Here is a 72,089-nt window from a genome sequence, read left to right on the forward strand (position 1 = left end):
CAAACCTTATGTTCCTTTCTAGCAGTATCTCGTATCCATCCATGTGTGAGAACAGAATTTCTATTTCATCCTTAGTAGAGGGTTCAGAACAACATACATCTCCTGCACACAAATATGTTGTTAGGCACTCATGGTTAGAAGGTTTGGTTGTCTGTCCCTGTCATTTGCTGTAGCTACATTAATATAATGCATGCAGAATTCAATATTTATATCTATCTATCTATCTATCTATCTATCTATCTATCTATCTATCTATCTATCCATCCATCCATCCATCCATAAGCTCTTCCTCCTTACACCAGGTATTGCTAAGTATTTCCTGATGGGTAATAAAAACTGGAAAAATACAATTTTGACTGGATATTGATTAATTTTTCAGAAAAGGAAAAATATAATATTTTATTTCATGTGCACAGGTGTACTCAGGTGTACAAGAAAATTGAAGTTTAAAGGCAATATTGGCAACTATTTGAGTAGGTTTAAAATTCTTCTGAGGATAAAATAATTGACAAAATTACTTGGGAGTCTGTTTTTCATTTTACAATCCAATTTCCATGACCAAAGTCCACCAGTACACATTAAAGGGGAAAGCAGAATTTAAAGATAAAGTTTGTATCATTTTAACCAAAGCATATATAGAATTATTTTTTTCACAAGGTCATTCAATCAAAGCACCACAGTTTTTTTAAAGCCAAAGAAAAAAAACTCTTTTATAAATATATAATTTAGAAAGCATAAGCTTGTTCTGCATTGACTGTAACTACATCATCTTTAATGGAGTTACATAGCAACAGTGTATTTTTTACATTGTGCTCTCGTTCTTCAACTGCTAAATTTGTAGAGAAGATGTGATTTTCAGTAAGAACAGAAGGGACACATTATATAATTGTTATATTTTTTTATAAAAGTACCTTTTTACCTTTGAATGTAAGTTTTGCACAAGTTAGAGGAGATTAATCTTGCATCATAAAATTAACAGAATATAGGTAACAGAATACCTATAAATGCATAAAACCATAGGGAATTATGTATTTAAATGAAATTCACTAAATATATTTTATGGCAGGTGATGAAATATAATCCAAAACATATGATACTGTCTCATTAGTGTTAACTTTATGCAAATTAAAACCATTTGGAATGGTTTTTAGGTACATTTTTATTTGAACAGTATAGTATATGCATTATTACAGTGTTGCAGATTTTCTGAATACAAACATCATCATTCTAATTCTAACCATATCATTCGAATTCTAATCATATTTGTGCACAGTAAAAAAAGACCCCAAAAAGCCCAAACCTGCTTACATGAAGCTGAAGATCTGTTATTACTTGTTGTTTTAGAAAAAGGTGTGAATTTCCTTTCCACATTGTGAGTACTCAAAAAAGTGACTACTCGAAAATGCAAAATCAAATTGAATTAGAGCACTCAAACCAGCAAGAGCAGACCACTAACACATCAAAAGAATATGAATAATTTATTTATATTTACATATAATTTCATTCTGAAGAATTCTTCATTTATCCTTGCTGTTAGGTCTTATTAGAAGTCTTTTTTGTGATCATTTTATGGGACTACTAAGAGCCTGTTGGAAATGAGGAGTTAAAATTGCTTATAAAAAAATACAAAAAGTTGTTCCCTTTTTATGTCTTTGTACCATTGAACACTACAGGCGAGCTGCCTTAGCTAAACATGATTCTTTATGCATTAATAAAAAATAATTCATCTGAATCTAGGCAGACCTTGAGCTTTTTCTCCTCATTGGGATATAAGAATTGAAATACTAGGGGTTAGGATAAATTGAACATTGAAGAGTCAGCTCCAAAGCTGAATCTTGTTGAGATAAAGCAGACTGTGCCCCACTTCTACCACTGCAACTTTCATCATCTTTCATCATCACCTTTCTTCTCAGAGCTCTAGAAAGCAGCTAAACCGGTATCCAGCCAGGAAGCAGAGAGCCTTTGCAGGAAATCAGCACATACTCCAAAGACAATCTCCTGGAGTAAAAGAATAGTGTTATTCTTCAGGGACTATGTATTAGGGTATTCAGCAAGGTCTGTTTAATTTAACTTGTCTTTTATGTATTATTCATTAGAAAAAATTCCCACGACATAGCAATAAGAAGGTCAGTATGATAGCCTGGGCCAAAATAAAGGCATTTTTTTTTGCTTGGTTATGTAGCAAAAAGACGAATAATCAGTGTGACACAAAAGAAATGGCTCTATAGGGATGAAGGACAGTGAAACAATTGTTAACTAGTAGGGACAGAAGTTATAATCATCACTTAAGGTAGGTTCTCATATTCCAGTACACAGTCTTTTAATACAGTCTAATGAATTAATGGCCATCAAAAAGCAAAAAACCTGCTAGACAATAGTACACATATGTCTCATTCCTTTTAAAATTGGTGTTTGCTCATGGGGCAAATGATTATGGAGATTTTAACAGAATCACAGAGTGATTACAGGTTGGAAGGGACCACAATGGGTCATCTGGTCCAACCTCCCTTTGCAAGGAGGGTGATCCCAGAGCACATGGCACAGGATTGCATCCAGACAGTTCTTGAATATCCCCAGGGATAGAGACTCCACAGCCTCTCTGGGCAATCTGTTCCAGTGCTCAGTCACCCACACACTACAGAAGTTCTTCCTCAGGTTCAGGTGGAACATTCTGTGCATCAGTTTCTGCCCATTGCCTCTTGTCCCATTGCTGGGCACCACCAAGAAGAGCCTGGTCCATCCTCTTGACACCCTCCCTTCTGACAGTGACAGACATTGATCAGGTCCCCTCTCAGTTTCTCTTCTGGAGGCTGAACAGGCCCAGCTCCCTCTGCCTTTCCTCATAAGTCCCTTAATCCCCCTCCCCTTAAAAACCCTCCATTAGACCAGCTCCAAGAGCTTCATTGTACTCCACACCTCTCTTGTCCTGAGGAGCCCAGAGCTGGACACTCCACTTCAGATGTGGCCCCACCAGGGCTGAGTAGAATTGCAGCTTCTTTCAGAGGCAGTTTCATTTTCCTAATATTCATGTATAGTTCAATTTTTATTATTAATAATTTGCAAGTTTTCTACTTTTCAAGTTTTGACATTTCAGAAGGAAAGAAAGGTGTTACTGATGTTTACAGTATGGACATAGGGATTAATTTCTGGTTATATCAGTAGAATAGTACATCTGTAATCTCACCTTCAAAACATCACATTGTCTTACTATTGTACAGCATTTTTCTGTTTGTACTTTTATTTGAAAGCATATAGGTCAGTTCTTTCTGAATTTGCTTAAAAGCTCTACTTTTAAATAAATCAGGAGTTGTAATTCTCAAAAAATGGAAAGTCATCAAAGATTAAGAGATAAAGAAATATTTACATCAAGAGAAGAGGATATGCTTATTGTGCTGAAAAGCATATTTGCCTTCCATTCAATTTCAAACATTTTTCCTACTTACTTCAGAAGAAATTATTAGATATTTACATTTTGCTCTTGTTCCTTTATAAAAAAGGAATACATTTCCATACATTATAAAAAGTTGTCTTAATTTGATCTCATTTCATATCAAAATAAAACTCAGCTATTCCACAGGATTAATTATCCTATTAATAAAATGACAATATTTCTTATCATTTGTTACGATCCAGTTAAAGAACCTTTGATTATGTGCAATTTTATTCTTGCCGCCAGTTAAACAGAAATGCTCCCATAGTCTATAAAGTCTTTTTAGTAAAGTCTTTAGAGTCAATAAAGATTCTTTTTACACATTTTTTATTAGCAGGAAGGATGAATTTTAACTGAACCCCAGGTGTGGCTTTTTACCTTCAAATAAAACAATCTGCCTAAATAATATTTTGTTAAAAAGACATAAAAATGCACTTGTTTTCCTACACTCACATCTTTACAAAATGCACATAAGAAGAAATGCTGTTTTTTTTTCTGTGAGGACAATGTTGGGGAAATTCAACAAATTTAAACATAGCAAAAAAATTAAACATATGCTCAGCCAACCTGTGCAGGCTATTGAACAGTACCCAAAGAGTCTGTCCTTCAAATTGAAACAAATTGGAAACACTGCCTGATTAAGGATAGCAGCATCCAAATCCTTGTTTTCCCATTCAGCATCATTTTGTGTGGTACCTGGGTATACAGAGAAAACAAACAAAACAAAACTTGCTAGTCTCAGGGTTCAAGAGAAATTGCATGTAATTGGAAATGAAATCAAAGTTCTCTGGTCTAAACAAAAATATCACCTTCATTCTCAGCAAAACAGGGTTTCTAAGAAAGTCTACATGCACCTGGAACAGGGGAGAAAGGAGACAGCAGAATCTCTGATTTGTATTTCTGCTCAATTTACTTGAGCAGGATCAAACATGCTGCTGGCAGACCAAACTGTGAACACTTGCAGTGCCCACCTAAATCCTGTTTGCAAGACTCAAGTGAGGCATAGGCCTTTACTGGCTGTCAAAACAAAGCTGAATTTCATCATTTATGAGTAAACCAGGAAGAAATACAGTAGAAGACATATTTTTTTTTAAGGTCTAGTTTTAAATGCAGGATTGTTTGAAGCAGAGACTATTGAGGGAGACAGGTTCAGCTGAGCAAACATTTCTGAAAAATTAAAACAGTTTTTTGCCTTCTGATTCTTCTGTGTGAATATTGGTCTCCTACTGTTTCTGCAGAATTTTGAAAACTGATTTGAGTGACTTACAAATACAAAATATCTGTAACATTGAAAGGGAATAGCGCTTTTCCTTTCTTGGAATTACCTTTTAGACTACCCAGAATAAGGCTGAATAATAACATCAGTATCAATACTAATTATGTTAGCATAGGATTCCAATCTTATAACATTTCATAGGAGTCCACAGACCTGTTTTCGTAGAATCAAGGGGCATTCCTGCCCTAAGAAGTTATAAATTGGCACCCCAATTTTTCAGAAATAATAAGCAATCTGAACAAACAGCATGTCTATTTTGCATCCCATGCTTTAACTTGCTGGCATTAGCAGCCTTGTGCCTGGTGTGTGGCTTGGGAGCTTACACTGCCACTTGTATTTTGTTTTTATTTTGTAGTTCTTTGCATGAAAACAAAGGGCAGGAGTTTGTATGGGTAGGATAGGAAATATGAATTTCTGTGTAATTTTTAGGCAAACACATAGAAAACAAAGTAAGTGCATTTTTATAGAAGAGCTGCATAATCACTACATGTGTAGTAAAAAAAAAAAAAAAAAGGAAACAAAGAAAACCTCAAAAATGTCACAACAATATTAAACTAGACTGGTTTTCTTCTCTTAACTTGACAACTGAAGATCATCACCACCCACATCCATGCAGCCTCCTCAGATTAAAAAGTGGAATTTGGTGACAATCCTGCAGATGATGTCTAGTCATACAACAGTGGTTTAGGGTAAACCAAATCCCAGTACTTGACATCTCTTTTAGTAAAGGCTACAGTGTTTTACAGTTTTATGGAAACTAATCATGATAGTTTTAGGTCATAACTTCATGAAGCTATTAGCCCAGTGGACTATATAAAGAGGGAGTAGAGCAGATCTAAGAACTTCTCCTCAGGGTCAGAAAGGCAGAGAGAGACTTTGAAGCTGTGTTACCAAAGCTGTGTTACCAAATCTGAGCAACTCCTTGGAGGGGACTGGCTCTGGCCAACTTCCAAACACTGCCACATTCATGCTTGCCCTTCTTACACTGGAAGGAACAAAAGCAGAAATAAGGTTGAAAGGTTGTAGATCTTGATAATGACAATTTGGTAATGAAAGAAAAACTGTGCACACAAGCAAAGCAGTGAGAGGAATTTGCTCCCTACTTCCTGTTAACTGCAATCTGGAACACAAATTAAAGGGGCACGGGCTTCCCCCCTTTCTTCTCCTTCAGATCAATTGCCCCCTCAAAACTTTTTGCCCACCCCCTAATTGAGAGGAGAGAAGGAGGTGGTAGCAGTGAGGGAATGAGAGAAATCCTTAACTGTGTTCAAGTAATATTTAGCAACAGCCAAAACATTGATGAGGTAACAGCACTGTTTTAGACACCAGCCCAAAGCAGAGCACCATACGGGCTGCTATGAAGAAAATTAACCCCATCTGAGCCAGACCTGGCCCATATACTCTGAAACAGAGGATAGTAAGTTCACCTCTGTGCCCTTAGATGAATGATCTTGCATAACTGTGTTTCCACACATGAAAGAGCAGAAAGGGAAAAAGCAAGGATTAAAAACCCCTAGAGGTCTCCTGTTTCACTGAATGGTTTGAAAAAGTCATTTAAAATTGTGCCTGAAACTATGTGCAAATGTTGTGCTAATGCTCAATGTCTGCTAATTCAGAAAATTGTACGTTCCTCTGTCCGAGAAACGTACTGGCAGCTGTTACTGCTGCCCACATTTGTGACAGATCATGAGGCTGTTAAATATAACACTGTAAGGCATTTTTCTTCCAAAACTATGTCAGGAGTGAGATTCTGGTCTTAAATTAAAGTTGAGATGCAGGAAAAAATGTTTTGTTTTGTTTTGTTTTGTTTTTGGAAGAAGTGCTCCTAACTTAACAGCCAGTGGTGTGTGCATGTGTTCCTGACATTGCTGTCACCTAGCTGGGCTCATACCACCACAGAAACCTGCTGCTTCTTTTCCCCACCTCAACTGCACAGCCCTGGAAACAATTCTTGTATGAACAGTCCTGCTTCAAACTGGAAAACAGCCTCAATGAATTTGGGAAGCTCAAAGTTACACACATTGGAGTTCTAGTGCAATATCAAGGAAAGCTAACACAGGAAGGAAATTACACACACATAGAATAAATTAAAAATATTATTGGGGAAAATAAAAAGAAAATATATTTAATTATTCTTTATTTAGGTTGCTCAAAAAATATTCTAGGTAGCACTTAAAGAAGACAAGTTTCCTGAGACAAAGACAAAAATGTCTGAAATACCAAGTAGACATTCATGTGCAATAAGCATTCCAGTAATTTCAGTTATAATTAGCTCTACAGTGGATGCCATCTTTAAATTAAGCCCTTCATGTTTTTTACTTGCAATTCTATATATTTAAATCCTTATATTTAGACAGGAAAGTGCACTGATTAACCTCTGATCTTTCCTTTATCAAGGTGTTAATGCTTTAGCAGCGAGTCTCTGAAAATGTAGCAATTGCTGTGAATTGAAGTTACCCTCTGAAAGTTCTTAAAAGTAGAAACTACAAAGACCTGTTTAAAATAGACTGTCCTCTTCTTGCTGTTTATTTTGATTAGAAATGCAACCTGTGTGCATCTTGTTTTGAAATTCAAGCTTTTTATATTTTAACATTTACATCTATTGCTAATGGCAATGCCAGGTGTCATTCTAGGACTTAGGAGTTATATATTTTTACAGCTAGAATGTGCACATGCTACAGGCTTCTAAAAGCTATTTAGTTTAAATATAAATAATTGCTTCTGTTGTGCTCTGCTTATTGAATGACTAGTCTTTTCTGTGGAGTAGGGATTTTTACAAAAGAAAGATTATGTCTTAATGTAAAGACGAATAAGTAATCACATTAAGATCACAATTTTAATCATCACAAATTTTGCCTGTGTCACAAAGAATAAAAGATTACCCTGTGGAGATAGACTGATCTAACAGCTACAGGTTTTCCCAAAATTTAGTCCTGTTTGAACTATCTTTTAAAAGAACACCTAGTTATAGAGTAAGAATTTATTATGAATAAGATGAAGAATCCAAGTCGTGGTAAATTGTTCCAGAGGGAATTCTTCTCTGACTATCAGAAAGTCACAACAATTCTTTCTCAGTGTGAATTTATCTAATTTCCTCCAAGAAGTAGGTATAAATATATATTTGCTTCCTAAATTAAAAGAGGGCCTCTTAAAATAATTTCCTTTTACATTCTTTACTGGGAGGGATTGAGTCATACTTCAGACATTAATTTGTAATGAAAATACTGCATTTTGAACTATTCTTTAAAAAATACTCCTCTTGGGTAATATTTTCCTGCATATAAGCAGTTTTCAAAACCCAAATGGATAAAGTCCTCATAAACCTGGTTTGATACCATAGGTCACTCTGGCTTGAACAGAAGGTTAGAAAGCTTTAATATTGAATTATCTCATGGATTTTTAACCTCATGACTTTTTTGCCAGTATGGTTTTGACACCATACCTCAAATGAGAGAATGACAATAGTGATTCCTTTTTTGTGTGTGTGTGTGTATATGTATGTATGTATATATATATATATATATATATATATATATATATATATATATATATATAATTGACAGCTATTAATTGTCAGTATATATATCTGACAAATCATTTGAACTAACAGAGAAGAATGAAAATGTTGACTTCCCTGAAATTCAGTTTGTTAATTAGCACCGGTCTGCTTACTTCAGTGGTAATTTTTTTAGATAACACACTTTTCCAAAATGCATCCCTAAATTAATGAAGCTTATAACTCTTCCTTATTTGAAGGAAGGTTAAACATAAACTACTCTACATCCCAATTAGAATCTCCTGGGATATAATAAATGGGATTTAAATTGTAAACAGAGATCTATGCACTTCTTGTGCAGGAAAATTTTTATCCATACATGGTTTTCACTGACGTTGCTCATACAGAAAAGGTCTCTGGACCTAAAACTAAGTTAATAATGAAGAGTGATTAATAGATAATTTAACCTCATGAATACACTGCAAAAGCAAGTCCATTTATATATTATTCTTGTCACAAGAAAGCTGTAATCTTTTGGTTTTCTGTTTAACATTAAGAGTACTAGTTGATTAAAAAAAAAAAAAAAAAAACCAAAAGACCTTTGGAGCATGAAATCTGAAACCAGAAAGCTAGACATGATAATTATGGTACATGGTTATCTATTGTACTAAGAAGGGATTTAAATCATAAACAAAACTGTAGTAGAATGATCTGCCTGGGTAAAACTAGGTGATCTGCCTGGGCTTTCTCATGGACTATGACTGTCTATTCAAAAGAGAGAACAAAATTCAACCATCTTCATCTCTGTGCTCAAATGTTCCCTGTAAGGTTGGTTAAGATGCAACAGATGCCAAATTAATTGAACTTCTACATATCAGCTACTCCATCAGTAAGGAGGAAATCACAAACATAAGACATCAAGTGAGCAGTATGGTTAAAATGTTATCCATGTGTTAAAATAATCCTGGTGAATTTAGGAATATTAGAAGTTTCAAGACTGTCTTTATCCTCAGTCTAAGGTGGTAAATCAGAATATCTGTAAAAGCCAAATGAGCATCCTCAGTCTGCTCAGTGCACTGCTAGCAATTTTATAGCACTTTTCAATGAAAGTGCTCCAAGCATTTTAAACAGGACACCCTTTTTTATTAGCCTTATTTTATAGTTTGTAGAACAAACATAGTGCAAAAGTGGCAAAAAAAAAAAATGACAGGAACAAGATCACTACTGAGTTATTGCAATTGCAAATTCAGTTGCTCTTTATTATGATGTTCTTAGGCTGTCTTTTAGCAGCCCTGAAGATGTAGACTGCCCAGAAGAAAGACATAAAAATTTATGTGCTTCTCTTATGGCTTTAGGAGGATATGTATGCAGTGGTTTCATTATGTGTGCATGGAAATGGGAATCCATATCAAAACTGCTGCAGTGATGAGAAGTGGATTCAGTGTTAGCTGATCTTCACTCCTACTTCCCACTCTGTCCCAGTCCCACACTAAGTGCAGCCAGGATACTGAATCTGGCTTTGGGACATCAGGGTAGGAAGGAAATCAGTAAACAGCAGGGAGTTCAGTGGAGGACTAACCAAGATGTTCAGGGATGAGAGCACTTATCCCATGAGGAGAGGCTGAGGTAGCTGTGCTTGTTCAGCTGTCATATTATAATGGGAAATATTCTGGTTTTAGTCAGGAAAATATTACCATATATGCAGGCTTTGTAGATTGTGAAAATCTTGTTAACATCATGATAATCATTAATAAATAACAATATGCATTCCTTTACCTACTCTGCTCATACTGTATAAATTACTATGTCAGCAGTTTTAGCTACTAATGACTGGGTATGTATACAAAAGAATTTAATGGCACTTAGAAAATCAGAACCCAGAGCCTGGAACAAGGTTTCTGTTACACTGGAAGCAGAGATTTTCATTGTAAGGAAAAAGTACCCATGAGGTTTTTCTCATATAAGTGTATTGTTTATAGTCAAAATAGTAAAAGAATAATACTGTACAGGAATTAAAGTGCAGAGTTAATAAATTAATGTTTGTTCCACTGTAAATATTTCAGTGCTATTGAAAATATGAATTTTAAATCAAAACAAGAAATCTACTCCTAGACACCTCATTATTACAAGTGTATGCATGATAAATATAACACACAGTAAGTAATTGACAGATTGTATTTAAATTGTATGCTCTACAGCAAAGTGTTTAGAAAGGCATCTATGCAAATCATGTCTACACCTTAACCTTGAAAATACCTAAGCACAGGTATACCTGTGAAAAATTGCTCAAATGAGTCAAGCTATTAAGCTTACAACAATGAACTAAAAAAAATGCCAAGAGAAGCATTTATATATAGCAGGAATCAGAAGATAAAGCAGTGATCTTTTTAGACTGAGCAGACTTAGATACACACTCCATTAATTTTCATGAAATTCTGCAGAAGTAGAATACCTCTGTGTGGCTTTAGTGCAATGTCTGAAGTCTACATGATTAACAAGTAATAAAAGCTTGATATATCACATACTTCTGCAGGATAGTATATTTTCTAAGAGGAAATGGTAACTTAAAATGGGCCTTCAGCATGTAGGGGACTGTGCATGTCCAGTATCAGATGTGTTGGATTAACTGTGCACAGTGCAACTGTTCTGAGAGTATGTAGCATTGCTGAGGAGCTGGACCAGTGTGTGCAGACACTCCATGCTGCACCTGTGCCCTTCCATTGGTCTGTATCTGCACCCAGCCTGGGACTCATTCCCTCAAGATTGATTCCCTCTGCTTGTGAAACTGCCAGTCTTGACTCCTGAGTGACTTAGTGACCTCATTTCTTTACACACAATGCTTTCAGAGGAATAAATAACTCTGCACTTTAGGCCTTAATCATAATGTTATTGGCATAGAATGCTAATGTAAAGAAAAAAATAATTAAACACCTATACACCATATTTTACAGTATAAAATGGGGTATTGAATGCAAATATTTCTTGGTGTCATTTGGATTATATAGGCTGTTAAAACTTATGATTAGTCATATACCTTAAAAATAGCAAACCATTAGGTATATAATGGAGACCAACATGCATCATATAATTATTACTGAACAGAGGATGTAAGAACTACAGTATCAGAAACTTTATTTGCATCAGTTGCAAATGAAAAGATCCTTTAACCAAAGAATGGATCAGGCATCTGCTGCAATCATTTGGGCACTTAAGGTACTGATTACCTAGATTTTTTCATATGCTGTGCTAAAAAAACCTTTTATTGGATGCTATAGTCTTGTTTATCTAGAATCTAGGACCCTATTTGAACTCCTGATTGGACACAATAATGGGGAACAACCTAACTTCACTTCCTCATAGAGTAACAGAACATAGAGTACTCATAGAGTAACAGAACAAGCAGTTGGAAGAAAAACATAAAAGTGTAAAACTACCAAGAAGAATTTATAATAAACAAGCAAAAATAATTTATTAAGACAAAAAAAAAAAAAAAAACAAAAAAAAAAACCAAAAAAACAAACAAGCAAACAAAAAAAAAAACCAAAAAAAAACAAAAACAAAAAAAAACCAAGCTGTCTAATATTGCAAAGATGAACCAATCTTTTATGTGTGTGTGTTAGAAAGCTACTGGATGGAGAAAAATATTTGATAGATGCAGGTGGATGACTTGTGCTGGAAATTTCTTTAGCTAAACTTTCCAGTTTACCTGAGGAAGAATCCTTAAATGATTCATATTTCTGTGCACATTCAAATCAATGAACAAAAAGCATTCAAAAAGCTGGTAGCATTTCAGAGAAACAGGAGTTCTTCTGAATGTGGTGATATCCTTGGTGAAATGATAATCTTATAAGAGTTCTGGTATCTAAGTTGACATGTATGCAGACATAAAGTATATTTGCTCACAGGAACAAGGCTGTACCAGTTCTGTTGCCTTTATTTTTGTTTGTTGAGTGTTTTGACTTTTTTTAGAAGGGTTGGGTCCGTTTGTCAAAGTTTTCCCTGTTTTTCTGAATATCCATGCTTACCAAACTATCTTTACAGGTATATGTGCATGTATTCTATTGTGATAAACTAATAGGATCCTGCCCTCAAGTGACAAGCATTTAGGTATCAGGAATGATAAACAAAAATGATACACAAAGGTAAATTTTCAAGACAACTGGGAATAAGCAGAATTTCACTTTGCCAGTTGAGCATGTACTCCCTGATATTTTGTATTAAAAGATAGCTGCAAGTCACTCACATTGTCAAAAGTTTTGTCATGAAAATGTGATTTTCCAATGGTTTTGCATGTCATTCTTTGGCATATGACACAGTGAAGTGAATTTTTTGCAAAAAATACTTTGTAAAACACTCCCACTTGGAGTCAGTGGATTGCAAATTATCTGCAAAAGCAGAGTTATCCTATTACATGCCTGAAACCAATACATAACCAAAAGGATTTCAAACCCTGTCAGGCATTCAGAAATGTGTGACTGATTTTATTCCCAGTAGAATACACTAATTCATTATAGCTTGAATCTTGTGTTTTGTATGAAGAGAATAATGGAAATTGGAAAAGACCTCCAAATCCAACCTTTGACTGAACCACCATGCCAGCTAAATCATAGCACAAAGTGCCATGTTCAGTGTTTTCTTAAACACTTCCAGGGAAGGTGACTCCATCACCTTCCTGGGCAGTCTGTTCCAATGACTAACCATCCTTTCAGTGAAAAAATCCTTTCTGACATCCAACATTAACCTACCCTGGTGCAGCTTGAGGCCATTTCCTCTTGTCCTGTTGCAGGTTACCTAAGAGAAGAGGCCAATCCCCACCTGGCTACAGCCTCTTTCAGGGAATTTTAGGGAATTTTAAAATTTCTTCTGAGCCTCCTTTTCCCCAGGCTAAACTCCAGCTACCTCATATGATTTAACTCTCCAGACCCTTCACCATCTCTCTTGCCCTTCTCTGAATTTGCTCCAGCTCCTCAATGTTTTTCTCATAGTGAGAGGCCAAAAAGCCAGACACAGGATTTGAGGTGTGGCCTCACCAGTCTGAGCACAGGGGACAATCCCTGCCCTGCTCTGCTGGCCACACCATTGCTGATCCAGGCCAGGTGCCACTGGCCACCTGGGCACACCCTGGCTCACGTTCAGCTGCTCTCCACAAACACACTGGGCAGATTTCCAGCTGCTCTTGCCCCAGCCTGTGGCACTGCATGGGATTGTTGTGACCCAGCTACAACCTTTTAATGTGATACTGCTGGAGCATGACTCATTGTGCTGGGTTTGGCCAGGTGAAAGATGCTGGCACAAGATACAGCCAGGACAGCTGCTCCCAATGACCCAACAGATATCCCAGACCTCACAGTATCATACTCAGCATATAAAGCTGGGGCAAGAAAGGGGAACATTTGGAATGATGGTGTTTGTCTTCTTAAGTCACCCTTATATTTGTTGGGGCTCTGTTTTCCTGGGGGTGGCTGAAATCCTGCCTGCCCACAGGAAGTGGTGAATTAATTCCTCTATTGTCTTTGCTTGCCCACGTGGCTTTGCTTTACTTATTAAATTGTCTTTATTTCCACTTCTATTGTCTCCCCCATCACACTGGGGAAAGTGAGTTAGAGGCTGTGTAGGGCTTAGCTGCTGGCTGGGGTTAAATCACAACATTGTCCCAAAAGTCTATCAAAACATAGTATGTCAGATTCAGCTTCCTTTCACAAATATATCACAGTCTGTTTTGATAAGGAAGGGATATAGTTTATTTATTTGCTTTTAATCTGATACCAGACCTGACATATGGCACCTCATTAAATTCTGTTCACTTGTTCTGTTAAAAACAACCATCTAAAAAGGAAGCATGCAACTTATGGGACAAAAAAACTCAGAAAACTTTGTGCCATTTGACAAGGTAAGTCAATATGTGCAGAGCATCTGAATTTGGTTTTGTACAGTTTGCCACAGCAACTGTAACAACCTGTTAGCAAATAAACTTCTCATCTATACCTCAGAATTTTTCTCCTGCCACGTATTTCAAAGATCTACCCAAATCAAATAATAAACAACTCCATTACAAAAATGCAGCTAAATACTGAAAAATCTGAAATCAAATGAGAAAGAAAAGGACATGTAAGTTGTTTTCTTACTTAGACAGTACCTTATTATCATTCAGCCAGACTTTGGAAAGGTAGAAATCCATTCTGCAGCATGTAGAAATTGAACACAAAACTGCTGGGATTATTTGAAATAAAGATATATGACAGTACTTTTTCAACCTCCTATAACAGAGGTAATCATTCAGAATTTAGGGTAAGGGATGAGTCAAAGAGTCATAGAAGGGTTTGGATTGGAAGGGACCTTAAAGATCATCTATTTCCAACTCCATTGTTGTGTGCAGAGACACCCTCCACTAGACCAGCTTGCTCAGAGTTCCAGCCTGTCCTTGAACAGCTCCAGGGAAGTGACATCCACAGCTGCTCTGGGCAATGAAAGTCACCAAAAAACCCCCAACAACCTCTTCAAAAACAACAGATAAAGCACAGTTACCATCAGGCTCATCATGGAGAGTTGGGGCAAAATAATGGTATCTTGAGCTTGCACAGCCCATTTCACCTGGGCAACCAAAAGCACAGGCAGGCAAGTGCTTTAGGTCCTGCAAAGGTGATCCACCTGTGGGTTCTCTAGAAGGTCTATTTTTCTTTTGATGAGTTTCCCTTTACATTACTCTTGGTCACCCCCTTTGACCATGGAAGCAAAAAAAAAAAGAAGGACAAAACATTCCAGGGGTACAATATCTTCAGTCCAGGGCAACAATATCTTATCCCTAAACTTCTCTGTATAATACAATATAACCCTAGCCTGAGAAAGAGCTTGAGATTTCCAGCAGTCATTTTCCTTGGTTCTCCCATCTTACTACTCCTCCACTCTTACTTCTGCTTCAATGTGAATCACCAGTCTCCAGCTTTTTCTGGAAGAACCAGAGAACCAGCTGTTTCACATGTCGAGGAAGAGCCTGGATCTCTTTTGCAGTGGTCAGATATGTTTAGAGTGCTATTCAAGCTCATATGTATGTGCTGGTATGCCAGACTACAGCAGCAGCAGAAAATCTTATTGTACAACAATTGTTCAACACTCTTTTGAAAAGTATATTTTAATTGAATTATTTTACTGTTATTTGAGAGCAAAACATGTCTAATTTCCTTAGGAAGCATATTATAAAACAAAGGCCTCTTTATACTAAATGGAGTATGACAGATAAAATTGTCAAGTCAAAATAAAAAGTCAAAGAGCTTATATAGCTCTTCAGACATCTAGAAATCTCTTTCTCATGTCTTGAATATTACAAAGGCTCCATGTCCTCTGTTGATAATATTAGAGCTTTTAAGAGATCAACAAAATTGGGAGGAATGTGTTATAATTTGGCACAGTGAGAATTATATAACTTGGAGTCTTCAACCCAGAGAACTAGAAAGTTTTGCCATAGGGTGAATTTCTTCCTTTCTTTTTCTGCTGTCCAACTACATAATTCCTTGTCTCATTAAAAAAAAAAAAAAAAAAAAAAGTGCCTGAGGCTATTTAGCTCCCATTTTTTAAATACCTTCCTTATTGTTGACAGATATTCAGTATAACTTTTGCTTGTGCTGAGAAGGTTGTCATTTCTTCCTAAAGCATGAGGATACCTTTTAACAGTAGTTGTGGCTCTCTGAAATTTTTTCTAACACAATATGACAATATCCCATATAGCAATATACTGTGGTGAAAAATTCCTACAGTCCTACCCCATGGACTTTACATCTTTAGCTTACTACAGTTTTTACATCCATCCCACACCTGACAAACCTGCTGTGCAGAAAGGGGATAACAAATGTAGAAAACTGAGACATGGTAACTTTGAAGCCTTGTCAGTGGCAAACAGCATGTCCCAGGAAACCACAGGCACAGGGAAAATGCATTCATAAAACTTCAGTGATAATCCAGTGCTCTCTTCTTTTAATTCATCAATCTTAGTTGCATTTCTATCTGAGGGGGTCAAACACAGAGTTTTCAATCTTGCACTGGTATCAGGTCAGTTGATTAGAGCCTGGTGCTAATAACACCAAGTTTGTGGGTTCAATCCTCATATGGGCCGTTTACTTAAGGGCTAAACTCAATGATCCTTTCCAACTCAGAATATTCTGTGATGCTGTGAGTAACACTATCCTATCAAGTTGCTATTTTATTTATTAGTGCATTTAGACTACTGATAGTTGGCCAGGCTTCGTGTTCTTCTTGACACTATATTTTTACTTGTGGTAATGATCCCACATTCTTCCAGACCAAATATGATATTAACTTATCTTCTTTTGCATTCCTTCTTCTAAAATTAAGGAGCTTTCTTTTTTCTTTTTTTTCATGAACACTTTTGATTCATATTCCTGCATTTCATAGAATTATAGAAGGTTTGGGTCAGAAAACACCTGAAACATCGTCTAGTCCAAACCTGTCATGGGCAGAGACACCTTCTACTACATCAGATTGCTCAAAGACCCATCTAATCTCATTTTGAACACTTGCAGTGATGAGGTATCCATAACTTCCCTGGGAAACTTGTAGCAATGTCTCATCACTCTTCCATGAAAAATATCATCCTTCCAGTGTAATAAAAAGTATCTCTTCTTCTTAGAAGCCCCCTGTATATATTTAAAGGACACAGTGAGTCTTGTCTACTCCAGGCTGAACAATTCCAACCCTTTCAGCCTGTCTTGGTGCTCCAGCCCTATGACCATCCTGGCCCTCCTTTGCCCTCACTCTGAGAGGTCCTTGTTGTGCTTGGGATCCCAGAGCTGGATGCAGCCCTGCAGGTGGGCTCATGAGGGCTGATAAAAGGGTAAAACCCCCTCCCTCTGTTGCTGCCCACACTGCTGTGGATGCAGCCCAGAGTATGTTTGACTTGCTGGACTGCAAGCACACATTGCCAAGCCATGTCCATCTTTTCATCCACCAGCACCCCAAAGCTCTCCTCAGAAGGGCTGCTCCATCTCCATTCTCTGCCCAGCTGTATCTGTGCTCCAGGTCTCTCAAAACCCTTTGGGGTTCCTGATGTGTGTGTGGGGAGGTGGTGGCTGCTGTCAGCCCTGCCTGCCACACCTGTGCCTCCTCACCTGCTCTTGGGCCAGATGCTGGCTCTGGCCATGTCTTGGCACTGCCTTGGGCTTTCCCCACCCCAGGACCCCCCTTGCCTGAGCACCACAACCTCCCCCTCCACTGTGAGATCCACCTTCCACAGAAAAATATATTTTTCCTGCCTAACCTGCAATTTAATGTTTTTTGACTGATGATCAAAGTTACCATGACATTTATATTTTGCAATTTTGTTTTCAATAAATGTAAGTTTCAGGAAAAGCAAAATCTTTTAGTTATAACCTGACAAACAATTTTAGTAAAGGAATGAGTACATACATGAAAAGTTTCTTGCGGCTTAAAAAATTTTCAAACCATCAAGATTGTCCCATCTTCTTTGACATTTAACTCTGTGAAAAGTAAAGCTAACTGAAACACTGTTATATAAAAGAATAATATTTTGATGACAACTGGAGAAAAATAATCAGGATGGAAATTTATCAGCTATGGTAAAAAACATGACATGCTTTGAAATCCTTTGGTGGCTCCCAGATAAACCATAGCAAGCCTAATTTCAGCTGAATCATTTTTAATTCATGTACTACTTTAGGATGCTACATATGTAAGAGAGTGCAGGTTTGTAACTTCCTGTGTTTACAAAGATGAATCTTGGTTAAAATTGAACAGCCAACACACAAGACTGAGTGATTTTAATAGAATAGAATAGAATAGAATAGAATAGAATAGAATAGAATAGAATAGAATAGAATAGAATAGAATAGAATAGAATAGAATAGAATGCAAACCAAAGCTGCACTTTGCCACACCCTGTGTGCAGTTACAGTTTAGTTTTTTAGTGATGGCAACACTTATGAAGAAACTGAAGAAGAATTTATGCCAAAGAGCAACAACCTGATTTCTTTAAAATATGACTGTTTTTTCACATAATCTGGAATTAAAGTTCAGAGATGAGTAGTTATGGTATGGTCTTCCATGGATTTCAGCTGTGGAAGAAGAAAAATGACTCCTCATGTTGGCTTGTTGGCTTCTGTATTGAATCAAGATGTTTGTTGCATTTTTTTTTAAAGTACTATCACTCAGAAACAGACCACAGGTGTGTTTTCAAGAAGATGGAGAAATAAAAATATTGCTTTTTATATATGAATTTAGAAAGATTAACATTTTAATGAAAACCAGCAAGCTGGTCAAATGTTTTGTTCAATATTTCGGACTTTTTGTAAGCTTGTATATTTTGAAAGCCATAAATAATGAGTTTGATTTTATTTTACCACTTCTGCTTTCATTTTTTCTCAATGTGTAGAATATCAGAAAGAAGATTGTGCAGCTGAGTTGACAAATGCTCTCATATGTCAGTGGAGATGTTTCCACACATTAGGCTTTTCCACCCCAGCAAGCTCAGTATGGTGCAAAAGCAAGTTTCACATGTGTACCTGTGTATGTGTGCAAAGTGAAAAGCAAAGCTTTGTGCAGCTTTCCCCTCATCTGGGCAAGCCCAGTGCAGGAAGTTGATCTGCAGCACTGATTCTCATTCTTTTAAGAAGTGATCATAACCAGGATCCAAATTTACTTTTTTTTTTGCCCTCTCATTTTCATTTTTATTACAATAAAAGTTTCAGTGCAAAGGTAAAATGTTCTGTCCCCACACCTACCAATGGGTAGAGAGCTTTTCCTTGTGATGGGAATTTCTAGTCCTTAATAAAGGAGGCAGCTGGAGTGAGGTGCTTTATAACAATTGGACTGAGTAATAGTCAAATAGCAGCAAATACATGCTGCCTGCAGAGGGCTGGCTTTTCAGGGTATCACAGGGTCATGAAATACTTAAAAGCAGCAGTTGCACAGTGGGTGAAAATATAAAATCTCTGCATGATGAGAGTTAGTACCTAATGATCTTACCTGGCACTTTGCTTTTCCCCTGAAGTTAGGAAACCACTTCAGCCCTGAAAATAAACAGATTTGGCTGTAGTAAAGCAGATTAGATGGAGTTTAGTGTGATAGATAACCCAAATAAGGAAGCTGGGATGATGGAATTTGCTGAAGTCTTAACTGTAACCATTGTTGCATGATTTTGTGTTGGCATTTTGAAACAATACAGTGAATTGAAATCCTGACTTCATGCAAGAAATAATTAAAAGAGTGGATGAAATGGTACTTCCACTGAAGTCAGCACATATAGTTTAATCCCAAGTGTTTAGTGGTTTTTTCTTTTCCAAAAAATAGATGGAAATACTATCCTTTGAAGTCTATATTCATTACAACTGTCTTAAGACATGAAAACAGCTCTATATGGTACTAAAAATGCAGTGCAAAGCTACCTAACTTTGCTGACATTATATTTTTGCTGAGATGTCTGTTTGAAGATTGAAATGCACTGAGATATTTCAAGTGAAACCGTAAACAAGAATATGAAGAATAAGAAAACTTCCTCCAAAAGTGACAACTACAAGCCCACATGACCAGCTTTATCTGATCCCACTAGACCTTTTAAAGCTGAAGAATAAAAACATTAAAAAAAAAAAGACAAAAAATGATTGCATATCTGTAGTATTTAAAAATTGATAATGACACAAGAATATGATGAATTGTACAATTTAGTATTACATTGTATTGCATCACTTGAGCACCATTGATGCTGATTCTTCTCCAGGTGGGAGATGATGTTCTGCACAACAGCCTCACTATGGACAGGACATACATCACAGAATCACAGTAGGGGAGAGGCTGGGTGGAACCTATGGAGGAGATCTAGGCTGAACACCCTTGATCAGGGCAGCATCCTTCACACACACAACTCAGGATCATGTCCAGGATCATGCACCTCCAAGCTTGGAGAATCCATTGCCCTTTTGTGTAGCCTATGACAGTGTTGGAACACCTTCTTGGTAAAAAAAAATTTCTTGTGTTTAAATGGAATTTCCCATATTGGTTTTTTGCTCATTGCATCTTCTCATTTCACTGATAGTGAAGAGCAGAGGGAATGATCACCTCCCTCCCAAGCTGCTAGGCTTCCTTGCTGCCAGCACACTTGGCTTGCTTAGGGACAACTCAATGCCCACCAGGTTGCTGTCCATTATTTTACCCCCCTCTTCTTATCAATACATGGAGTTACTCCTACCCAGGCACATTTCCTTTTCTTCTGCTTTATTTTTAGCCCATTTCTTCTGACTGTTGAGGTCACTTTAAATGTCAGCAAAACAAATATATTTTAGCACATACTTAAATATATTTTTATTAGGGTGTAAAACTCCCTCCAAACAAATACAACCTGACAAATGATAGAATTGCTCTCATTGTTCCAAGGACTTGCAATCTAAGTGGAGAAAACCTACTGAAGATAGGTAAGGAGGGCTGTCCTCCATTTGGAGAGAAGAGCAACTGAAGCACAGTACTCTCAGTGAGCAATTACACAAACAGGTCTTAAGGTGCAAAGAAAAAATATGATCACAAAAACTTTTTTATCTCTGATGCCAAGTTAATACATTAAACTATTTCTCGGTTCATTATTGTTTAAAAAACAATCAAGGCAAAATTTTTAGGTATTGTCAGGCCTTTTAACTGCCCTTAGAAAAATCTCTTTGATACTCTATGTATCAAAATCATGATATACATTATTCTTCACTCTGTTCTATAGCATTTATATAACATGGGAAAATATCTCATCTGCATTGTGTATACAAAACATGCATATTTAATATTATTTAAGTAATGGCACAAGTTCTATACACTACTTATATGAATTTACAGAAAAAAGAAAATATATTCTGAAAGGAATATTTATTCCCTGTTTCTAATCTTTCAGCTGTTACATGAGAATGAGGCTCTTTGGATCTTAAAAGTTGAATCCTGCACATCACATACATTTTTTTTTATCTTGTATTTGAACTTTTCAGAAGCCACATTTCTTATCAGCTGAACACATGCACAAACAGCACAGGATTCTATGTTATATTATGCATACACAAGCTTCATCAGTATGCTGAAATCAAATGACCAAGTATATGTTTATAACAATATACACACACACTAGGGAATTTCTTTTTGGATGAGTGAAATAAAAAACCCTCTCATAGAAGAATGCAATATGGTGTTTAATTATATATTTGCAAATTTAAAGAAATTTTAATTGTATTGGGCTGCACATAGGGTTTGTGAAAATGATAAGTTTCTTGCTTTCCATAAAATTTTACACCAGAAGACTGCAGCTGACATTCTTACAGAAACAAACTGTGCTCTGCTCTTGCCAATTAAAACCTAAAAGACACGTTAGTCCTCTTATGATTTGTTTTAGTTTGGCATTACCTGGTGGGGTATTTCTATTTCTTTTTACCCAAAAGCAAAACAGCACCTGAGAGAAGTTTAAAAGACATAAACTTTGCAGTTGCAGGATTCCATCCCTGCCCTTGGGCCAGGGCACCTTCTCCAGCCAGTGATCCCTGCAGGATGAGGGTGAGACCAGGACAGACACAACAAGCCAAAGGACTCTGCTGTTCACAGTTCAGTGTGACTCTGTTGCATTCTGTTCACAAGCTGAGGAGTCACTCCAGTCACATCACACACCTGAAGACGTAAGACATGGCTGTATTTAAAGAGAAGTAACAAACTAGGAGACTAAAGAAAATAAACCAAGCTAACACAGGGTGAAATGAGATGCATTTTTGCACATTCCCTCACCTGAAGACAAACTCCCGTGCTCAGCCTTCTGCTGTCACACAGGTATTCCCTGCTACCCAGCCTCCAGTCAGGGGAGAGACAGGATACACAGAGTGAAAGAGGCAGATAACTCACCTGACTGTCCTCTCATCAAACAGCATCATTAATCTACCTTAGCAACTGGCCCTAATGAAGATAAGGCATCTAAAATTATTCTTCTGAAGCAAACAGGGACACAGGAAATGAAACCAATTTTAATCTGAACCTGAGCCCACTGCAGTCAAAACATATTTGATTATCTCTCAGCAGAAGCCAGAACTTCTGGGATGTGTCAGTAGCTGAAGGAAAAGCAGGATACCCAGAATCCTGTAGAGCCTGGATAAATAAAAATGTTTTGCAGTAGATAGTGAAACTTATATTAAGCAGGAGGAAAAAAATAAATTATTCTGTGCTGAAATAAGTCTCTGTCTTATTACAATCTTTGTCTCCCCTGAATAAAGTTCTCCAGTAGGCAGAATCCTCAATTCTAACCTGAGTCAATGACTCATTCTGTGACCTTGGGCTAATCTGTTGACCTTCATCTAAAGCAGTCAAGCCAGCTAGAAAATTGTGTGAAAATATCACATCACTGTAAACCAGATTCTGTACCTAATATGAGGTGTTCTTTAGGAAAAAAAATATACTCTTCAGGGAAGAAAATAAATTATTATTTATCTTGAACTCTGGGTTAGAAGGCCAAACCAATAATTTCCAGTGTTCACTCTATGCTGACATGATTCTTGCCTCATAAATACCATGATACTGTATAAGATACATATATATAAATTTTCTGCAGTTACTTTTTAAGCAAAGTTTATTCACATGCATGAAGTTTTAAAGAATTCTGTCAGTTCAACTTTTCAACATTTAAGAAATCAATGTTCTCAATATCTTCAACAGCCTTGCAGAAGAAAGGAAAAAAGTTGAAGCTTATTAAAATTTTTTCAATTCACAGCAGGGTTCCAAACACTTTCCTATTTCAAACCAGTGAGGTTCAAATGGGAATACACAATTAGTTCAAACAAAATATCACTGAAACCAGAAAAAATTTAACTCAAAAATTCCTCTAATGTGTTCACTAAAGAGCTGGAATTAATATGTAATGTATGCAATTATCTACCATTCAGTTGTTACTAATTACTGAATTTTCTGGTTGGTTCCAAATACGCTCTGAAAATTTAAAATTTCAATCTGTGAATGAAGAATCCAATGTAAACTGATTTTGTTGTAAATTGTCTGAGATTACAATAGTTGAGTGGAGAAGTATAAACACAGTAGTAGAAAGCAAATAATATTTCAAATATGCATAGATGATCAAAAAATGGCCAATAGTTCTTGATCTTTTATTTTCTTTCTTTATCTGCTATATTATTACTTTCATTTTGTAATTTAAAAAAAAAAGTGGGAAAGTTTTAAGTAAATAAAATTTACTGGAAATTTGCATGGAATTGATGAAAGATGGTAAAGAAAGTCAAGTGTTATTTAAGGTGATGTTAGGTGGGATAGAAATATTGTCATTCACCCAGTGCATTCATTCCAGTATAGATGGAGGAGAGAAAGCAAACAGCCTTGTACTCCTGGCTAACTGACCCTGGAGTTGTTCACACTTCTAGAATTTCACTCATGCTCTTGTTCAAGTACAAGGTTCTGCTTTCCCTGAAATTAATGTGAATCACTATGACATGAAAAGAACCATATCCATGAGCAGAAATGAAATATGCTCAGATCTCTTCACACAAGTTTTGTAGGACAGGACTACAAGAGTGAATAGGTCTCTCAAATAGTTTGTCTTAAAGTTTTACTATTAGTTTTATGCAAGAAGCAATTTGTTGAATTAATGTATAATATGAAGTATTGGCCAGTCTTACTGAGATTTATTTGCCATAGCAGTCTAACATTTCCAAAGGCTTTCCCTCCCTCAATAATAATCTCTTACTATCAGCAATAAATCTCTGTTGGCCTCCTAAGAAGTCAATATCTAGTTATTATTAATCACAGATAAAGTAGTTTGAATCATATACATTTCTTCTACCTTCATTTGCCAGCTAAGAAGCTGATTCTGCCATGATTATATAGAGTGGAAAAACTATGTTCCTTAAAACTTTTTTAAAGAGTAAGGAAAATTATTTCAACTAGTTTCATTTATCTTTTTTTTAAAGAATCATAAGTGCTACTTTATTTAAGGGAATATGCTTCATTAAATGGAAGAGGCTACTTTAACATTTTATGAGATAACTTTCATTACAAAGTAGAAGTTATTTACAACTTGTCTTGCCCTCTATGCAGTATGAAATGGAACTGTGTGAATACTAAGAAGCAAAAAATTCTTCTCAGTACTTTATCAACTAAGTCTCATCAGAAAAGCTGATTTTTGTTCCTATGAATCCACTGAATATTACTTTCCACTTTTCCTATATGTTAAAAAAGCGTGATTACATCTTGATTAACATTTCTACATTTTTATTCCATCTCTCAGATATATTCACAGGACACTATTAAATAGAAAACTGTAATTTTGACCCCAAATCACCAATTTGAATTCCAGTTGGATGCCCTGAGGTACTTAGAAGACATTATATGTGAGACCTTTAAGACCTGAAATGCTCTGTAAGTTTTCATACCACCTGTGGCTCAACCAACATGCACACTCTTCTGTGTGTCCACATGTGTCCAGGAGCTGAACATCCACCTGGTCCATGCTTTCTGTTCTGATATTAGGAGGAAAAGTTAAAAAGATTTGGGTTTATCTGAATTAAAAGGGAAGCTTAGGAAATTGCTGCAAATCAAAGCCATGGGGCAGTCGTTGTTCTGCTATCACTGTCAAGAACTAGATTATTTTAACCTGCTCAACAGGTATTTTTTTGTCTGCTCTCTGGTCACTGCAGCTCAGGACATGCTCTCTTCTGGCCTTCATCTGACCTTACAAAACCTGGTGCTTGTTTCTTGTGCTGCTGCACGTATGTACTGCACTGTTCATTGGCTAAGCTGCCCCTCAAAGCACCAATGGCCCCTAAAGACCTTCTAATCTCATTCCCAACACTTTCTTCCAGGTGTTATTTGTAGACCAAGAAGCTCCCTCTAGTCCCTCTGCTATCTAACTCACACTACTCCTGTGGTTTTGTGTTAGTACCAACTAAAAAGGCTTGATTTTCATGGAAGGAAAAAATAGATTAATATATTCACTACTAATTATGAATACTGACAGATTAAGGCTTTCATGCTCTGGGAATAGGAAAGCAATCATGATTACAGAAAATACATAATGTGTTATAATTGTTTTGGGGAATACCTTAAATTTGTAGAGCAGTCCCTATGTTCTCCACAAGTATTTGATATTCCATATCAATAGCTGGTATTTGCAAGCTATGTACTTTAGCAAGGTGTTTAAGCAGGTATAGATATTCAAGAAGTTAAAATTAGATGAAAATGTATTTAAATTTTTTTTACAAATTTAGATTACTCGTTACATGTGACTTTTCAGATAGTCAAATAGCTCGAGAGATTTTGATAAAAATAAACTAAAATGAAAGACTGAAATCAATATAGCTAATCCAGTTGAAGACAGCAGAAGGAATAGTTCATTGTCTAGGTAACAGAAAAACATCTCCACAGAGTCTTCTTGTCATATCTGCCATTCTGCCATGAAACAGTGAATATCAGTTAATTTCTCACTGTTCAAAACTTAGCTCATGTAGCTGCTTTTATTTACATCTGTTTATTATCACCACTTATATTTCATCACAGAAGATGGATGCTATTAGCAAATTACTTGGAAAGGATTAATTGACTAAGAATTTTTTTAAAAAAAGGCTTGAACTAGGTTGATGACAGAGAAAATAGTTTGAAAGTCAGAAGCCATGCTTATCATCATTTGCAGAGGGAAGAATGTGTCTCCAAATTTTCAGGCTAGTCTGCAACCCATGATTACTCTTCAGTTTTAACTGATGTTAAAGTCTGTGGGACAACCCCTGAACAATTTTTCAACCCTCCCAATTGCTGTTGTTTCCACCAGTGATGGATTGTTCATCAGTCTCTTCTATCACTTTTCAGCTAGAGTAAAGCTTGTGGTCTTTGGCAGATACCAAACTCCAGCCTGTTCTGAACTGGCAATGTGCCCACTGATCATGGGCACATGAACAAATCTCAGCATCTGAGACAATAGACTTGTAGAAAAAAATTCCAGAAGTGATATAGCATTATTGCCAAGATCTCAGTTGGTCCTCATACGTAGGGGACCAAAACTTATTTAAGACCAGTAAAAAAGAAAAAACAAAACAACTTTGTTCATTTTTACATAAAAACTTTTCTTTCTTTAAAAAGGTATTGGTGGAGACTTCTGTGACCTTGGTCTAACATTGCAGAATTGTGTCCAAGGGAAAGTAAGGACCATCTTGTGACCTTCCCCTCATGGTGCATTCACTCTATGCTGGCCAGCTATTGCTTCTCTGGATATCTTTCAAGCTCTAACACACCAGGCTGCTCATTTTCAAACAAGGAAAGACAAAACTGCAAACATAAGACAGATGTTAGTCCTTTTGCTTGATTCAGTTCACAGATACACTGACTGTGGTATAAGAACCTTCACAAGAGTTACACAGTACACAGTTACTAATGAGTAAAATTCTATGTTACCTTAAAAAACAACTGCTTTTAGAAGTGCTCCACAGAACAATATGCCTCTTATCCATGCCCTTCCCTCAGCAACTCAAAAAGTCCAGGAAATAAAGTAAATGGAAGTGAGACATCAGGAGCTTCATTCTCTCTGTACCAATTTAAAAGCTATTGAGAAGTTCATGCATTTTCACATTATGCCACAGTGTCATTTGTCTTTCTTTGGCACCAATTCTCCAGTAAGCCTGTCTTTTCATATAAATGGCTCTGATGCTGTATTAGCACAGGAGACTACACAGAAGCAGCTCTGCAGTACTGCCCATGCATTTAAAAGCACTACCTATTTCAGCTGATGTCAAAGGAGCTTTTCCACTATCAAATCAAAACAGGATCTGACCATAATAGATAGCTATATTCCACTTGCACTGAGTAGAAATAAATCTACAACAATGCCATTACAATACATTTTACTCTGTTGCCTCTCAAAAAAGAGATTTTTTTCTCCCTGCTTCTCCTATGTTTTTATTTATTTGCAGTAGTGGAAAGCGTGGTTAAAAGGATTTTCTATAGAAAGGACCATTGAAAGGAAAGGTACATCTGAAAATTTTAAATCCATTCATATACAGGTTTTTGTTATCAATTTATTGTGATAAGATTGATTTCCTGAGGCAGAAGATGTAATTTAAATTTAAACCACTGATAATTAAATCACCTACAGGTGACCTCATAGAGATGGAAGATTTTTGTCAGTACTTGTTCCTTTTTTCTGACCTCAAGTTTTTTTTGTTAATCGCAGTGAAAGAAAGAGAAGGCACACATTACACCTTTCAAATAAGAATGTTGAATTCACCTTTTAATTTTGAGTTGCATTCTCAATTGATGCAAATATGAAAATTCCTACTAGCACTTACCTGAGAGCTACACCCTTCTGGACAGCAGGGTAGATTTGCATGATTAAGTATATAAAAGGTTAGGCTCAACACAGTTTTAGAGATCTAGAAACTTCATTAAAAGAAATCCATCATTAAAAGAACAAAATCTTTATATTTGCATTAAAACTTTCTTCAATAAAATTTGTGTTTGATTTTATTGAAAAGCTTATTCCCTTCAGCCAACCAATGTCATCATTATTAACAGCAGTGTTTATATGAGACAGACTTACTACAATGACAAATTATCTCATTTAGAGCAGTGTCCAGAAGTTCCCTTGCCATAGAAGATACAAATTATGCCAATTATTCATCACTTTCTTATAATACCTTCCTGACACACAATATAAACTTACTCATAAAAAAATGTGATCCCCTTTCCTCTTCACCCCTTCACATTTCATTGGGAAGGTGACATGACTCTGGGTAATGATTATGGGTCTGAGCTTTTGCAGCTGCAGTGCTTCATACTGTAAGTAAAGAAGTGAATTAGAGCTGTGTCTGAGCAACCTATAAAACCTGAATATTAATATTTCAGTACTGGTTAATGCCACTCTGAGATATGCAGTCCCTGAAACAGTGCAATGGTCTACCTGAACCTCAAAATATCTAGTCCAAACAAATTATATTACTTCAACAACAATTGTGGGTTGAGTGGAAATCAGGGGATTTCCCAGGAAGTTGAAGCTTTTAATAAGATATTTCTGCATTTCTGTGTTTCTCTGTACCAGTGTCTTCCACAATGACAGGAAGAAGGGGCAAGTATTTCCAGCTGTTCTAATTTGGGGGCATATATGTTGTAAATGAGTAAGGCAGCACCAAAACCCAAAGAACAATAATGATTCTGCTCTTCTGATGGCAATGATATTTTATCTGGAACAAAATACAAGAAAAATAAAAGCTGTGGATGCTGCACCCTTGAAAACATTCAAGGACAGGGTGAAGGGGGCTCTGAGCAACCTGATCTGGTGGAAGGTGTCCCTGCCCATGTCAGAGGGGTTGGAATTTGATGATCTTTAAGGTCACTCTCAACCCAAACCATTCTATGACTCTGTGATGAAAAAGGGCCACCTGCCACAACAAGGTACACAACCAGACTTTTGCCTCAGGCCACCTTTCTTGTTGCCTGGCATGAGTAACACAGCTGACTGCTGAGATAAGCACATCATGCCCCTGCACCATGCAAATCAATAGCAGGAGAAGCTGCCCACTACTAAAATAGCATTATGGGACCAATCATGGAAGAGGGCTTTTTTATTTATTTTGCAAGTTTTATTCTTTGATGGCTGTTTTTCATGGTGTACCCACAGGTTTTGCTTCTAGTCCCTCCAAAATTCTGCAGAGTCGTATTATAGGTGCTCTGCAGGCAACCGTGTTTTACAGATTTTGAAGACTGACTGTGGAAATATCTGTCAATATTTACTCAAGAAAATTTCCATTCCAAAGTTTAAGGGTACTGCAGCTGTCTCTCAAGACAAAATCTTTGAGATTTTAGTGGTAATAAGGTGTGCACATATTCATTAGATAGTCAAAATACAAAGAATGTGAGATAAATATGAAAACACATAGGAGCATGCATTTATAAATTGGCACTAAAGGTGAAGAGGTAGAGCCACAAACATAGGCTGTGGACACTAAGTGTCTGAATAGTCCTGTGGAACGATCTCTTACTGAAAGATCCCAAAAGAATATCCCTTCATTACAAGTAAGACTCTGTAACTTCACAAAACCAGTTCTGCACATGGTTAAATGGAAAAATGGCATTAATTGCCTAATTAGCTAGGACAGCTGTACCAAAATAATAATAAAAAATGTTGTCCTGAGCCAGAATTATCTGCTTTCAATAAATGACAATGTTCATTTGTTTATTCTCCTCCACAGAAAACATGAGTACTGTCTAAATAATGTAATGTATGCAAGAGTAATGAGACCAGAAAAAAAATTAAGTTAGAACCTAACAAGGCAAAATCAGTAAGCTTGAAAGTTTTGCTGAGCATCCAATTTTATTTTTATTTTTGATTTTACATTTACTTCTAAATTTAAATTTTATTTTACATCTAGTTTTATCTGGTTACCATGAATTATTGAAATAATTTTAGTAGAAATAAACTTATTCAAAATACATTTTTAGAAAAGAATTGATGAATTGTGTTCTGATCCAGTGTACATTAAGGACACTGGCAAATCATCCTTTCATTTCAAGGATACAGAGTCAGACCTCTGGTGAGTGAAAAACAGGCACTACCTATTAAAAATGATGTACTGGAGAGTAATTACATGTTCTTGTAAATGATTCAATAATTACACAAAGTAACTCCAAAAATAGTTTCACTTGCTGTTTCAGATCCCATGATAAAACCCTCCTTCAAAAGCAAGAAGTAACCAAGACTATATCCAGTACTTTCATAATATTGATTGCATTGGGCTTAAACTTCCAACATACATTTATGTTGTTACCAAAACTGAGCAGTTGTTGAAGAAAATTCTCATAAATATTACTTCACAATGTATTAAAATATGTTCTACCACTTCTATGTCCCATTCCATGTTGCATCCTAATAAGTAAGAATCTTAATAAAAGTTCAACTTTAATCACTATTTGTTGCCACAGCTACTTGTATTTTTAAATGAATATGCTGCATTGTAATAACAGGTACAGGTCCTAAAAGTGGGTTTAATTGTTGAATCCTGAGAAAAATAGTAAATTAGTAAAAAGAAAATTTACAATTTAGTCTCTACAACAGATGAGATAATTTTGCAAATGAGGGGGTTTATGGGTTTAAAAGAGACACACAAGCTTAATCTCTATCACTGGATTTTTTGTTAGCCTCCAACACGGAATGACCAGGTGAACAACTTTTAAGAAGAGTCTCCAGATTGAGTTAATTCCAAAACAGAGCTTAATATGTATTTGGAGAGTGCTAAGTGATTCATGCCAAAACCTTTAAAATAATTTGACCAATTAATGGTTGAACCACTTGAATAATTCAACAATTTTAATAAGAAAGTTCCAGTAGCTGAAGGCATGCCTTGGTGGTGTTTAATTTACCAGAACAGACAGAGACTTAATGTTTACAGACCTGTTTTCACAGACAATGACCAAAGACCACTACTGTGAGTTACCATCAACTCCTTGGCAAGTGTCAATTGCATTTTAAAGTAGGTAGAAGTGTAGAATTAATATGTTAGCACTTGAAAGCTAAAAAAGGGAAGGAAGACACAGGAGAACTCCCATGAAATGTTTACATACACAATCATACTGGCCACTACACTTAGAGAGGGTGACCACCTAAAACATCTGAATTATGGACAATCTGAACATTGCTTTGTTTTGGAGACCTAGAAGTTACCATGGCTTTAGAATCTGATATTAGACTGTGCCTTCTCAAATTACACTTGAAAACAAGGAAACCAGAGGGAAAAGCCTCTTGGCTTTGCCAAACATCAATCAGTCTCTCCCATCCTCTGCTCTTGGATGGAAAGACATAGAGATGAGATTGCTTTAATTTCCAGAACAGAAGTTTCCACAGCTTTATTTCATTCTAGCATGAGAAAAGTATGGAAATGAAATAATAAGCTTTGGATCTATGTGGGATATCAAGAGCAGTGACAGTGTCTGCAGCAAGTGAAATGGGCACCTGTGTGCACTGAGGATCCCACTTGGGGTACTGCTGGGGATGGAGGCTGGTCACCTCATCCTGGTGCCTTGACCTGCTTGTTCATATTCCTCTGAGCTGTACACCTGGTAAAGGTAAAGCCTTGGCACCAGCTGAGATTCTGGACATTTCAGAGGATGACTGCTCACAGCTCCAGCACACAGTACACATCCCTTTATAATTACTAAAACTCGTGTTTGAGGACTCCTGAGGAAAGGAAAACAAGCAGCCCATGGAATGTCATGACTGATAACTAAGCTGGCTGCACAGACTCTCAGAAATCAAACTATATAAGTCTATTTCTAGTGGCCTACAAGGAAATAAAGGTCTGGTGCACACTATGCAGAAGAAATTATTGACAGGAATACCAACAGATTAAAGATTTTTTTCTTACCAGACCACTTTATTTTTTTCCTACAGAGGAATAAATGGCACGCAGGATGAACCTGCATGTTTTATTCATTTTTGTTTTCTGAGCCATATCTGGTTTCTACTACTGATTCCTCAAAGTAAAGCATCAGTTTGAAACTCAGAGCTGTAGATAGAATAAAGGCACTTCTGGTGATGGGATAAGAATAATATTTGGGTGAAAAAAAAAGATATTTTGTTCTGTAACCTTTAAAATGAATGCCCAAAACTGTAGTTTTCTTGAGTCATCTTCATCCTTGTGTGCTTTTTTCTGAGCTAACAGTGAAGCATTATGTTCAGCAAAATTCACCTGTCTCCTTAGATCCTTCTTTTACTCCTGTAGATTGTTTGAAAACACAAATAGCAAACTGTGTCCACCCAAATGTTAAAGTATAAATGTGGAGAAGTTTGAGGCACGTTATCACCATCATCATTGTTTTCCAAATTCCCTCATTTTGTGCTCCTGGAACTACTTCCAGGAAAAAAAAGGTCAGTGCAAAGTTTGTTAAACTGAGGGTTTTTGATGTTTGCTGTGAGAAGAGTTTTAGAGTCCTATCTGTAAGACTCACCTATATTATATTTGTGTGACTGTGCTATTGAATCTATATATAACACTTCATCTGAAACTTTTTAGTAAATCAAAATTTCAGAAGAAGTAGCACAGACTCACTACACAGACATCAAATTTGCTCTTGGTTAATTGCAATGGATTAATATCTTTGCAGATTTAGCAAACTGAGTAAATAAAAAAGACAGACATGGACTTCAGGGAAAGTCTTGATAGTCTATCAATAAAACCATAGGATATTAATTATGCAATAGTGATTTTAAAGCTATGTTTGACCTGAAGCAAATGACAAAAAGACAGAATAGCATCCTCATTATGAACAGACAGATTTTGTAGGTAGAATTAGTCTCTTACTTCAGGCATTTATATCTCATTTTTGTATTTGATGGAGATAGATATTTCTGGCATACAGTTAAGCTGACACTTTTCAAATATCTACTTTAGGACACATAAATACATATTCAAATATGATTCTTTCCCTCCACTGCCAATAAAGACAAACTAAGCTGTCTAGATATTTAACATTGACTTCAACTGACTAAATGTAGGTAGTTAAAACAATTAAGGAAGATCCTAAGTTAGAGATCCATATAGTGGAAAAAAGCTACTCAATGAGATTAACAAACTATGCAACACTTGAAACATTTCTAGTAATTTCAGGTGTGATTTCAGCATCTTTCTGCATTTTGTATTTGGACTTTTATTGTCTCAGCTCAGAGATCTGTGTAATCTGTGAATCCTGATTTCTTTTTTTTTTTTTTTTCCTCGGGGGAAAAAAAATTTTCAGTTGAGATGATGTACACTCAACATTTGGTTTCTTTGTCTTCCAAAGAACTGCAAAGCTTCTGAATCACTAGTTGTTATTGAAGAAAAAGCTAATTTATCAGCCTCTGAGAGGTCATTATACTAGCAAACAATCAGAAAAAGAATAATAGGAAAGTGAAACTAACTTAAAAGGCCTATAATTTTAATTATAAACATTTTTTGTTTTGTTTTTTAACTCATTAATATTCTCATGACATACATTTATCCTAATACAGTTAGCTCTAATTATACCTCAAAGCAATATTTTACATTAATGATAAGTTGCACTGCAAATATGGTAATACAAGAGTTGATATTATTTTTATGATGCCTTCATTAGCTACCTTATGCAGTGACATCAATATGGAAATCAAAAGCAGACAAATAAGGTTGATCAGGTGTTTTATATGAGTATCATACAGTGGAACATTAATGTCAATGCCAAAGCCACACAGCATACAGTATCAATATTGATGTTCTTGTGAACCTTGTTTCTTACTCATGTTGCAAATGGCATGATCAGAAAAAAATAAAATACTATTTGCAGTGTAAGCATCATGACTACAAAAATAATAATAATAATAATAATGTGAGTATAAGTAACACAGCTGTAACCATGGTAACATTGCAGAGTGAATAATTCACAGCAAATAACATGCCTGCTTTTGCTGCAGTGGAATGACTGCTAGCAAAATTACAGATTACAATTTTCTCTTCAAATGTGCTTCAAAAGTACCTGGGACATACAGGAATATTTTTATGTGAACCTCAATGTCTTAAAATTAAGTTACTTGGTAGCTATGAGGAGACCAGACATTTTTTATGCTGCCTGATCAGATGAGCATCTATCCCCAGTTTAATCCAAGCTGCATTTAATTCAGAAGAAAGAGATACTTATCACATTGAGTTAGAACTGGATCAATATGGAGTTTGAATTTATCTCTTTATCATTAATGATTTTTGCTCACAGAATTGCATAACTAGCAATAGAACTGTGGGCTCTCTATTCACAAAAGAATTTATCTTTTATTCCTGTATGTAGACAAGAAAGGATGTTCTGATTCTTTGGCATCATTAGGAAATGTCTTTTCAACACACTTCCCAATCCAAAAGCTAAATCTGAAGGGGATTGGGGATGGTGTGACCAAAATTCCACTGGCTGCTCCTGGCCTAGCCTGCATGATTAAGACACACAAGATTCAGTAGTCAGCAGCACACCAGGTCAGTAAAGAAGCAGTAAAGTTGGCATCACATCTTGAAGTGCTCAGCCCAGCAGGTGCTCATTTACATGGATCAGCTCAGGTAGGGAGCTGTAGATTTACAGCCCTAGCTCTCTGGGAAGTCCACATTCCCATCTGAGCCAGAAGGCTCAAACACCCTGCTTTCATGCTATCCCTTCCATCTTTAACCTGTCTTTTTGGTGTCCCTCAGGGCCTGCACACAGCCTCAAACTGAGTAATTATATTTTATTTGAATTAGATTAGTCCCTCAGGGCCAACTCAGAGAGGAAAACTACTTCCCAGGAAAGAGCAGATGAAGTTTTGGGCTGGTTTCACCATAAGTATCTTTTTGCCCTTCTTTCCTTTCTCTCTCCTCACTCTCCCAGACCTCCAATTTCTCTAACTCACATCCTGTGCTGGTAAATGCAGAGGAGAGATTGTGCTTCACTGCTGCCAGGGGGAGAATCTCGCTGAACATTTTGCTGAAGACTTTAAAGATGAAGTCTGGGGTAAAGCAATTTTAAGTTTTCTTTGAAGGCAATCTTCAGTTGGCCATTGAATCATTTAAATCCAAATTTAAATTTATATCTTATAGCCCTGTTTAGAATTCTACTGCTTATTTTAACTTATAATAAATTTTAATGAATCTTGTTCTGCATTGAAGTAGGTTCTGAAAAGCAACTACATATGAACAGACTTTTTCAAGGCAGAACAACTTTACCATTATGTTGCATATATCCCCAAAATATTCTGCAAGCACAAATTCCATCCTGGTTGCAACCAAGGCTTTATATTTTTTATGGAGATTTTTAAAAATATTTTTTAAAAAATTTTAAATGGTGTTTTCTTTGTCCTACATCAATATCATCATCCCTGAAATCTTCAGCTGAGTTAGCCTGAATTTTGTTGGAGGCTTGCACTATCTGTCTCATTGCTTTGCACATGGAATGGATATGCCAAGGAGGTGATGCATCTTTTCCTTGGAAGCATTTGACCTTGAGAAGGGGTTCCCCTGCCAGCCTGCACACTTCCAAGCTCCTTTGAGAGAACTGACTTTGTGAGGATCATAAGAAAAGCAATGCCTTCACAACCAAAACTAGACTGGAATGGCACAGAGTTTAAAAGTCCTTTATTTCTATTCCTCCTTTTACAAGGATGATACATCTGAGCTGTCAAGTTTGTAACAGTTCTGATCAGTGAACTGCTGCATCTACCAGGAGACCAAAGAAAGTTCTGGTAGATGGGTGAAACCACCTGGACTAAATAAATCACAGAATTTGAGTCTGGGGTGGAGACACAAGAAATAATTCCAGCTACTTTTGGCTCCACTTTTAATTGATATACCATTTTACATCATACAACACTTCATAAAATTTTGTACTGATCACTCAATATGAACAGATAGATTTAATTTAGCTAACATTTGAGATTTTCAATTTATTTTAGAAACATGATAGTCTGTTTACTAGTTTCATTAGTGACTAAGCTCTTGGCTAGCTTAAGAAAAGTCTGTAAAAAATTGATTGATTGACCTAAATTTCTTGGAAGAAACATTTTTCATTCTTTCCTATTTGTATGTGCAAAAGGCATTGGAGAATATTTCATTTGGCAGATTGGATAGTAGCTTATAATTAAATTAAATTTTCTGCAAATATATTCTGCTTTCTGTTGCCCTACTGCATGAAATGGCTGAATATTACCCACTGTGAGAGAGCTGTTTTCTCAAGATACCCTGAATTTCTAGTAACTAGACAGATATTTCTTAAAGGTAGAAAGTTAGTAGGGTATTCCTTTGTGGTTTTGAAATGCTATGCAAAAGTTCATTCATTTCTTTTGCACTTGGGAACTAGCCAAACCAGCTTTCACAGCAGCAACACCAGTTCTCAGGTGTCATGAGTACCAGTGCTGCTGTCCCTTCATTTTTGTCTTCTTTTACAATAATGATAACGATGCTGAAGCTTACAAACATGGATTTACATTAGACATCAAATGAAAGCCTCCAGTGAGTGGATTAACATATCAGGACAGTTGGCTGATGCATTTCAAGAAGCCTCTGAATTATATATGGCCCCCAGTGCCCTTATCATTAGGCAAAGATGTACTTACAGTTCATTGAATGGGACAGGATAAGTGAAACAGGACAGCTTTGCTGGGTGATTGGTGGAAGGGTGTTATGCAGCCAGATGAAATGGATTGTTGATTACATTCTGTTTTAAAGTTCAATAAATTCATCCCCAGAGCCTATATTGGTGTTACAAAATAATGGATTACTCAGTTGGTGCACAGTCATGGCTGTGTTTAATATGGTAGAAGCCTTTATGAGGTGGTCAATAGTCATAGATTTACACAGAAAGGGAAAATAGCCTTTCACTTAACGGGAAACACTTAGTCTATGCAGTATTTTAGAACAATCACCAACTTTCTTAGTCTGAATAGATTGCTGATTGCTGAAGGTGCATTTTACTGGTCCTTCCACAAAAGCAATGGAAATGTAGATCAATTAAAGCAGAACACTAGGCAGAGAGTTAAAGAGAATGGGCAAGAAAGTTAAAACTCAATATATGGCTATGTCCTTATATACCTCTGTCCTTAGGTAAAAGTGAATTTCCTTTGCATTCGATTGGAAACTCAGTCTTTTTGTTTTTGTGAAAAATATTGTCTTCCATTGTCAATATTAAACTTGTGGCATGGAATAAGTTTCCTGAGAATTAGGAATTTAACTTTTTTAAAGTCATTACTTTATGTTTATTAGAAATATTGCATGATGACTTTGTCTCTCAATATCTTGTTCAGCCACTTTATAGTGTTTTTATACATATAAGGATATAATTAAACAATTGGAAGTAAAATGATGATTCTATATTCTTAACTTTAACAGTAAAATCCCAATAGTGTTGTGATTGTTATGAAAATCTTCTTAAAACCAGGAAATTCAGCTAAACTGCACACAAAAGACATTCAAACATATCAGCAGGAATCATAGATTTAAAGTGTTCTAGTAGCCTTAACACTGCCTTATGGGACAAGAAGTTCAACATAAAAGGAAAAGGTGGAAGGTAAAAATGTAAAAAAAGTATTTAAGAATCAGTGGGTTACATTATTTCCTCATGGTATGCCTGCAGGGAAAAAATGTGTAAATATCTCTATATACAAATGCTTGTGTTTTTATATGAACTTGTCATGTTTTACCATGTCAATTTTTTGATTCAATATCCTTTTCACATTTCTAGGCAAAGAATATTGACATACTGACAAAGAATACTGACATACACAGTGGTAAGGTCAGTAAGGAGATATATTTTGTCAAACAAAACAGTACACCAATAAAAATGAACAAATGTGTAAATTTAGATAGATCTTTAGTGACACCAGAATTTCAGCAAGACTTCTGTGTCCAAAAATGAGTTTTCCCCAGTAAAATTAGTTTATTAGAAAATGTTAATCATTAATAAGGCTTATTTTCCTATACTCTTAGAAAAATTACCTAATTACTATGTATTAGTTACTTCTGTCTTGAAAGAAAAGAATTGCCTTTATGAAAAGCATTGAACTTCAAAGAGACTCAAATTCAGCAAACTGAAAGTTTATCAGACATAAAATACTGAATGTTTTGTTAACATAGGCAAAATCTTGGCTTCTGCTGATGGAACTGGGGCAACAAAAGATAACAGTTAGTTATGTGATGTCACTGCTGATAGACAAATGTCCTGACTTTTATGTCCTCACAGAAGATGTACAACATTGACTGGAACCAGTTTTTCTTTGTCCATGAGTAGCACCTAAACCCTGGCCTAACCCTCAGCCTTGGAGTGAAAAAATTAATTCATCTAAACCTTTCTTAGCCAGATTTAGGTAGGCTGTACCATGGAGATAAGTGAAATGTTGTGCATCTTCTATCACACCTGTCAGATTAATACCCTGAGTCTCCTCCTTATCAAAACCTCTCTCTTACACATTCCTAATAACTTGTGTTCATACACCCAGGTTTCAAACCTATGGAGTGGCTGTGGGTAATCATGCAGCATGCTCAGAATAAAAAAGGATAACCTGAAAATTTTGGCTGCACTCTTTCAAGACTGGATGCATAGTCCTCCCTGTCTGCATGCCCAGTGCTTTAAAGTTGGGCTTAATATGCACATAAATTTTAGATTCCAACAAGCCATAATAAATGCAGAGGAAAAAAATGCTGGAAACATTTAATGCAATGAAAGTACCAAATTTCATTACTCTTATCAAGAAAATAATAAAAAACCCCTGAAGCATCCTCCAAAGTTTTTGCATTAATACTTTAGTATGTTGTTAATATAAAGAAATTTACCATATAGTTGCAACAGACCATAAACCAACATTCCAAGAAGTTACCAAACCAATCTGTTTAAATGCAGCTCACCCTATTAGAGACGAAAATGGAAAAAAAAATAAAAGGTTTTACAGACAAATGAAAGCAAATTCCAGATAACTTCACTTAGTGAATATAAAAATTATTGCATATTTTAAAGCCTTATCAAGTACATGACAGAGTAAATGAGCTTCTAACCACTGAGAGTTGAAATGAGGAATGATGATATGATTGGTATGTGCTAATTTTCTTATGACACTCATGCACTGTGATTACTTGGGTTGCAGTTGCAGGGTAATGGTTTCAGGGCACAAAAAGCCTCTTAGCCACATGCCATGGAGTGCTGAGCAGGCAGAATATCAGCCTGGCATACTCACGGTTACTAAAAAACACGAGGGATTCATTTAAGTTTGGGTGAACTTAAAGCTCACTTGGTTTTGCCAGGTGGTTAAACTTGCTCTAGTCTGTTTCAACTGGTTCATGTCCAATTTGCAATCCCATTTTCTGCCTTGTGGGACAATGCCCTCCTATACACTCCCTCATTCTCAAAAGGCTCTGGATTTGTTCACATATTCAGTACTTCACCTTCTGTAACACCAGTTTGCTCCCTGACCACAGCAAGCCAAAGCTAGATCCTGACCAAGTGGCAGATCCCAGGAGCCACCCAGGCTGCAAGTCCCACTGCTCCTCACAGCTGTGGTCCACAGACTCCCCTCACTACAGTCATGCCTGGACCAGAGCCTGGCCTGGGAGCAGAAATATCTGTGCAAACCACTGCTGCTGGGAAGTCACAGAAAGTCACTAAAAGGCCATGCAGATGTCACAGACACATTTTTCTAGCACACTCCTTGAGAAGGCTGGGACCAGGCCTCCACAGGCAGCTGATTCTGTGTGAGACAGAAACAGGACACAGGCTTAGTCACTGTCACTGTCATCCATACTGTGTAATGTTAGCACACTGCCTGACTCCTCATCCTTTCTTCCTGGAAAGGGTCTGGCAAGAAAACATAACACAGCAACTGTTCCCAGTAATCAATATGACTAAGACATCTATATTTTTTTCTTTGAGCAAAAATAATTTAATTTTCTGGGTATGAGCCACACTGTGACACCAGTCCTGAGGATGACATAGTGAGCCTTGATTAATTCAAATCATGAAGAGGTCTTCTTGTATCTCACTTTCCTAGCATGTGTTGTTCAGGGTTTTGGAGCAATCAGCAACCACTTCAGTGCAAAAGCTAGTCCTTCACACCTCAGTATGGAACTGTAGCTCAGGTACCCACAAGAGTTCAGCTTTATAACTACCACCCTCTATCATTTCATATATCTGTATCATTGAATAAATTCTGCACAGTTTTTCTTAAAAACCCATTTCTGCTTTCTTATTCTGTTCTAAAACCAGATGCAGATGCTGAATTGAAACAGCAGACAGATTTACCTGCTGGGGTGAACACAAGACTATTTTTAGATTATTCTTTCCCTTAATTTACAATATAATTAAAAGAATATATGCAATCTCAGACTGGGAATTTCAAAGTTAATGGTGTATTTATAAATGAAATTTCTTCAAAATAAAAAGAAGCTTCTTAATTCTGTGCTGACCCTCGGTGGGCAAGAGTTACATGTTTTCTTCTAGATAGTCATAGCTCTAACATCATAATAATGCTTCCAAAATCCTTAGGGAGCAAAGCCTGAGTAGCTGCCTGTGCCAGATGGGCATGCACTGAGTATTTTTTCTTTTTGACTTGGAAGCAAGATACTACATACACCTTAGAAAAACTGTTAGCTACCATGTTGTTGCTGAAGTTACCTGGTATTTTTAACCCTTAAGCATCTTCTTTAAGATCCAAGGGACCCATATGATTGGCTGGCTTGACTTCCTGTACAAACAGGCCTATGAAGAACCCCCAAAAGTCTTTGCATTAGATCTGCAATTTCTATTTAAACTAACATACATCTTCCATATTCAGTTATGATTACTTTTTAAAGTTGTGAATGCAACCCATCTCTTGGGGTAATTATATTTCTACACAAAAGTCTGATGGGCTGTTCATATTTCATCTAAGGATTTGAGATTAGCTTTAATGTTTGTTTTACCAAATAGGATGTCTATGACCTTAAGACCCAAGTTACTTTATTAGACTCTGAATTGTTCTTATGGTTCCTTTAGGACCTACCTCAATTTTTTCAATATTATATAGTGTAAAGTAGTGATATTCTCTCTTAAATCCTGTCATAACCCTTTCAATCTCCCAAGACATCCCAAAGAATTGATTTCAAGGCAGTCTTTCAGGCTGCATCTCACAGCATATGTGAGGCAGTGTTAACACTATTCATACTTGGACATTCAGTACCATTACACATTAAAGAACTGTTCCCAAACCAAGTCTAAGTCAAATTTAGCTTTGTGAGAAGCATTGTATCAAGTATTTGTTTCTAAAAATATAAATGCTGATCTGATTTATTAATCCAAACTGTGTAATTTGCTTGTCATTAATATTTATCATTAACCAGCAAATTTTTCAGCATCAAGAAAAAAAAATTCAGTAATATTTTTTTCTTCCAGATCATTCATATTGTTAAGAACTGAATATCCACTTAAGCCATGTTTCATTTCAAGACATTTGCTCTGAGGGATATTTTAGTTTAGTTCAGTTTTTCTTTACAGAATTTCAATAATATGCTGAAAGATACCCAATTTGTATTACAATTAGGCAATGATCACATTACATGAGAGATTACCCTTCCTTATTTACAGTAAATAACTACAATTTAAAAGAAAATAGAAGCTCTATTCATTAATGATTTACATGCTGTTTCTCAAGGTTTTGTTTTATTCGAGTAGAAACTTGTGCCCAGAATATTAAATACATATTCTGACTTGGTGTACACAAACAAAGCTGACTGCTTGCAGTAGCTTCTTTTGAATCAGTCTTACCCTGGCCATAAATTTCTTCATCTCTCTTTCAGGGTCAGACAGATGAAATCAATAGCACTCCAGAATTCATGATATATCAGGTATAATAATATAAACATTGTCTTTGGTAGACATGAACATGCATGGATGTGTATGTTCCAATGGGAGAAACAGCTTCTTTAGAATCTAGAAATTGTTTATTTCCCTATAGCTAAATGAACAAGTAACTGATAGTTGTCTTGTTATTACTTCTTACCTGAGGGCAAATTAACTTTTTGAATGTGCTTAATAAAAATTTTAAAATTTGTTTTCCTACATTTAAAGCAGTTTATTTTATTGAGAAGTTAACTCAAGGAATTAATTGAAGCTACATTTCAAGAAAAAGGAAAATGTTTTAAAAGATATCTTGCAAATTGGACATCTGTAAGAACAATGGATAAAATAGTATTTCTTCAGGTACTCGGAAAAAGAATCAGGGTACCAATATTTGATACCTTGTCTGTCCCAGTAACTTTGTAATCCATTTGTCAGTGGATAAATTACATAACTGCCGAGCATTAGCAAACATCGTGTCATTTGGGGTTTGCTCCACCTCCGCACCCCCATTCTGTGTGCAAAGGAGTGAATTACCCTGGCAGAAGAGAGAACTGTGTGATAGTGACTCACCAATGGCAGTGACACTGCATTTGTTTTCTCAGGAACTTTGAGCTGTCACTCGTATTTGGAGAGGAAAGCTTGCAGAAGAATTTGAAATCAGAGAAGAGAATGAAATCTGAATTTCTATTCTCATGTCACTACATTAACCAGTCCTTCACATTTTTTTCACGGTCCAACAACATGTAGCAAGATCCCAAGGAACTTAAGTGCCTAATCTGTTCAACACCTTTTCCCCAGTAAAGGTTTGAAAACTAAAGATGGAAATGAATAACTAACTTGTTTATGAAACAATCTCAGTAAAATATTTGGGTTGCATTGATCTGATGTTCCACGAGGATTTTGGAACTAAATATTTAGAAAGAAGGAACAACATCCTAAGTTGTGGCATCTTTCTCCCCTTGCTTATGGAAATTTCTGAAATTTTCAAATTTTCTACACAAGATGCAAGATCACCCTATGTTAGCTGACAAATACTGTTACTCTGAAGGAGCTATTATGTGGTTACCTTTACGTAGTTCCTATCTTTGCTTAAAATATGTTTTCTAATATTTAACTGGTAGTGAGTAGGGAATGTGAATGCAGAGTTAGCTTCAGTTAAGCTTTACTGTACAGTCACAGATATTCTAAAACCTTGAGCTCTCTAACCAGTGATGGGAAAGGTAAATAAACTTGGTTTTGAATAGTTTACTGATGTATGAAGCAATAATGTAGCAAAACAGCATAAAATGTTCTCTACATTTTTTTGACTTCTTAACATCTGAACAAGTGTAAAAGTGGAAAAAAGTATAAAAAACTAGAACATATATAACACAAAAAAATTGATTTTTGTTGTACAACAGCTGCTAATTTATCTTTTTTTAATATTCCAAACCAAAATAATAAAAAATAAGTACATAATGAAATAAAGAAATATGTGAAATATGTGAGGTAAGGCTTTCTGTAAGTGTACAGTCTCATAAATTTGACAACATTGATGGAAATATTTATGAACTTCTCAAAAATTCTTGCAAGACTCCTATCAAATTCAATAGTTCAAAATTAGTCTCTTGAGTTTTGACCATGCTTTTATTCCAGTACCAGATTAACAGGATTTATTCAACATGATTTTCCACTAAAAGCACAGTGAGATGGTGGAGATGAGGAGAGAGAAACAGAGTAAGCAAGGAAGCAATCAAGCTGCATTACACAGGCACAAAATAAGAAAGTCCTACAGAGGAGTTACAAATGTATTTTTTTCTCCATATAGCCCATGTTTAGCTCCCTAAACAAATCTGCTAAAAAAATTCAATAATATTTTCAATAAAAGTGGATAAAAACAAATCAAATCCATGTGTTTTATAAGTAAATCCTTAGAAGAGAAGGCATATATTTCTTTAATTTAAAGTCTCCAGGGCAGATTTTTGGCTACTTGGGGGTTGTTTTGCTCCATGCTATTAAAATATTCTGGGCCCTGATTTGTATAACTGACCTTAACAAGATACTGGCACATCCTATTGAACCCATTGACTAAAATCCAGATATTAACATTTTGCACTTGCATAAGAATAATAAAGATTAATAATCCACAAAAGATAAAAGAAGGGAAAAAATGCTGTATTTTGCTATGAGTCATGAAATGTTTTGAAATTATCTTCTTTAAACCTTCCTATTTTTTGAAGTATATTGTTTCTATCTCTTTCAAAAATATCTGACACGCTCTCCTACAATAATCTATTGTTTCAAGAATAAAGAATATTTTCATTCTAATAGTTTTGTCTAAACTAGAAAAAAATTAATTATAGTTTCATCATAATGATCACTTTAACTAAAAGGAAGGCTATAATTATGCAGAACATCACTGTGTGCCTATGGATTCCACACAGAATTTTTTGCATGGGCTAGTGAAATATCAAGAGATTTTTGACATTTCCTCTTGGAAAGAAACTTTTTTAGTTTATTTTTTCTACCTTCAAATGTTGCTAATAAAATATTAATTAAATACTAATAAAATGCGTTCTATTTAACTAATTATATTGAATTTTCTGTGACCTATATGTAATTTGGATGCAATGCAGTGACTGTATGTGATGTGGAAAACCTCCAACAAGGAAAAAGTTGAAAATAAATTTTTCGTCATGAAGAAAAATGTCACAATCTTCTTCCCAGATTTATATTTAAAATATCTTTCTAAATGAACTAAAACACAGAAAAGCATGGAATAGAGATAACTTCACTAAAACAATTGTATGCTTGGCTGAATGAATATGTTTTCTGCTTGAATTGTGCCTCTGTGTGCCACGTAGGCAAGGAAGTGCCCAACACAACCACTCTGGATAGAAATAACAATGACAGTGATGCTTCATATGATCAGAAACACTGATGTGCAGAACTCTCAAACTGCAGCCACTGAAATTTGTATTCCTGCCTTCCTTCTGAAGCAGTTGTGAAGATTAAACTGGGGAAGAGCTGAGGACACTGAGATTTTCCCATACTGTTTTTTCCTATTTTATCTCATGACCTATGAGCTCTCTAGTGTCACCACTGTTTGTATAACGTACCTTGGACTGCTCTAATCTGTTTGTTTGAAAGAATTTCCCACACTGACATATTGTTTGATTTGTTCTCAGTGTTTATACTACTGAGAAGTGACCTGCACAGAACTGGAGGCCTGAGGTTGTGCCAGGGGAGGTTTAGGTTGGATATCAGGGAAAGGTTTTTCACCCAGAGGGTGTTTGGGCACTGGAACAGCTCCCCAGGGAATGGTCACAGCACCAGCCTGACAGAGCTCAAGAAGTGTTTGGACAATGCTCTCAGCCATAGGGTGATTTTGGGGCTGCCCTGTGCAGGGCAAGGAGTTGGACTTTTATGATTCTTGTGAGAGCCTTCCCACTCAAATATTCTATGAGCCTAGTGTTTTATTTGGCAGTAAAAAAAAGCATAAAAATTCACACTTATTTACCTGCATATTGCTACAGACCAACACAAGGTTTGAAAATCTTATGGTAGCAAATAAAACATGTCAGTGAACTTGGTTTTATCTTCATTTTATCTTCACCAGTCATACCAGGCTTATACAAGCCCATTTTTTATAATATGTTTCTTCTTATTATCTTTTTTCCCTCCTTATATTTCTATGAAATTAAAAGTCTGTTTTAAACTCCTGGGATAAATCTATTTCTTCAGTCAGAATTGTCCTTTCAGAGAAACATCTCAGATTTAAAGATGCAATAACTCTCAGTAGATATTGGTATGTAGACATAACACATTACTCTTGGAGATCCAATTTACTAAAGCCTTTTCAAGAGTTTTCTTTTATTAACTGTTTGAATTAATTGACTATAGAAAGCACCTAGATTTACCAAGACAAGCTACTCAAGATGAGCTCCAGTGTAATGCAGTGCCAGAAAAATTAAACAACTTATTTGCTGGAAGATTAAAATCACAGCTTTGTTGTTTGGAGGGTTTTGTTGTGTTGTTCTGTTTGGTTTTTTTACTGTTACCTTTTTATTTTTTTTACCCAATAACACAATTAAATTTGGGTGAGCTACATGACACAGGAATAGTATAGATGAGAAGAAACCCAATGTAACAGCAGTTGTGCAAGTAGTTTGTGCACATCATAAAACAAGCAAAATTGTTACATAAAAATATAAAATTAAAGATGTGATCTGATTTTTATTTATAGATTTTCATTGCCAATACATCATGCAAAAGCTACCAACTTTATGGTATTTGTCTTGTTTTAATCAATAACTCCTTAATTTAAATTACATCTAAAGTTTTAACATGATGATATTTATAATTTGACAGAAACACCTCAAAAACTAAAAGTCTGTGATTCATCTACTGAATTTTATGCAATCTAATAGCTTATGTTAGAATTTGAAAAGAGATATATAAAATGTAAGAAAGAGGAGAAAGTGTAGTATGTGGTTCAAAACAACTTGCTTTCAGCTTAACTCTGCAGGACAAAAGTTGACCTCAAATTGATCTTCTGCACATAAAATGAAAGGGGCCATTATGTGAAAGAACACAGCTCTAAAAAAATAAAAAAAAAAAAAATTAAGAGATTAGTCCAACCAACAGTCATGAAGCTTAGCCAAATGAGTGAAAAATGCACTTATCATTCCATCAAAGATGAATATCATGCCCAAAATATTGAAATGGGTCTGAATAATTTTGACCTCTTTAGAACTTAGAAATATATATATCCTCCTCAATACCAGTGGTTGATAGAGATTCATTAGAATTGAATTGCCCTTTTCTTAGATTGCTTTCCCAGATGTGCAGTTGTTCCAAAGTTCTTGATAAAGTGTTAGAGGGAAACTTTCCAATGGCTTCTGATTGAAAGAAAACACAGAGAATGTTCACCAGGCTTGGAGAACACAGTTTGATCTTCCAGAAAGTGGGTAGAGGGGTGAATTTCCTACGCAGTCCAAAATATATGTCTGAAAAATTGTGGTTTTTCTCCCATTCTCTCCCACATTTTTTATTTAAAACTTATTTCCTTCAGAACTCAGCTCTGAAATAGTGATTGCATGCTAGGCTCTCCCAAAAGAGAAAAATAAACACATCTTCAGGGAGAACACATGTTAGTATTTTGGTTAATTTTCACTATAGTATTAGGAAGTATTTTGCAGCCAGGAGAGTGCTTTTTCTTTAATTAATTGCTATTCAAGTTTTATGAAAGACAAAACTGGGTAGAGTTTTTGAGATCTGTTCTTTAGTGACCTTGTTATCCTGAAAGGTGTTGGAAAATATGAATATTTAATATTTCTTGATCTATAACCAGTCTTCTAGCATGAGTAAAATACAATAAAGTTTTTCATGAATAAATAATGTCTTTTGTGAAATGTAACACATACAAATAAGAAAACCTGTCTACTTATCATTCCATACTCTTAAGGAAATTACTAAAAATACTTTGATTAAACTACTGTAAGTTATTTTGAAAAAGTAGTGGAGGGCTAAGGAGATGCTAGGGAAAATTGCAGTAATGATGTTTGAGGAATGCAAACCAGATACTGGCAATTACTATCCTAATGTTTCAACTGAAACTTCTAATAAAATAAATCATCTGCTTTTAAGAGAGAAAAATGTACTGGCACCAAAAGCAGTAATGAAACTAATCACTAAACAAAAGAATAAATCTTGTCATTCAATAATTCTTTGATTAAATTAAATCAATAAGTGAAGTGTAAATTAGTGACTGGACTTGAGGCTTGTACTCCAGATTTGTACTTTCAAATTGCAGCTCACTTCTGTATGACAAAAGTCATTTAACTTTATAAGTCATGGTCTTCTCTATCTCCAGTCTTATTGTTTTAGAGCTCATTATATCCCTACCTTTCAGGTGCTAAGTAAAGAAAAAACCCATTAATGATTACAAAATGTCCAGATAAATCTCTGACAAGGGTCATAAAATTGAGCAGGAAGGTAATTAGTAGGGAATGCATTATCACACATTAAAGTCGAATGTAATATTATATGGATAAATGTAAACATAATGCCTAATAATAGCCTAATGTTTAATTTTATCTCTGCCTAACCCTTTTGAAATCAAATTAAAATTGTCTTGTGCAGCAAATATAAGCAAATGTACCTTTGGCCTCTAAAGTTTCAAAGTGCTCCAGGAGAGAGAGTTTGGTAATATATTTGTGTTATTGGGAACAGAAGAACAGAACTAAAGCTTCATCAATCTGGTCTCCAGTTCAGAACTAAACACAGTGCATTGAAACCTTCACTTGTAGTGAATAGACCCCTTGGTTCAGAAGGATCACTTGTGTAAAGCAAAAAGCATTTGTTTGAGATTAGGATGGAATCAGGGACACAATTATTAATGACATTAAGAGAAGAACTGAGTGTCATATTTCCTGAACAGATATATTTCATTCCAAGGTCTTCCATGTATTAAATGAGATCACACAAAGGAGAATGGAGCTAAAGAGTTTAAAATCAAGATCAAACATTTAAAAAATTCAACAAATTATAGCTAATTATAATGATATTTCTTTATCCTGCAAAAATATCTGGGTATGCTAACCAGCTTAAATGGCATATTTAATTTGATGGGTCACAGAACATGCATATCAAAAGTATGGCCTGTTTTGTACAAGGCTACTAAATGAGCTTTGAAAATTATTACGAAGCTAAGCTTAATTTTCAGTATCTTTAGGCGAGTCTGATAATATTCAAATATAACTAATTTTCTGTGTTGTTTTTCTTTAAAACAGCACTGAGACAGTAATTATGAAGCAAAGAGAGAAGATGCAACATAAGAGATGTAGGTGAGGACTCACTGATATAATTTCACCTCTTTGTACAACCTTTTTTAGTGTACAATATATCTGCATAGTCTTTTCCAATGTGTGGCTTCCTGCCATGAATTTAAATCACATGGCGACCCTGTAATGACAGTGATACACAAAAAAACCCACAGTTACTGAATTACATGGCTGTCTTATAAATACACTCTGATTTAACTGTGTTTCTGATTTTCTTGGTAAGTTTTCATTAACTTTTTCTATTATTTTTTTCCTATATGACCATGTTCACCGACTTTATTCTTAGGTTTGGTCTAATTCAGTCTAGTTCTCTTGGTTAAACTGAAATCTTGTGTGTGAGGAGGGCGTATGTTTGGTTTCATTCAGAGGAATATCATCTGTTCTATAAATTTTTGACAGGTATGAGCCTAAATTGAAACATCCAATACTTTCAGTTGCTAGCATGAGAAGGGTGAAGATGTACAACTCTACCTAAAGGAGATCATTGGGGTCTATTTTAAGACATGAAATAGTTTGGACCCATGACAATACATAAGGGAGATCATGAGAAAAAGCAGACAAGCACAAAAATATTTGTGGTGCTTCAGTAAAGCAGAAGACGAATAACCTGTTTCTTTTCTCACAGTTGGCTGCATTTTTGAGGTGCAGCCATTCACCCCTGACTCCATCCACTGAACCTAAGTCACTTTCAGTGCTCTTCCCTCACCCACGGATGAGCAATTGACTCCCTTGTCTGAGACTGGTGCTGGTTTGCCAAGGAAATGTGGCATCAAATTGCTTCATACCTCTTACTCTTACAAAAGATGCTAAAAATTCCTTTTTCCTCTCAAAGTCATGTCTGTAGGAAAGGACATCGAGTCATTGACAGCATTCTTACATTCTTCTACACAGTGGATTTCTTTATACCCTAATCCTCCAACAGTCCATATTTACTGAAGTTATGGGAAAAATTTTAATGTATATTTTTTGTTTCACTTGGTGTCTATGTCTTAAGAAGAACTACAACAAATGAAGGTCACTTTAAAAGAATAGGAGAATCTGAATTACATGATGGATTTCCAAGTGCTTAACTCTGTTTAATTCCATTACACAAACACTGAGCATTTTCTTGATCATTGCTAATTAAATCTCTAAATACTCTTCAAGGAATGTCAATGCAAACAGAGAAAACACAAATGTTGTATATTGGTTTTGTTTTCTTTTGTTTTCAATCTAAAGCAATAGTTTCCTAAAATTAAAATGTTGATTTTTCTTTATACTTGAGGGGCAGAAGTTAAAATAACATCAACAATTTAAAAAATAAAAGTATGGTAAGTTTAAGTGCACCACGGAAAGTTTCTGTGTGGCAACTCATGAGAAACTTTTGGGAAAGCTCAACTTTCCCTAAACTGCAATGGCACATACCTGGAAAGGACTTTCAGCAGAGAGCTCAAGATCCAAAATGGCATTATTGTACTGAGAATATTTATGTAAATAAACAAGATTTTGTTAATTATACCATTTAATTATAATTTCTTCTTAAAGGCAATCTCCAGGAGATAAATTAGGCTTGCTTGTGTCTCCAGAAAAAAATTGAAGAGTGGAATATGAGTGCAAAGTGGACACACTTCTGTCATAATTCTGTTTATCCATATTTTCTGAGCTATTCCATAATTATAGGTAAAAAATGCTGTTTATGTAAATGTGAAATAATACAAATTATGGAATTAAAGTTGTGAAAATTATGGCAACAAAATAGTGCAATTTTACTAATGAAAGTGAGACAGGTCCATATTATACATCAAATATTCACACTCAGTCTGGCAAGTAATAGAATTCTTTTTCTGAGAGAAAGGGAAAATACTAAGACTTCTCAAACATGTCCTAACAAATATAAATGGTATCTAGGAAAATACAGTACCAATGGAATATGACTTTAACACCCAAAACGAAATGAAAACTATGAGTGGATAGTATGAGTGCATCACTCCTCCACTGCAGTCTTCTTGGGGAACAAAAAAAATCAGTATATGCAGAATGCAGTACCGACTAAAGGATTTAACTCCTGGTGTTCCATAAGGTCATCCTGGCATTTTGACTCTGAAAGCTTTCATTAAGATAAAGATCCATTTTTAAGAAAAGACATTGTCTACCCTCAAACCATTTCCAGAGAAAGTGTTTCTAGTCAGTACACTAATTAATTGCATTGAATTTAGTTATTATGACACAGACAGTAGAGACACTGACTGAGACAACTGACTTATATAACATGAATTAAATGTCAGTTCTCAGGATACAAATAGGATGAATACACTTGGACATACCTTTAATTTCCACTAAACAGAAAATAGCACCAGAAATACTGGGAGGGAAGAGCATGAGGATTTGTGAAAGGTCCTTGCATCCAGCCTGGAAGCAAGAGTGAGGCACACTGCTGTTTTGGGAGCACTGTGTTCCCATTGCAGATGGTGAGGTTTGGCTGCTGCTCATGAGAGTGGATCCACTTTGGAGAAATTCATGGAGGATGTCCCCGTGGGAGGGACCCCACAGTCTCACAGGGCAAGGACTCCTCTCCTGGAGCAGCAGAAGAAAATCTAAATGATGAACTGAGCTGACCAAACCCCCACCCCTGCCTCTCTGTGCTGCTGGTGGGAAGGAGGGAGGGGCTGGGGGAAGAAGAGGTGTTTTAAGGGCTTCTTTTACTTTTCATTATCATCCTCTGATTTTGTAAGTAATAAACACAGTTTTTATTTCTAGGTTGAACCTGGTTTGCCCTTGGAGTATTTTCTCCTGGTCCTTACCTCAACTCATGAACCCTTCATTTAATTTTGCTCTGCTCTGCCCAGCTGTGACAGGGGAGGGCGAGTGAGTCTGGCCTTTGGCCAGTGTCAAACCATGACACAGTGACATCAGGAAAAGCTGGATAGCTGCTGGCAGAGTGAGCTGACACCTGCATTGCAAGCTCCAAGCGTGTGAACTCCAGCAGAGGGAACTGAGTGAAGCAGGAACCCTCTTTTGTGCTATGAGGAGTGGGCAGCAACCCCACACCAAAACATTTCACAGCCAGGGCAGCAGTCAAATCTCAGCTACATGGAAACAAAATCAGGAACATCTGAAGATGATTTTCCAAACCTAACTTTCTTTTCTTGACACCAGATAGGCTTTTATTGATGTCATATAATTGAGATGCTATTATAAAAGTCTAGATGCTAATTTATCTACTGAAATCAATTATGTTTTCAGAAATCTTTTTTTTCAAGCTTTGTTAAAAAGTGGTTTTATTTTATTTTCAGATTAAAACAGCAAGAAAACTGATATTTCTTTTTATCCTTTTCATAATTTGTAACAGCCATGTGAAATGTTCTTTTGAAAACATCTTCTAGTACTAAAAAAGTGTACTATTGAAATATTGCCTCAGAGAACGCAGACACAATAGTATTGAGCACTGAAATTACCCAAATACTCCCAAATACTATGCTCTGTCTCCCCATTAGTCAGGTCAGTTGCAGAACTATTTTATTTCACCTACTCATGACATTTCAGACTTCTTGTCTGTCTTAATCTGTAGCACCAGCTGTCCCCTCCTACAAAATGACTACCAATGGTATGTTTTTTTAAGGGACCACCTTGAAGTTCAATGCTGCAGAGTGCCTAGAGCACTGAAATTTCTGTTTTCTTTAATGCATTCACATGCATTAGATTAAACATGTTTGAGAGCTTTGAACTTAAATGATCCTGTACCACGGAGGACTGAGTGTCTGTGCTAGAATGGGGAGAGAGATGGGACCACTATCTTCTTGCTGTCCTTTCTTTGTGCCAGAAGGACATATTGAATTTTAGGAAAATAGGAGTTTTTAATTAGGTGGCTTAGTTTGTTCATGCTAACTGAAAGGAAAGAAAACAGAGAGCAACTGAGGGAGTACTTCTATGATTACAGGCTGATGGGATACCAGTACTTTGCTCACAGTAATAAATGTGCAGTGGGCAAAGGGAGTGAAATCTGCAGAAGATTCCTGAAAGAGGAGGTGGACTAAGTGTTACAGCAACAGTCATAGAGTCCCCATCCCTCCCAAGGAACAAGGAGAAGGGCTTTTTTGAGAACTTATAGGTATTTTAATCATCAATTTGAACACTTGAATTAAAACAGTCAGGTACAGACAATGGAAATAAGGAATTTTATAATGTTATGTGAGCATAGTTTCTCCTGTTTCCCAACTGGGAATAATTATATCAGTTTCTCTCTAATATATCAACAATCATGCTGTTATACCTGTTTAACTAAAACAGGTTTAAGTCCTTGCATTTCAAAATAATCCAACACTGCTCTGCAGCCATGTAGAACAAGGGGCTCAGTAAATCTTCCAATATATGGTAATTCATGAGGTGGCAGTAAATCTGACCAGCTTCACACAAATCACCATATCTTTAAAGTGACACAGCTGCATAATTAGATTGCTCACTTCTGATATATATATATGGGTACTTACAGCACTCTTTATAGATATCTTTATTTATAAATATCTTTATTTATAAATATCTAAGTAACGCTGCACAAGAAACCACAGATGAGATTAAATAGTCAGCAGTTGTGTGGAAAAGTTCTTTCAGTTTTAGAATGATAAAAGATTATACAAAAAAGCCAAATAGCTAGACACTGATAGAGGACAAAACTCGATTAAAAGCAGAGCAAACAGAAGCACATTTGAAACTGAAAAAATACAGAGATGAGCAGAAATAGAAAAGGCTGCAGATTAAGATGTTTGGTCTCAGTCTACTCTGAGTAAAGCTGAAGGCATAATCTCAGAGTACACCAATAAAATTGAATTTAAACCAAGGAAACTTATATTATACTTCCAGCTCTTCAAAGAAAAACACTAAAACAACACACCTAAGCAAAGCATATATATTTAGTACAGCCAAGTCTAAGTATTTTCACTTATTTATAGAGAAAAACTGTATGCATCTTCCAACTTTTGTGCAAAATCTGTATAAGTCTAAAACAATTTTCAGGACATCCCCAAAATCTGATTTTTTGCAGCTGTAGATAACATTCCATTTGCATGACAAGAAATCAATTGCTAGCAGCCCAGCAACGGTGAGAGCTGCCTCATTCAAAGTGTTACCTTGTAAAAATGCTCAAATGTCACCTGGTTCAAATATTTGGCTTTTCAAACACTGCATACCAGGGTTATTTGCTAACAAGATAGTGGCTGGTGTTAATGTGCAGTGAGAAGCCTGCATGTGAAAATTGGGGTAACTCATGGACGCTGAGCCCCAGGGAGCAGGAAGGTGCTGCTGCAGTGTGCTGGCCCCCTCCAGTGTCACAGCAAATTGAGTGTACCAGAGGGTGCCAAACCAGTGTGCCTGCCAGGCACCCACCAGCTCTCACTGCCCTGCTCTCACAGGGCCCCTGCAGCAGATAAAAATCCTAATCTGCAGCAGCTATACTTGGAAAATAGAAAAATCCATGTCAAAATAGTGGACAATATTCAGTGGTCAATCTACTCTTAAGGAGTATAACAAATAGTTATTTTTCAGGGAACTGATTTAAATGTGAATCTGGTAAGTGACATGCAAGACATGGCCAAGATTTGAGTAAATCTTTCTGTGCCCTTGTCCTTCCTTGTTTCTATTTTATAATACAGCATTGTTTTCTACATTGGAAAACATTTTTTTTTTTAAATTTGTTTGTTAAACTTAGTAGAATTCATTTCAGCTTTCTACCTACATGAACACTTCTACACGTAATTCTACTGCCATTTTCCTCCTGTACAGTAAACAAAATACTAAATTAGGAAGAAAGCAGTGAAAATCTTTGGGAAGATACAATGAGTGCACATTATGAAATGCTTGCCTCTTAACCTCTGTCCCAATAAACTAACTTCATATAGTGGAAAATTGGTGGAACTTAATTTAGAGCATCATGCTACTTCTTGGGCCTTACTGAGAAGGGCACCATTGTGAACTTCAGGCAGCTGAACCTGTCCCAGTAAGCTGAAATCACTCCCTGAGTTTAGTGGACCAAGGCTTTGAGAAGAGCTCCTCATAAAAAGGTAAATATGTGTCCTTTCTCACTCTTTTTCCTTTTTTTTCTGCAATTCTTGCCACAAACTCAGAACCAATGCTTAAGGAAGACTGCAAGCATTAAATAAAATACACGCCTCTTATTTGAGGTTGGGAAAAGCAGAGAACTTTCCCACTGCTTGAAGAAAGGCTGGTGGGTTGTGCTGAACTCCTTCATACAATATCTTTCTTTCATTGTTGCCTCTGTTACCACTAGATTGGGTTTGCACTTCTAGAAGCCAAGAGTCACCCAAATTCAACTGGTTGCACATCACAGTTTGACAAACGACCTCTATCTCTCTATACAACTTAAACACTTCCCAGAGCTGGGAAATCCTGGCCAACACACACAAAATGGCAATTGCAGAAAACAAGGTATGGCTTCCCAAACACCTCTTAGCATATCTGCAAGCTAATAGATTTGGGCAGAAGCAGTTCCCTTAAAAGGCACAAACTGTGGTCAAAGATTGGAAAAGACTTTTTTCTAAATGTATCACAATGATACAGTTTCGTGAATAAGACACCCAATACACTTTTTCCAGAATTAAGAATATGAATATTTCAAAGGATTTTCACTTTAGTTTACATTATCCCTTGCCTCACAATTGGCCATGAAGTCCAGTTGTCAGCCTCATTGCAGAGTAAAGATGGATAATTTCTCTTCAAAATCCTTCCCATACTTACTGTAGTTACATTAAAGTAGGGATATAAACACCAGCAAGATCATTGATCTCTCTTCCCTTCCTCTGACAGGTTATAATTATGGCTTTCTGGGTTTCAATTGCTGATTCAATGCAGGTGTTGGGATGACTTTTGTGACTGCCACTGCACTGTAATGGTACCTGAAATATGGATGCTGTGGCTTTGTCTAAGCTAAACATCCCTTGCTATTTCTTCTAAGGCTACAATCCTAGATTTGTCAGCCAGGAATGGGATCAGTCAGGGGATGTTCAGGATGTTACAAATCTGTGCTCTTTACAGCTGCAGCATCCTCTGGACCATTTGCAGTCTGTGGGTGGCCTTGCCTCCAGAAGGAGCCCCCAAAGGAGGGGGCTTTACCAGCTCCTCCCAAAGGAGCTGCTGCTGAGCCTGGTAGTGGGCAACAAATGGGGTTGCCCAAGGTATTACTGCTTTGTTGGATCAGCTGGTTGCTTTGCTGCATGTTTTATCTCAATAATGAGAGGAGAGGCTGGTCAGTAAAGCAGCAAAACTGAAGGCAAGGCCAGACTCCAAAGGCATCAGGCAGCTCTGGTTACTTGACTTTAGCTGTGGTGGTGCAAGCCCAAAGGATTATATTCAAGTGATAAAAATTCCATTGCTCTTCCAATGTTTTCTTGTTTTTTGGCAAAGGGCATCCCCCTTGGCTGATATTTCCTCTAAATCTGAATGGGTCTTTCCACGGATTTTGCAGAAAGTCATGAAATGTAGAGACCACACAGCATTGTCTGGTACAGAGTTTCCCCTCAAAGGATTTTGAACATGGAGGATGGTAAGAAATGAAACAAGGATTATACTTCACTAAAATTTTGGCAGGTTTTCATTGACTGAATGATAGACTAGGGCTGCAGTGTCTTTTAGATGATACTGCAGCCAGATGGATTCCAGCACTCTAGGCAAAAAAACACAGTTTGGAGAAAGACATAATTGGCTGACATCTGCTGGCTGCAACTGTGCATCCCACCACTAATTCCATCATGTGGCAGAGAACATACAGTGGATTTTCATGGAATACTTGTATTTATGTATAAGACTGTAATGTGAGGTAGAGAGTCCTTCAGGGAAAGGCAAAATGTTATTACTTTTCTAAACAAGTGTTTTAAATTAATTTAAAATCCCTCCCAAACTAATTCTACCTTCATCAAATCATATAATTGGCTTTATATTTTCTCATTATCCAGTAACTAGTGATTTTTTAAAAGATGCTAACAATTTAAGGGAACTATAAAATACAGACTGAATATAGAAATAGGTATCTTGGCAGAAATATGCAGCTTCTCTAGCACTTGAACCGATTAATTGCCAATAAACTATCTAATAAAACCATGTTATGTCCAATAACAAAAAAAGTGTTCTACACAGAAATGTAAAAAGCAGGGAAAAAATGAAAAAGTCAAACCTGAAGGGAAGTAAATATAATTTTAAGAGGGAGGGTTTTTTCATAGTCTGCTTTCTTTAATTTATTATTATGTCCAAATAGTTCAACATTATCTAAGTTTCTGTAGTAAGTATGAATGCACAATACATTTTTTAACTAGTTAAACACATCAATACATTATGGAATAGAACTATTTTAGTATAATAATTTCAATAAGTTAGTTGCACTAATAGTGTTTTGCCTTTGATTTTTTTTTGCCAATGAGTCACTGACAATCCATTCACAAAATACACTGAGCCATCATCTAATCCTGCAAACAGTAGGAACACATATCTTAATTCATTAATATTGTGACTATTGCAAAAAGACAAAAAGACCTTACCTTATGCCTTTAAAACAATTTTATTGTATTTATTGCTGCTATTACTCACTGATGGGTTACTGTTATTCAGTGACAGTTACCATGATTTAAGATAACTTCCATGCTTAATAGCATTTCCTAAAAGAACCATTACTACTATTAAAGTCTTAAATAATACTTAGCCAATGCAGTCTGTTAAGTGCAGTGCTAAAGGGAGTTGGTAAAGGAGTGCTTTGATAGTTGTACAATTTAAGGCAATCTGTAGGGCAGACATATTGATACCTGACATCAAAACACCTTTTGAGCAGTAGCAAAACACATAAAATATTTTTTAATTATGTAAAGAAATCTTCTGAAATGCAGAATCTTGTGGTTATTGTGAAACTCATATGTACTTAAGTATACAGTTAACCCTGGATCAGTGTAATATGAGTAACTTAATTTTATCTGCCTAAATTTTACCTGTAATTTCCCAGTCTGTAGTAGGTTAATGATTCTATACTTTAGGCTACTTTCCACCAGTTAGTGGCTTCAAAGACAAAAGAGACATTTTCCACAGGGGTGAAGACAACATCTGTCTCCAAAAAAAAAAAAAAGAATGTTTATATGTAAAGTTATTTGCCTTGGTCAATAAAATATACTTATAACTTTTTAGCAGGAAATATGCATTGTAGGTATAGAAAGGTATGGTGTAATTACAGGATTAAATTCTCCTTCTTAATGCCTTTATTAAATATCAATGGAGGAGAATTATAATGGATATTCAGTGTGATCTGTTATGCTTTATAATTATGGACAGACATCCACCTCAGGCTTCAGCCTCTCTGCCTTTTTGCACTTATTCCCATATAAGATGCATTGAAAAAACTTCTACTTTTGCTCTCTACAGAAATCTGCTAAGTGGCACATAAGAAGGAAGATGCTTTTCTTGTCAGCCCACAGTTTTTCCATTCCAGATACATCCCACCCTCCTGCCATGGCTGGATGGCACAGGGGGCACCTCCTCTCCCATTATCCCTTGTGACAGAGACAACTGGCTGCTCACTTCCCAGCTGGTGGCATCCAGTACAAAAACTCAAAGAGAGGTGGAAAAGACAGAGAGGCTGTTCTGCATCCCAGGAACCACACACTTGTCCACAGCAGAGCTAGACCATGGATCACCCAGGGTGGAAGTCCCTCCTGTCTCATGGCTGTGCTCTGTTGGGTCAGCCTCAGCCACTGAGAAGATGTTAGATTAGAGTCCAGCAAAAAACCACAGTGTTTTTGATGGGTTTGCAGATTTTGTTACTCATCATACATTCCACACCTGTATCTTTTGATGACACACAGCAATCACAGAAGAAAAGACACAGAACTGCCATTTCCCTTAGACAGGTAGCCAGAGATACCTCTTGGCCCCAAAGACTAAACCACAGACTGATACTTCACATGGTGTTTCTAGACAGCACTGTGCATCAGCTTTTAGAAACTGGCTTGTCAAATAGCAGCCTCCACAACTCATTTTTCTTCCTCTTTTTGTTTGTTCTTTTCATGTCACAAAGTCAATATTCATTACTGATGCATTACAGGATTTAAGTGTTTCGCTGGTTTCTCTTTCCAGATTTAACTTGCTTCAAACACAAATCAAGTATTTGAGCTAAGTTGTCCTTTCAAATTTGCTACAAGGCAAATTAACACTCTCCCAAATCCAGAATAAAAATAGAACTAAGCTTTGTGTTTCTTGCAGAAAGCTTTCAAAAGTCTATTCCAGGCTGAGAGGCATGTGCTGAGAATTCCTGAGCTTTATAGCAGCTTGTGCCAAATCACGTTCCCACTCTCCTTTAGCAGGATGAGTTTCACATTAATATAGAATAATCTGCAAGAGAACTGCAACACTGTCAAGAGGAAACACTGAAATTGACACAGTGGAGCAAATAAATTGTATTTTCATATTAATATATACTTGCTTGCTTTCTTAGCATATGATCTGGCTGCAGACAAGATAGAGACTGGCTGATAGATACCAGTCCTAATCCTAAAAAAAACCAAAACCATTGATCATTTTCCTTTCATTGTGAACATTAGATCTAACTTTCAAAGCCTGGAGAAAATTACTTTCAAGTAAACAATGACACTGAATGCACCAGAATTCCCTTCTATTGAAATTTGCTTTAAATTTTGATAGTTAGCAAAATAGAAAAAAAGTTTTAAGTAAGAAAGTCTTTACAGCTCTCTATTTAAGCTTACTTTTCTGGTATATTGAAGGTCAGAGAGGTTTTTTTCCTTGTGAAAAGAGTTTTCTATTTGGTAGTGAAGACTGGTCATATGAAGGATATATTCAGAAAAATAAGTAACAGCTAGTTGCAATGTGCATATAAAGTTTAGTGAAAGAAATAAAACTGAAAGTCATTTGTCCAATCACATTAATTCATAAAATGGAAAAATAAATCCTTCTATTTGTAATAACATTCCAAGTACTCTAAACATACTTCTGTATAGATTTATTAGAAGACCATTCATTATTATAGACAAGCAGTTCCAGTATTTGGAAATCAAGGATGTCATTGCTTTCTTCCTAAATTGTTAGTGATTGACTTGGGAGTTGAGGTCACTATCCTGCCATCAACCCATGGTTTCTAGACAGATGGCAACTACAGATATTCTTGGGATGAAACAATGCACTGATGCAAGGCGTAATGAATATGTGACAAGGATAATACTGGGTGCCAAGGAAATTCACAAGACAGCTCTAGAACTGTTTCTCTAGTAAAAAGAAATAGTCCAAGTAGTTTGAGAGGAGCATTTGCTTTAAATCTTGTCAAAACCGCAGATGGGGTAGCCAAAATAGTGTGCATTTCATTTTAGCTTGTGGGGGAGTTCTGCTCAGTGTGCTCCTGAAACCAGGACAAGCTGTGGATATCACAGATGAGATCACAGCACAATAACATATTTCTGTTTGAAGACAAAGGCCTCTCATCCTGAAACTCACTGTCTTTAGGGGTTGATTCACAGGCAGTGAGCTGTCAGACTGGGGCCAGGGGCCTGGGTGAATTTGAGGGCTGCAATTCAACAGAATGGCTTGGCTTTACATAGCCATAAACATTTATTGGCTGGCTTTTCTTTGTGCCTCATCCTTTCTTAGTCTAAATGTGTACTGAGGAGCAGCTTCAGTGCTGTAAACACATTGTATTTTATCTCTGTAGCCCCCTGGAGATTCCCTGAAACTCCTTGTATGAGCTCACTGTCATAGGTGTGAACCAGGGTGAAATTAGCACGGCCAAATTCAAAGCAACCAGGGAGATGAGCCTTAGACCTAAAAACTTTAAGCTCATAAAATAAAGGTTAATTTAGTGTCAGAAAAACTTAATTCTGACTAATTTGTTCTAGTTTAATGCATGCCCAGCACAAAATCTGAGTCTCACTCCTTTCTTCCTTTTGTTTCGTTCCAGGGAGGCAATAAGTCACTATTTGCACTTCAAAGACCAAAAGTCAACCTACTCTTATGGCCAGGGAGCAGGAGGGCTCTGGATAGAAACAAGGGTAATCCCATTTTTCTCTGCCTCTTCCCATCCATCTTGACTGCAGTAACAAATGCATTTAGAGCATCAAGATACAAGAAAAGGTACGACCCAAACTGCCATCAGTGGGATGCAGGGGCAGAGGCATCCTTGGGATGTTTCACTTTTTATGACTTTCCTCACTTGCAACACAGCCATGGAATGCCAGGATATGGTGGCATATGCTGGGTGGGCAGTGTACACTTAGCTGCAACAACCCAACACAAACACCACGACAAAGGAATTGTGGTTCAGAGTATTTAAAGAATTTTCTTTGTTTACCAGTGATAATAAGAAGAAAATGAAAAATAATTGCAAATGCCCAGATGAGTTTGAACACTAATTTGAAATGCCAACCAGCATCTATTTAGATTTTCAATTATTTAACTTGAATTCAGAACATTTGCAGAATTTTTAGGAAATGGAAGGGAAAGAGCATAGTTGTACTGAGACCTTATCTTCATCTAGTGAATTTCTGTCCTTGCTTTGATTGCTGCTGTTGACCTTCAAACATCTTTTATCACATTATATACATAAGTTTGTTTTATTATCTTCCCTTGGTCTAATTACCTGGATGATTCTATACTGCTCCCTACAGGGAAATATACTGCTGAAGTTTGGCTTTTTAAATACTAATTAAAAAATTCATTAGTGTGTGAATTAATTTCCACTCTTTGTATTTTCCTCTCTCTCTTGATAGCCATCAGAATCTGATAGAAACATAGTTGCTCCCATACTTTAATTATACTGTTAGAATTCCTTTATCCACCTGCAGTATGAGGAAATAAACTTTATTGCATGCAGTCTAAATGCAAAACCATCTAATGTATACATTTAAAAGGTTTAAATATAAATGAAATTACTTTTATTTATATAGATATTTCAACTATGTTCGTTTTAATTAATTCAAATACATATTTAACATTTAAATAAGTATTTAGTGTGTGGAACAATATTTTAGCTATCCTTCTCAAAAGTATTCTCAGGCACTATACTGAAGGCTGTATATAAATCTTATTTGTTCAGATAAGTTTTATACAAATGCACAGCAAATGAATGTCAAACCATCCTCAGTTCCTTGCTTGAGGCTGATGTTCACTCAAGTCTTACATGGTTTTTTGCACACTTAGTTCCATGAAAGTGCCTTTACATTTGTGGGTACATTAGTTGAGGTATTTGGTTGCTACAATTGATAGTACAAGCTAGTGTTTACTGGCTGTAGTAATTGGCCTGTTTTTAACGACTTAGAATTCACATTTGTTTTTGGAAAATACAGGTATTGCATGACAGTTGTAAAAACAAGATCAAGAGAGAAACTTTTGCAAAATCATATAAAAATACTATAATAATAATATTTATGCCTACTGAGCCTCAGAAACATCAGTATGTCCTAATTGGTTCATGAGGAGCACCTATTCATTGTATTATTTTAATGCTATTAACTACAAAACAAAGCATCTAATCAGTGTTCATTTCCACTCTGAGCAGCTCCATTAATTTTCCCTTTTGTTTTTACAGTTTTGGAGCTGAGTGAAAAAAAGAACCAGAAGCATTCCTTTGTGGTGTATTTCATTAAGATCTCATCAAGTTGATGTCTATCAGTATGTATTTAACAGGAAAAAAAGTGTCTTTTAGATTAGGTCATCATTCATAGTCCTCATACAAAAAAGATAGGAATGGCTGTCCTAAATCGTGTTCCACTAAGGCCAAGGTAATTTCAAATTGCAGCCTTATCCATTGCAGAAGAGAAAAGTTGTTCAAAACTCACATAGGATGATGGATCATATTGGTGCAACAGTGGACTCTAGCAGGAGTAACTCAGGTCCATAGCATGAACACTGGGTTGATTGTTTCTGGGTTTGACAGCAGAAAATTCTAGAATTGCTGCTGCTCTTGCTTTTTCCTGCTCTGACTTCTGTTTCTTGAATTGTTTTCTGTTCACATCCAGAGCCTTAATAGGAAAAGTTAAAGCTGCAGATCCATTGCCCAAGAGTACAAACTAGAGATCTGGATCTCTGGCTGTGAAGGAGGGCTAGAGCCTCATTTTGCATTTAGAGTTTTGCATTCAAGATGACTACTCCATTTGGAGTTTATAGGCATGCAATTACAAGAGGGTTTTCCAGGGTGCAAATCCTAGTGCAAATTTCAAAAGAGTGGGGCTCCAGTCACTTCCTGGCACCACCAGTGGCAGTTTAAGCATACCTTTGCCACTGCCACCTTTTTCAAGTGCTGGCTGAATTACCTTTAGACATCTATAGCTTGGCCTATGGTCAAGATATGTAAAGAATTTAGAGAAATAATTTGCATTTTAGGCTCAGAACAACCTAGATGAGGAGCTATCTAGATGTTTCAATGTTATGTGTGATGTTATTAAACGTCAACATTCCCAAGTTCATTTGTATAAATGACTGTATATCCTTTTATAGCCCTGCTTCAAAACCACCCCTCAAACAGACTACCTTTTGCAGAATTATGTAGCTCTGAAGTCTCTCTGTTTTTTTTCAGAATCTGTATAAACACTTTACAAAAACTGTCTTCAACAGGACACATTCAGAAATAGCAAAATCACTCTCATTTCTGAAAATCCACAGATATATGTGTATCTTTATATATATACACACATTAACTGTACAAACATTTCCCAGTACACGCAAATATAACTTCACACACTTAAATCACTATTCCTAGAAAACAAAACTTTCAGTGGTTTTTAATGCTGATACACATAATTCAGAAGCTTATGAGGAAACAAAGTGAAATAGCAACAGTTAGATCCTTCACACTCTGATTAACAAGTTACTAAATTAGGGTTTCAAAAGACCAGACTGTCAATGATAATCCTTCTGCTGTTGCTGAAGTACAAAAAAAAATTAACTGTAAGGGCATGTTTGCATTCCTGCATATCAAGTTGCATTCTCACTATCACACAGAAGATATACAATCTCCTCTTCCACTGAACACAAACTGCTGCATTTCAGTGATGAATGTATGCAAGTCTAAAGAGAGGACGTCAGGTTGTTATCTAGCTGGGCCAAGGCTTAGATAGGGAGGCACAAAAGTCAAAATGAGACAAGCAGCATAGGTGGCCTGTGGATAAAGAGGTTCATTCTTCTGGGCAATCAATCACATGAGCAGAGAAAACAAATACTTATATGAGTGAGAGGGTGAAACTACCTTTGAAGAGAGATAATTACACTTGACTCAGTAGTGGCACACTTGCTTCTTCAACAACTAGTCTAGTCTGCAGCACATAAATAGACATTTGAAGAACCATTTAGACTGGTGTTTTTCCAGTATCAGCGAAAAATTCTATTTATGACTAATTATTATTCAGGGAAAAAATCGTATTCTCATAAGAGGAAATTAATGGATTTAAGGCAATAAATAATTCAGAAAAGGCATTGTTCTATTTGCAAAGAATATTGTGTAGAGTGAAAAAACAAACAAACAAACAAATTAAATTGACTAACTAATAGCTAGATTTTTCCTAGGGCTTGTGCATTCTTCATAAAAACACAACATTGAAACCATTTTCAAGAAACTGGGCCTAATACTAACATTTTCAAATTTGATTAGTTAAAAATAGATCTTGTGCTGATATCCTAAGCTTGCACTGACATACATGTGAACAACCAGGTCCCTTTATTTTTTGCATGACTGGAGTCAGAGACATCTAGGGCACGATCACAGCACAGGTGAAGCTGGCAGGGATCTCTGGAGGTCATCTGGTCCAAGCCCCCATATGAAGAGGGACCACACAGAGCTTTTATCTCCAAGGATGGAGACTCTATGCTTCCTGGACAACCTCTGCCATTGCTGGGTCACCCTCACAGCAATGAAGTGTTTCCAGACAGCAGCTTCTGTGTTTGGGTCTGTGCCCATTGCCACTGCTCCTGTCACCGGGCACCAATGGAAAGAGCCTGGCTCACCAGGTCATTGTTTGGCAAAGCTGCCTTCTGCCTGGAGGTTCCCAGCATGTAATGGTGCTCAGGATTGTTTCACCCCAGTTACAGGACTTTGCACCTTTGAAGGGCATGAGGCTTTTGTCAGTCCATTTCTCCAACAATATAGGCGAGTGTGACGACTTATCCCTCTAAAGAAATCTGGGATTAACCAACCCTTCCATCTCACAAAAAGTGAGGAGAAGATGACCTCCCAGTAAGGAAAGGGTTTAGAAAGAATTGACTTGGGGAGAAGTCACAGAATGAAGAACACAGATTTATATTTGAGTAAAGACCATGGTACAGGTTTTTAACCAGTAAAAAAAAACTCTCCTTCAATCCTTCCAAAACCAGAACTCAATTCTGTGCCCAAAGAACTGAGAAGACAGAAAGGAAAACTGTTCCAGGTTGTGCTTATGTATGATTTTTATTGTTTTTAAACATTTGCAGCTCCCCCTAAAAATCCAGAGCATCCAGATACACCTGCATGCTCCAAAGCTGGGCTTGCCACCATTTTGCTACATTGTGAGTCTGGAACCCCTGTAAAAATAAAGAAATTAACCACAGAGAAGACAATGCTTTAACTTCAGAAGTAATTACCAAGCTGTACCATTCATCAGAAAACTTGTGCTAATGGTTAAAATGGAAAAAAAAAAAAAATAGAGCATGTGTTTTTATTATTGTCTTCATTGTGTTCTTCCTGCAAAATGCACAAAGGTCACAGATATCTTTGAACAGGAAATGATTGCTCTTGACATATAAGTCAATATAGCTTCTAAAGCATGAAGAGGTATAATGTGACACAAAGATCATCCTGCAAGTTTTTCCCTCAGTTCCTCTCTAATAATGTGAGGTTAATAAAATTTAAATTTCTAACCTTATATCCTGTGCCTATTTGAATGTTAAAATCCTTTACTTCATTTGCCTACCACAACGGAAAGTGTCTTATTTTGTATACCTAGAGTTTAAAAACAAAAAATAGGGAGTGGTAGTTCTGAAATTACAGCCTCCAGCATATTTTTTCTTATCAAAATGCAAGTAGGTGAATTTTGTATCCCATCCCAAATGTCATATCTGGGGTATTTTGGCTACATGCAAAAACATATTTGTGGACTAAAGAGTAGTAATAGGAAAAAATTCTGCTGGAATTCCTCATATATTTGAAACAGTGACAGTATGTATCTTTCCCATAGAGAAGTGTTAAACATATATTCTATCTCTTTTACCAAATCTATAAAGAAGAATGAGGGTATGCTTAATCTGAAAGGAAAGTGACATAAATGTTTATGAAGGTTCTAAGTTGTAAAAGTTGCACAAAAAGAAAATAATACTAGGATTTTCCTCAGTTACTAATATGAAGACACTTGAAAATGGAATTTTTACTTTTGTCAGTGTTAAAGAACCAAGCCAAAAAATGCTCTCAAAACTAGAATACTATGTTAAACCTAGAACAAAACTTATTGACAGCAAGTACAATTCAAGTAAAATCTTGACAGCATGAAGGAACAATTTGACAAGAGAGCCACCTTTTCAAGACTATGATGGAATTTCAGAGTGACTTGAAGTGCTGACAGTCTTGTACTCTGTTGCACACAGTCTCCTGAATACTGAAAGGATGGATTGGATTTTATGATTGGGAAATTCCAAATAACCTGGAACTGTTCTGTGCTGGCCTACTAAGGACATTAAAACAGCTTTTTTATTACTATTTCTGCAAAATGTAAATACAACATGCAGCACTACCATATCAGCTAGAAATAATTGCCTGTGCTTTTATACTGCATGCAGCACACTAATAGATCAGGCCCAGACATGGTGCTTGCCAGATTTTCAGTGTTAATGTAATTCCATCTATGCTTGGCTCTCCTCTGTGCTCCCATCTAACCACACATCACTACACCATCCACAGCAGTGCCAGGAGCATGAGGGCAGATGTTAGCAATACACCAAATCCAGCACCATAATAAATAAATTGTTTTAAGAATAGTGACAGAAACTCAGGACAGGGAACACTGCAAAATGAGGTAGGTCATTTGTGATCAAATGAGGAAGAAAACACAATTGCAATACATGAAATGAAATTTCATTGTTAGAGTTAGCAAGACAGTCAAAAATACAAACCAGCTTTCTTCTAGATGTTTGACTGCTAGAATAAACTTCCACATTATTATTTAATTACCTGTTTCTACTTCAGCTACACAAAATCCTCTTTCATTTTCTAGGATGTAAAGTATAAAATGATATAATAAAGATATCTATTGTAGGAGGGTCCTATCAGCCAGTCATTAAAACACAGAACAGCTGAAGGGTGAGCTAAGACCAGGGTTTTATTAAAAATAAAAAGCACTGTGAAAAAGATCCATGCAGCTATAGAGGGAAACATTTAAATCACTACAAAACTATTATAATTTGCTTGTTCTGAATATAGTTAATATTTGATTAGGTAGGTGCTTGGAGTTAATGTCCTTCTTAATTAAATCAGACTCCGCCTTCTCTACCCCCAGAGAAGAAAAAGATTGATCATGCTTTTTTTCAAATGCTAATTAGTATAAGCAGAGAAAGTCTTAAATCAGAATGCTTTATTCAGTCCTGCTGCTTCATCCATTTGGATCCTGCTCACATTTCCTTGGGAGGCCTGCTCTTTTGTATCTGTGAAAACAAGCACAGATGTTGGCTCCACCTCCCTCAAAGCAAGTTTTGCCTAATGACCATTTTGAATGTATCCCACTTGCACCTGTTCAGCATTTTAAAGTAAAATAAAGTACTTGATTGACTCTAAATATCTTGTCCAGATTTTCTTAACTTGATTATGCTGCCATAAAAGACAAGAGATTATTTGAGCAGCAGCCACAGTATCAGCTGGAGTAAAGCCAACCTCATCATTTCTGGAAGCATTTTTTGTTGCTGTTGAAAGTCTGACTTGGGGGATATTGCAGATTAATTAGAACATTAGATGGCACTACTACAGCACTGAGGTACACACAGAAGCAAAGATTACCATATGTAATTATTTATAATGTGCCAAGTACACAAAAATGCTGATATTAAAATGGTCTCATTGATCTCAATATGACATTTCTGCAGAACTGTTCTTTTTTTTTTTTTTTTTTTATCAACAGAATGCACTAGCTATCTTATTTGGTACCTTCTCCTGCCACAGAAACCATCAAATTTATTTTCATCTATTGTACCTCTTTCCTCTTCCATTACAAGTGTCTGAATTGCAAAATATGTTTTTTCACAGAGTTGACCAAATCCCACCATCATTAAGTTTCTAGTCAGTCTCCAAGGCTTTCAGAAGTCTGGAAAAAAATATTTTCATTTATACTTTCATAAATATGAATAAACTTTTCTGAAATCTATATATCTACTCAGGTTTCACAATACACAAAGTGAATTTCATAGAATCATAGAAGGATTTAGGTTGGAAAGCACCTGAGAGATCATCTGGTTCCAAGCCCCCTGTTTCACTAGAGCATCCTTCCCAAGGGCCCATCCAGCCTGGTCTCAAATGCACCCACAGCTTCTCTGGACAACCTGCTCCAGAGTCCCATCATCTCCACAGAGAGGAATTCCTTCCCAACATCAAATCTGAACACGCCCTCTTTGAGTTTTAAGCCATCCTGCTTTGTTTTAACTCCACACATCCCAGTAAATAATTCCTCTCCAACTCTCTTGTGGCCCCTCTAGGTACTTGTAGTCTGGCTCAAGCCTTCTCTTCCCCAGGATGAGCAATCCTAACCCTCTCAGCCTGTCTTCATAGGAGGAGAGGTGCTTCTCTGAGAACCTTCTGGGCTCACTCCAACAAACCCACACCGTTCTTGGGCTGGGGACCCGCAATTTGGTGTTTAACACCCAGCAATGTACATTATGGAGTCATTATTAGAACTATTTAAATTAACAAAAACCCATTGTTTCATAGCAAACGAGGCAAAAAATTTTGATTGGTTCCACAGTTCTGTTTGAAAAATAATTCCTTTTATGAACTGATGGCAAAACAAACAAAACAAAAAATAAAAACCCACCAAAAAAATAAACAAAAACATCAAAACACGTGAAATGGAAAAACAAATCTTTTAGATATTACAACCAGAAGCCATTCTGCAAAGTATTAGCATTTTCTTCAGAAAAAAAGCGAGACCAAGGTAATTTTTATTACCAGGAAGCATTTTCCTCAGTTATTACAAAACAATTTAACTACTGAAATGTTACAATTTTAAGTATGTTGTACTCAAGCAACTATTGGGAGATGGTTGAAAATCACTGGTGAGGTAACAGCAACACAGTAATTGTTAAACTTTAGATTTTCCATCTAATTAAAAGACTGATTGCAGTTGTTTAACATTTATGATTTTTTTTCTCTCCACAGCATATCAAATAAAGAAAGCTTGTACCTTTTTCTAAATTTTGTAGTTCCAATCATTTTTTTTCCTAACAGACTCTTGTCATGTGAATTTTATATTGCACAATTCTGCATGTATATACAAATTCTATACTTTTGTGTGTGCATGTGTACATGCATCTTTCAAGGAAAAAATTATTTTATATTGCATCAGATTATAGGGTATAAACTGCTAACAGATTCATGACATATTTTTTTTCTCATTATAATTGAGTATAATGGAGAATTCTTATGAATTCCTAACTATTGCATAATTTAAAATTATGTCTTATAGCAAGCATGCAGGAAGAAAAATGAACTCATTTCAGAAAACCTAGATGACAGCATTTCCTGAATTGATGCTTTCTTTTGTTTCTTTTATTATCCTCCCTAAAATAAAATAAATGCCTATAGGTACACATCAGTTTTACATAAATTATCTTGGATTACATTAGCCACCACATATTCAAATTAACTGCTGGCATGTTATTACTAAAAATAATAGAAAAAAATGCTGTTCTTTAGGTGATAAATGGATAATGTGTGATATAGCACATTTCTGTATGTTTCTCTAAATCATCTCACATTCTAATGCAAACAGAAATCAAATTATTTACATTGCAAAACCATATCATGATGCAAACTATAAGAATTAAAGAAAATTTTTCATTGATGTCAAATTTCTGGTAATCAGTGCTGTCATTTGTTATTAGAAAATATCTGACCATCATAATGAATATTTCTACCAAAATTCTCACATAGAAAGAAAGACAGAGGATGTTTTGTGATTTGGTCCTCCTGTGACTGTCCATAATTTAAAATTATATCTGCTGAAAAATAGTAATGATCCTATTAAATGCACAATAAATGCATTAAACTGGCTAAAAATTATTCAAAAGTACACTGATACAGAAATTAAAGTGTCACTGGCAAGTTATCAAGCTGCACCTTAATCAGTCAGTTGAACATAATTTTCAGTAACACAGCATTGTATTTCAAACTAGATATTTCTTGGAATCAGATACTTTGCAGTCTTCTGAAGTTAGCTGACCTGTCAATAAATATGATGCATCATTAATAGTACATAACTCAAGATTATTATACAAAATTATTGTCCCTTTTTTGTCTTCCTTGATGGTTGAGCTTATACGGACACAGACTAAATATCAAGAACCTGAAATCAAGATTTTCAAATTATCTTTCAAAGTTACTTTCGAGTATAATTTTTAAATTAAATTTAAATTAAAACCAAACTTTGAAAGACCCCAAACAAGAGTGCAACATAATTCATTAGGAGAGAGAGGTTATTTTAAGGCACATATGTGTTACAAGAACCCAACAGATGCAGCCAGACATTTAAACCCTGTGGGTGAAACCCATGTCACACCTTTCTTACAGAGATGAGCACATATTCTCAGCTGGATTAGTTTGACATAACACCACTTTATTCAACAGGAATAAATAGTTGCATACAAGCTAAAAAAAAAACCAAACCTAAAAAAAAAAAAAAAAAAAAAAGAAAAAGAAAAAGAAAAAGAAAAAAAACCACAAATGTAATAGTTCCCTTTCTAAGTGGGATGAAGATCAGCTTCCAAAACTGATCCACCTCTTCTGTTCTTCTGCCACCCCATCCCTCCTTGCAGTGCATATCCTTTATCTTTTCTGAAGACAGTTCCCTCCACACAAATACAAGTTTTCACAAATCAGAATTTTCAATTACTTGAATAACATAAAGATAGCTCAAAATACCCTGTTCTGTTCACTCTATGGTAATCTTCACAGAAACAGTCAGAAATCTTCCTTTCAGGTTGTTCTGAGATGCCTTATCAAGAAAGGAACACAAGTTTTTTATCAGCCTTGGCTGACTAGAACAAAAACACAGATATTTGTGAATAAATAAATAAATAAGTAAATGCATTCTTGAACCCAAATGGATCATTCAGTTATGCATCCTGACTCTTTCATATAGCAGAAAGATTGAATTTTATCCTGTAATTCTTGCCTAATACCTTCTATTTGCAGAAGTACATATTCCAAGAGAATATTAGTGTTTAGTTTGAATTAAGGATTATAAAACATAAATATGATCTTTGACCTGTAACAGCATAATTTCTAGTATGTTTTCCTCTGCAATACTTTAAATAAGAACACAAAGTTTCATTTTGTGGGATTTATCAAATGTAGTGAAAAATGAACATATTAAATTATGCAAGTATTATGCACAGATCTTAGAATAAGTAAGAAAAACAACAACAGAAAAACTGAAAACTAAGATCTAAAAATGGAAATTTTAAGGAAGAAATAAGTTGTATTATTTAGCCAAGACAATCTTCCAGCAGAGTTTTAAGCAAAATATATTCTTCACTCTGCATCTGGTGAGGTGAATATAAATATAAAGGAGACAAAGATTGTGATATCCCAGAGAACATTTACTGTCACCTCTGCCTGCCTTGTCTCTTAAGAGTTCTTTCCCAGAGATTCCTGAAGTGCAAATCCTAATTAGATATGTTATTAATCTTATTCACTTGAGAAAAGTCAGATATGTGCACAAATATTTGTTGGATTAGAGCCATAATATGCTTCTGGTGTGTTTTAGAGCATAAGATCCTTTTAATTTTCTAATTCATTGAATGTACTCCATTTCATTATTAGAAATCTTGGTTACTAGTTGGTTTTATGATTTTTTCAAAGTATGTTTAATTCCATTTTGCCCAAGATTCAATAAATATGCAAAATGTTGCCCAGTGATAGTGAAGAAAGTAAATTTATGCTGGAACTACAGTAATATTGATAAAACAGATGCTGCTTAATAACTGAAAGAAGGTTTTTAGTCACAAGGGCTGAAAAACTTTTGCTTTTTGCAAATAATGAAACATCTCCAGGCAACAGTGGCAGAGTTTAAAAACTAATCTAATACTGATGAGGGTGGGTTTTAATCATAAAACAAAAAGAGACAAAAGTTACAGGACCAGCATATGTGGGAAGAGTTACATTTAAACTACTAAAATGATGAGACTTCAATTCTGAATCCCAGTGTGCAGGTTGGCTTCATCCCAAACTGTAACAGGAAAAAATCTAAAATACACAGCCCCAGTCACACATCCTTCATTGCTCTATGCACTGATTTCCTAAGAAATTAAATGTTGGAAGGAAACCATGGTGAAGCTCTGTCTCACATCTGGAGAACAGGAATCAGGATACAGGTGAGAACCTGATGTGCTGTGAAGTCTAGTTGTACCCAGAGGTGCCTGCAAATAGAAAAGGTTGCCATTGTAGGAGAAAATGTAAATGATGGTAGTGTGGTAGAGAGGCAGTTATTTAATTTTTATAAACCCATGATAGTAATCTGAGAGCTCTGTTACTGGTTTCTAGAA

The sequence above is a fragment of the Oenanthe melanoleuca genome, chromosome 3, assembly GCF_029582105.1.
Source record: "Oenanthe melanoleuca isolate GR-GAL-2019-014 chromosome 3, OMel1.0, whole genome shotgun sequence".
Classification (NCBI taxonomy): domain Eukaryota; kingdom Metazoa; phylum Chordata; class Aves; order Passeriformes; family Muscicapidae; genus Oenanthe; species Oenanthe melanoleuca.